The sequence below is a fragment of the Nelumbo nucifera genome, chromosome 5, assembly GCF_055504915.1.
Source record: "Nelumbo nucifera cultivar China Antique chromosome 5, China Antique-T2T, whole genome shotgun sequence".
In the NCBI taxonomy this organism is placed as follows: Eukaryota; Viridiplantae; Streptophyta; class Magnoliopsida; order Proteales; family Nelumbonaceae; genus Nelumbo; species Nelumbo nucifera.
The window spans coordinates 14,988,584-15,059,499 of record NC_142653.1 but is presented as its reverse complement, the minus strand read 5'-3'; the positions used below and the strand labels follow the sequence as shown (position 1 = coordinate 15,059,499).

Sequence of the window (70,916 nt, the reverse complement as noted above, 5' to 3'; positions counted from 1 at the left end):
TAGCTTTATTACGAGCGCATCGTCGTGGGGGTAGTGGACCCCTCGCGCATCATCTTTTGTGAAAAAAATTGGCTCTTCTGTCCTCGGCCGCTTTGGGAGGTTCTGCTCCTCTCGGGTGGCCTCGCGAACCGACGCCCGAGCTGTTGCTGAAGTGCAACCCGCAATGATCGAACCTCCCACTATCATGTGGATTGTCCCCCGAACTGGCCTCTCCTCCGGAGGCTGCCTCTGCAGTTGTTCGACCGGCCTGCTATTGGACTCGGGGGCATCCTTACCGTGCTCCCCTTGCCGACCTGTTTTATTACTATTACTATTATTCTGTACAAAGTTTCTTAGATACCCGCGACAGATGAGCTCCTCTATCTCATCGCGGAGGTTTTTACAACTCTCGGTACTGTGACCGTGATCTTTGTGGAAACTGCAATACAGGTTCTTATTTCTTTCATTGGGATTCCCCCTCAAACGGGGTGGCCACTTCACGTATAGGGCGTCCTTGATCGCCATCAGGATTTCAGCCTGCTTCGCGTTCAGTGGGGTGTAATCAGCTCGGTCCACTACAGGAGGTCGAGAAAACTGACCCTGCCTTGCCCCCCGAGCTATGTCCTTTTTCTTTCGGCTGTCCCCTTGACTGGAAAGCTCTCCTTCCCTCTTTCTTTTTTCGGGTGCGCCCTCGCCCTTTTGGTTGATCTCCTCTTTGGTGGCAATAAACCTGTCCGCAAGCTTCAAAAACTCGGTTATGGTCGCTGGTTGGTTGACGACCATGTGCCATTTGAACTCTTTGTGTGTCACACCTTTCTTGGCTGCTGCAAGGCGTACGGTGGGGTCCAGGCGCGGTATCTGCATACAAGCATTGTTGAACCGCTTGATATAGCCCCAGATGGACTCTCCCTCTCTTTGCACTATGCTGAGGAGGCTTTCTTCAGTTCGCGGGCACCGTTTGCTGGTGACGAAGTGGGACGTGAAGGCTTGTGCGAACTGCACCTAACTTCTTATCGACCCAGGTGCCAAGTTCTGGTACCACGTGCGGGCTGCTCCCCTAAAAGTAGTGGAGAAGGCCACGCACATGCACGACTCACTGGCTCGCGCCAGGTGCATCTGTGACTGAAAGGCATCTACGTGATCATTTGGGTCAAACGACCCGTCATACTTGTCAAGAGGGGGGAGCTTGAAGTCTTTGGGCATTGGGACTGCCAGGAGTTCGGAAGACAGGGGGGATGGAACCGAGAGGAGGGGAGCTTTGACTTGGCCGAGCTTACCTTTTCTTTGCCCATGAGCTCGGGCAAATCGCGGGTGACAGATCAGCGAGCTCGGCGGCGACGTCTCTACTTCTTGGTGGGCTCGATGTTCGTGCTGCTCACCTCTGCGCTGTCCGGAATGGTATGTGCAGGAAGTAGCCCAGTCTGCTTGTGATGGCTGCGGACAGAGGGGTCCTGCTTGGAGTCTATTGCCAGGACCTCGAACCGGTTCTCAAGGAGCGGGGTTTCAAACTTCGACTGCCGAGGTGACGAAGACCTGGCGAGCTGGGGTCCTCCCAACCTGTCCGCCCGCAGTGAGATCGGGGTAGCCGGTCTCTCTCGTCTGCTGCGGGGGGAGGCCTATTTTTTTGGGAGGTTTTGGGGGGCCTCTCCTTGGCCAGAGGGGCGCTCGTCCTGGCGGCGAGACTTAGCTTGCTGCAAGGCTGGGTGCCGAGGCGGGAACTGTGGCTGCTGGAGTTGAGGTTGAGGCAGCTGGGGGAACTGCTGCTGATACCGAACTACCCTGAGCCGGGCTATCCTTTGAGTGACAGACCACCTTTAGCCGGTTGTGCCGAGCTATCTGACCCGAGGTGCCTGGGCCCTGGGGTGTCTGGGGAAGGATCGGTGCGTTCTTGCCTGGGAGTGGCCCGAGGTCCATTGGGAGGAGCTCGGGTCTTAAAAGGGGTCGGGGCACCCCGAACTTGGGACCCCCCGAAGTGCCTTGACCCCGGGGAGGAGGTGCGGGTAAGGTGGCTCCCGAAGAGTATTTTACTCGCCGAGTTGCCGAGCTGAACTCAGTGGGACTTTCCCTCCAAGTTATGCTCACGCTCATTGCGCTGTCATGCTGAGTCACTGTTTGAGCAAGGTCACGCCCACGTGTACACGTGTACCCACTTCCAAGTTTACTTTCAATTCAGTTAAAGCCTCATCAGCCCTCTTCGCAAGGTCCCCCGTACAAAGGTTAGCTCTTCATGGTTTCCGCGGGAGTTGGCGGCCAACAAACTACATAGGCGCCCTTACTGGTCAAGCCTTCCAAGGCTCCCGTGTGAGCTGGCGACCTAAAGTTAGTAGTGCTGCCCCCGAAAGTCGAGCTCCTAGTAGCATCTTGAGGGAGTGGGTGACCGGCATTACGAAGCTGATGCAGCGCAATCATAGCTCCAAGGCACCCACCTATTCGGCTCGGCACCTCACTAGTAGCTTGGCACCTTGCAGGTAGCTCGACACCTGGTCAGCTCGGCTCCTTGCAGGTAGCTCGGCACCTCACTGGTAGCTCGACACCTCACAGGCAAAGCCTACGAGCCACATTACTTCTTATGACCCGGTCACCTCTTCGGCATGGGCAAAGTCAACAAGAGTGGACTACAAGTCGCTCCAAAAGCCTACGGGCCACATTATTGCTAAATACCCCGTTGCTTCCTCAGCATGGGCAAAATCAGCAAAAAGTGAACAATAAGTTGCCCCCAGAGCCTAAGGGCTACACTACTGAACTAGCGGAGACCTCCTCACCTTATAGGCAGCTCGCTACTAGCAGACAGCTCGCCAGCAGGCAATTCGCCACCAAGTAGCTCTCCACCAAGGAGCTTGTCACCAAGTAGCTCTCCACCAAGGAGCTCGTCACCAGGCAGTTCTCCACCAGGGAGTCTGTCACCATGTAGCTTTCCACCAGAGAGCTCGTCACCAGGGAGTCCGCCACCAAGTAGCTCTCCACCAGGAGCTCGTCACCAAGTAGTTCTCCACCAGGGAGCTCGTCACCAGGCAGTTCTCCACTAGGGAGCTCTCCACCAAGTAGCTCACCACCAGGGAGGTCGCCACCAAATAACTTTCCAACAGGGAGCTCACCAAGTAGCTCATCACCAGGTAGTTCACCACAAAGTAGCTCTCCACTAGGGAGCTCGTCACCAGGCAGTTCACCAGGGAGTTCGCCACCAAGTAGCTCTCCACCTGGGAGCTCGTCACCAGGCAGTTCTCCACCAGGGAGTTCGCCACAAAGTAGCTCTCCACTAGGGAGCTCGTCACCAGGCAGTTCACCAGGGAGTTCGCCACCAAGTAGCTCTCCACCTGGGAGCTCGTCACCAGGCAGTTCTCCACCAGGGAGTTCGCCACCAAGTATCTCTCCACCAGGGAGCTCGTCACCAAGTAGCTCACCACCTCGGAGCTCATCACCACGTAGTTCTCCACCAGGGAGTTCGCCACCAAGTAGCTCTCCACCAGGGAGCTCGTCACCAGGCAGTTCTCCACCAGGGAGTCCGCCACCAAGTTGCTCTCCACCAGGGAGCTTGTCACCAAATAGCTCTCCACCAGGGAGCTCGTCACCAGGCAGTTCTCCACCAGGGAGCTCACCACCAAGTAGCTCACCACCAGGGAGTTCGCCACCAAGTAGCTCTCCACCAGGGAGCTCGCCAAGTAGCTCACAACCAGGGAGTTCGCCAAAGAGCTCTCCACGAAGGAGCTCGTCACCAGGCAGTTCTCCACCAGGGAGTTTGCCACCAAGTAGCTCTCCACCAGAAGGCTCGCCACCAGGTAGTTCTCCAAGGAATTCGCCAAGTATCTCTCCACCTGGGAGCTCGTCACCAAGTAGCTCATAACCTGGGAGTTCGTCACCAAGCAGTTCTCCACCAGGGAGTTCGCCACTAAGTGGCTCTCCACCAGGGAGCTCGTCACCAGGCAGTTCTCCAGCAGGGAGTCTGCCACCAAGTAGCTCTCCACTAGAGAGCTCGTCACCAGGGAGTCCGCCACAAAGTAGCTCTCCACCAGGGAGCTCGTCACCAAGTAGCTCTCCACCAGGGAGCTCGTCACCAAGTAGCTCACCCTTCTGGGAGCTCGTCACCAGGCAGTTCTCCACCAGGGAGTTCGCCACCAAGTAGCTCTCCACCAGGGAGCTCGTCACTAGGCAGCTCCACCAGGTAGTTCGCCACCAAGTAGCTCTCCACCTGGGAGCTCGTCACCAGGCAATTCTCCACCAGGGAGTTCGCCACCAAGTATCTCTCCACTAGGGAGCTCGTCACCAAGTAGCTCACCACCTGGGAGCTCGTCACCACGCTGTTCTCCACCAGGGAGTTCACCTCCAAGTAGCTCTCCACCAGGGAGCTCGTCACCAAGCAGTTCTCCACCAGGGAGTCCGCCACCAACTAGAAATCCGCTAGGGAGCTCGTCACCAGGCACTTCTCCAGCAGGGAGTCCGCCACCAAGTAGCTTTCCACCAGGGAGCTCGTCACCAATTTGCTCTCCACTAAGGAGCTCGTCACCAAGTAGCTCCACCAGGGAGCTCGTCACCAAGTAGCTCTCCCCTAGGGAGCTCGTCACCAGGCAGTTCTCCACTAGGGAGCTCGTCACCAAGTAGCTCTCGACCATGGAGCTTCACCAGGTAGTTCTCCACCAGGGAGTTCACCACCAAGTAGGTCTCACCAGGGAGCTCGTCACCAAGTAGCTCTCCACTAGGGAGCTCGTCACCAGGTAGTTCTCCACCAGGGAGCTCGTTACCAAGCAGTTCTCCACCTGGGAGCTCGCCACTAGGTAGTTCTCCAAGGAGTTCGCCGCCAATTATCTCTCAACCAGGGAGCTCGTCACCAAGTAGCTCACCACCTGGGAGCTCGTCTCTAGGCAGTTCTCCACCAGGGAGTTCGCCACCAAGTAGCTCTCCACCAGGGAGCTCGTCGCCAGGCAGTTCTCCACCTCGGAGTTCGCCACTAAGTAGCTCTCCACCAGGGAGCTCGTCACCAAGCAGTTCTCCACCAGGGAGTTCGTCACCAAGTAGCTCTCCACCAAGGAGCTCGTCACCAATTCTCTCTCCACTAGGGAGCTCGTCACCAAGTAGCTCCACCAGGGAGCTCGTCACCAAGTAGCTCTCCACCAGGGAGCTCGTCACTAGGCAAGTTCTCCACTAGGGAGCTCGTCACCAAGTAGCTCTCGACAAGGGAGCTTCACCAGGCAATTCTCCACCAGGGAGTTCGCCACCAAGTAGGTCTCCACCAGGGAGCTCGTCACCAGGCAGTTCTCCACCAGGGAGTTCGCCAGCAAGTAGCTCTCCACCAGGGAGCTCGCCACCAGGCAGTTCTCCACCAGGGAGTTCGCCACCAAGTATCTCTCCACCAGGGAGCTCGTCACCAAGTAGCTCACCACTTGGGAGCTTGTCACCAGGCAGTTCTCCCCCAGGGAGTTCGCCACCAAGTAGCTCTCCACCAGGGAGCTCGTTTCCAGGCAGTTCTTCACCAGGGAGCCGCCACCAAGTAGCTCTCCACCAGGGAGCTCGTGACCAAGTAGCTCTCCACCAGGGAGCTCGTCACCAGGCAGTTCTCCACTAGGGAGCTCGCCACCAAGTAGCTCACCAGGGAGTTGCCACCAAGTAGCTCTCCACCAGGGAGCTGCCAAGTAGCTCACAACCAGGGAGTTCGTCACCAAGTAGCTCTCCACCAGGGAGCTCGTCAGCAGGCAGTTCTCCACATGGGAGTTCGTCACCATGTAGCTCTCCACCAGGGAGCTCATCACCAGGCAGTTCTCCCCCAGGGAGTCCGCCACCAAGTTGCTCTCCACCAGGGAGCTCGTCACCAAGTAGCTCTCCACCAGGGAGCTCGTCACCAGGCAGTTCTCCACTAGAGAGTCCGCCACCAAGTAGCTCTTCACCAGGGAGCTCGTCACCACGTAGCTCTCCACCAGGGAGCTCGTCACCAAGTAGCTCTCCACCAGGGAGCTCGTCACCAGGCAGTTTTCCACCCGGGAGCTCCCTACCAAATAGCTCACCACCAGGGACTTCGACACCAAGTAGCTCTCCACCAGGGAGTTCGCCAAGTATCTCACCACTAGGGAGTTCACCACCAAGTAGCTCTCCACCAGGGGGCTCGTCACCAGGCAGTTTTCCACCAGGGAGTTCGCCACAATGTAGCTCTCCACCAGGGAGCTCGCCACCAAGTAGCTCACCACCAGGGAGTTCGCCACCAAGTAGCTCTCCACCATGGAGCTCGCCACCAAGTAGCTCACCACCAGGGAGTTCGCCAAGTAGCTCTCCACCAGGGAGCTCGTCACCAGGCAGTTCTCCACCAGGGAGCTCGTCACCAGGCAGTTCTCCACCAGGGAGTTTGCCACCAGGTAGCTCTCCACCAAGGAGCTCGTCACCTAGTAGCTCTCCACCAGGGAGCTCGTCACCCAGTAGCTCTCCACCAGGGAGCTCGTCACCAAGTAGCTCTCCACCAGGGAGCTCGTCACCCAGTAGCTCTCCACCAGGGAGCTTGTCACCAAGTAGCTCTCCACTAGGGAGCTCGTCACCCAGTAGCTCTCCACCAGGGAGCTCGTCACCAGGCAGTTCTCCACTAGGGAGCTCGTCACCTTGTAGCTCTCCACCAGGGAGCTTCACCAGGCAGTTCTCCACTAGGGAGTTCGCCACCAAGTAGCTCTCCACCAGGGAGCTTGTCACCAAGTAGCTCTCCACTAGGGAGCTCGTCACCAGGCAGTTCTCCACCAGGGAGCTCATCACCAAGTAGCTCTCCACCAGGGAGCGCGTCACCATGCAGTTCTCCACCAAGGAGCTCGCCACCAAGTAGCTCACCACCAGGGAGTTCGCCACCAAGTAGTTCACCAGGGAGCTCGCCACCAAGTAGCATACCACCAGGGAGTTCGCCACCAAGTAGCTCTCCACCAAGGAGCTCGTCACCAGGCAGTTCTCCACCAAGGAGTTCGCCACCAAGTAGCTCTCCACTAGGGAGCTCGTCACCAGGCAGTTCTCCACGAGGGAGCTCTCCACCAAGTAGCTCTCCACCAGGGAGCTCGTCACCAAGTAGCTCTCCACCAGGGAGCTCGTCAACTGGTAGTTCTCCACCAGCGAGCTCGTCACCAAGTACATCTCCACCAGGAGCTCGTCACCAGGCAGTTCTCCACCAGGGAGTTCGCCACCAAGTAGCTCTCCACCGGGGAGCTCGTCACCAGGCAGTTCTCCACCAGGGAGTCCGCCACCAAGTAGCTCTCCACCAGGGAGCTCGTCACCAATTAGCTCTCCACTAGGGAGCTCGTCACCAAGTAGCTCTCCACTAGGGAGCTCGTCACCAAGTAGCTCTCCACCAGGGAGTTCGTCACCAGGAGGCTCGCCACCAGGCAGTTCTCCACCAGGGAGTTCGCCACCAAGTATCTCTCCACCAGGGAGCTCATCACCAAGTAGCTCGTCACCAGGCAGTTCTCCACCAGGGAGTTCGTCACCAAGTAACTCTCCACCAGGGAGCTCGTCACCAGGCAGTTCTCCACCAGGGAGCTCTTCACCAAGTAGCTCACCACCAGGGAGCTTGTCACTAAGTAGCTCTCCACCAGGGAGCTCGTCACCAGGCAGTTCAAAATTGTAACATTTAAGTACCCTGAACTTTCAATTGCAACATTTAAGTACCCTGAACTCTCAAAAATAGACACTTGGGTCCATCTGTTAGTATTTCGTCAGTTAAACATTACATAATATCAAAGATACCTTTTCCATGTATTTTTTAGATCATTCTCAGGTAATTGAACGTCCACCCACGATGACGTTCTCATGTGGACAACAAATAACATATTCAAAATTTTCGACGATGGCATTCTCTGGTGATGATATTTTACTTCGTAGAATGATCTAAAAAATGCACGAGAAGGGTATTTTTTACATTATATAATGTTTAACTGACGGAATACTAACGGATGGAGCCCAACGTCTATTTTTGAGAGTTCATGATACTGAAGTGTGGCAATTGAAAGTTCAATGTACTTATCTGTCACTACCCCCAAAAGTACAAGATACGTATCTGTAATTTCTATTACCCATTAATAAAAATGAGAATGGTTCATTGGTTATCGTCAAATGACCATGGTTTGATATTTCCACTTTTACCCATATTATCAAAAGAAATTTCCATTTTATCCCTTATAACAACATCAGAGCACTCTAAGGAAAAAGTGGGTTTATACGTGTTAATTAAATGGCAGCAAAATTGGCAAACCTGAGAGCTATAGTTTTTTTTTTCGAGAAGTACGGACAGACCCATTGCAGAATTCTTATTTCCACTGCATATCTACAACATTTCAAAAGGTCAATTACCCCCACCCTATGCACTAATACCCACCCGTGAATTAGCATCAATTCCGAGATGGCACCTACCCCAAGTGTACTTTTTGCCTATGAATTTTGACCCTGGGCTGAACCATCATTCTCCGTTTTTTTTTTTTTTTTTTCTTTTGGAGATTAGTTGCAAGTTGAACACAAAGTGTTCTACTTTAAGTTTGATGTTCAATGATAATGAAAGGGTTGATTATGCCAAGTCAATCGGTTTTGTTTCTTTCTCATCAAAATCGGTTTTGTCGAAAGGGATAGTTGAATGATTGTTGGTCAAGTAGGACAAATAAGATGCCATTAACATGGTTCCAACATTCCAACAACATAAGAGTTAATCTAGCAAGTAAAGTACTTCTACCTAATGTATTTTTAATTTTAATTATAATGTTCCTCTTAAAATAAAAGATGTTGTAGATCCCATCAGATTCAACTTGTCATGCATGTTCAAACTTCAACGAAATCATGCATGTTTTTTTTTTCTTAAACAAGTCCAGTTTGAATGCAAGGCATTTTCCTTTCCTTCTGATAACATTCTTTTTAGATGACAAACTCTTTATGTTAAGTAATGAGTTTGTTCAATTTACAAACTAGAAAATCTAGATGAGGTGTAGATTGGGTGATTACTAAAACGTACTCCATGTGTTTGGTTGATTGCTCCATAGACATTTTGCTATCGACTACCAAAATTAGCTTAAGATATTTAAGAGTTATGGTTTCCTTAACCCTAAGTAGATCATGAATGATCATTTATCCTTCACATTACCATTCAAGTTTTAATCCAAGGGATCCTCTATGAAGTCAATAGCGTTTCTCATGGGTTAATCGCCTATAGTCCAACAAATCCAAAAAAGACAGCAACATGGCAAAGCAGAACTATTTACTTCAAAGGTATAGCCCCAAATATCAATCCTTCAAATTTTGGAAGAGTCTACTTTTGTTAACCAATTGGCATTAGACAATTTCCATCCACTAAAATATCATAAAACAGATTTTTACAAGTTTTGTAACGTATTTCAATCTCCTATGTGGCCCATGTTTTACAAGTCTAATATTCTAAGGATGAGTTTTATTGATTTGTTTTTGCTTTATGGGGCTACAAAATGGAGGGTAGCCCATTGGGATTGTTAACTTTCCTATGAAGTCAATTGTGGTTATCACTCCAAAAACGATGGTGGTATAAAACTTATCTTCAAGCATGATAACAATTGTAAGTAGGTTAAAAGAATATTAGTATTATAAAGAAAGCTACTAAAAGGGTAGGATATTAAGATATATTCTTCATAGATATAATCTATCACTTTGCTACTAAGATTTACTTTGAAATTTGTATTATTTGACTTTGTAGATTTTAGGGGGTTGCAGGCTTCTATTTTGTGAAACAATGGATGAACCTAAATGGTTATTGCATTTAAATTAATATTATCTATTTGAGTATGTTGATTTTATGACAGTTTTGACTTCAACCCGTTGAACTGCTTATTTGAAGTTTATATTATTTGAGCTTGTAGATTTTAGGAGACTACAATATCTTGCTTTGTGAAACATGGTAGGTCACTTAGCATTTATTTGATTTGTTTTCCATTATAATTAATATGACTTAACCCGTCTTTATTTCTTTTGTTAAATTTAGTTAATTTTATGGTTGTTGGTTCATTACAAATATGTCGGGTCACTTAAATTGCATGGTTCCTTTAGAGGAATCTTTTTTAGTTTTTATTAATTTATATAATTTGATTGGCCCACAAAAGTTATGTTTTTCTTATTTATTGAAAATGAAATAAGAAACCAATTATGGAAAAATAATGCATGCATGTGCTCATTAATTACTTATACAAGTTGTTATACCCATGCACATATAGATGGGTCCTAGCATTGCCAATGAAGTTGGAGGCCACATTTGGTGTTCTAAATGCATTCTTAGCATAAAATATTTTTTTTTTGTGATGGAATTAGGTTTGAACACATTTACCTATTTTGCCTTGATATAGAATTTAATAGGATTTCATTTAGAATACTTGCATTATGTGTAAGGGGCTATTTGATTACAGCTGAAGTAGTTGAATTGATGAATTAATGGCTTAATAATTTGTCTTTTAGTGAATAAGTCAAGGAGGTTGCAAGCTCCTTCATGGGTGAAGCTAAGGTGGCATTGATTACTAATTTCTATACCTTTGGATTTTTTATTATTTGGTAATTTGATCCATACAAATCAATAAGTCTTTTAGTTCATCCATTTTAGTAATGTATATGTATGTGTGCGTGTCCATACTTCATGTGTGTGTGTGTGAAAGTGAAGTAATGCATATTGTATTTAAAAAGTCCCTATACAGTAGAGTGCTACACACTAGGTGTATACATTTCATACCACCATGTGATCAAATCCATGATAGGTTTATGAAAAGGAAACTACAATTAATGAAAAGAATTAATCAGTTTGCATTTAAATAGCCTGTTAGTTGTCAATTAATAGTTAATTGAATTGATAAATAATCTTTTTTTCTCTTTTTGTAGTTTGCAAATATTTCATTATTGAACATGTATTAGGACGTTGTATTGTTGGTGTTGAGATCCCATGGTGTGCTTTGGATGATTTAGATGCTAGAAACCAAACAAAATGAACATTTTGATGATTGGCTTAGCATCACTTGTCAACATTTATTATGAAATGGTTAATTGATGGCCATCCATTGGACAACAAATAGTACTATGTTTGTATTTTGCATGCATTGATAATTAAAAAGTGTGGCAACATAATTAAGTTGGTTAAAGAGTTCACTTTCCAGAATCAAGTATGTTTCAAACTAGTTTAGAGGTGGTTTGATAATGGCTGAAATAACTAAACCAATTTCTATTGAAAACTAAGAAGAAAGTCTATATATTTTTAAATTTGACTAGAGACAAACTAAGAAAAGGATCTCAAATTATATTAAACAAAATGCTTAAAAAAATCATATATGAAATTTATTTGGATACTTCAAGACTTGTACAATTCTATGTTGGATTGAGGTTGGAACTAGTGTTTGCAAAAAATATGGCATCATCACAAGACAACAATTGAAGATATATTCAAGATATATAAACTCCAAGAGATTCCTTGAAGGGGGTAGCCCATCCCCTAAATCTACCGTGAGCTTACGCTCTTTTCACCCTTCATTTATTTGAGTTATTTGTTCTAGATGAAGAAGGGAATACAACATTAATAATTTGAATATCTTACTTGTAGTGACATCAATAAAAAAATCATATAGTTATAGATTGCCCTCTAATGGATTCTTAAACAAAATATTTAGTATAGATTAATCAAATCAAATTATGTTTAGAAGATTTAACTAATCTTGCTTGCTTCATTGAAAACTTTTTCTTTATTGAATGTGACTATTATTTTGAAATGCAATTGATTTTTTAGTGGACTCCCTTCTCATTCAAGATCTCTTTTTTATGATTGTCTTGAATAAAAACTAACTAGTTGAGAAGTAGGTAGATTTACTAATTTCTTTGCATATACTAAAACCCAATCTAAAGAACACAAGCCTTGCATCTTTAGTTCAAAGGAACTTAAAATCATTTGGTGCATACCTGGAAAAGGTTAAATCCTTAAATTCAAAGGCCCTACTAGGAGTCAAGTCATCACAAGTGCTTTTAAGTTCCTTTTTAGTCTTTATATTTGTTTCACTATCAAGATTTGAAGTTTGTGGTAGAGGAGAAAAAACATGATATGACATACAAAAACAAAGATATTCTTCGATTTTCTTAGGTAATTAGTGTAACAAAGATGGAAGAAAAAGCTTAGTATAACAGACACCATTTGGATTTGTTATTGCAAGGAATAACATATCTACAAGAAAGAAAGCATCGTGCTTAACCAACAATGATGCAATATGCAGCTAAGATCTCATGAAGCGCATGCCTCAAGGGAAAAAGCACACTCGATAAATTACTATCTTTTTTTTTGTATTTTTTCAATAAGATAAATAGAGATGCTATTTACCTTTCTCATTCCCTTGAATAAATTTATGGAATTAAAAAAAAAAATTGATCATAGAATTTGGCATCTCCTAATCAAGTCAAATTAAGGTGGCGTTTGATAACACTTTTTAGACGTTTGAAGTTTGAAATATCTGCTTTTTAGATGCAATGCTTATTTGGTGTTGCATATGAAATATGATCTGAAAAATTTTTCCATATCTGAAATTTCAAAACTCAAGCTCGTCACTTAACGCACTCAAACGCATTTCAAACATGGCCTGAAGTAAAAAATACCCCTATTCTCTCTCTCTCTCTCCCCCTTGTCTTCCCACCACTACCGCTACAACTTGTAGCTCAATTGCAATGGAAGCGATTCTCTCTCTCAAGAGGGTGAGTAACAATAATAAGGGTAAAATACAAAACCTCCCTTGAGGTTTCTAATAATCATAAAAACTTCCCTTGAAGTTTCACTTTAGCAGAAACCTCCCCTAAGTTTTTAAAAAAATTGACAAAAACTTCCCTTCCGTCAATGACAAATATAGAAAACGTTAAACTGGTGAATCAAAATTTCAAAATACCTATTTTACCCTTTTACAAATTAGTTTATATCTATTTTTATTGAAATATGTTATCCTCTTTTCCTCTCCCGTATGTCGACAGAAGGGCTTTCGGAAGGCTTTGCATCGTTCTTCACTCATCCTTTCCTCTGGTTGGAGGAGATTGAAGATGGAGGGTTAGGTGGCAAGGCAGATCGTGAGGGAAATAGAGAATCACTTTCTACAACTCCAAAAGCCATTCCTTTCTCTATTCCTTTCTAATCTCTATACATGTATGCCTTCTTTCTATTAGTCTCTATTCATTGCATTCTCTCCACAAACAAACACAAATCCATAAACCAAGAAAGAAATCAAAATCCCATTTGAACTTGGAAGCTAGCAATTATGTCTGTAAGCCTTCCTCATGTAAGAGTCAATGGCATCGGGAGCTACCATCTTTACTGGTGTTACCAGTGCCAGCGAACAGTCAGGGTTGCTGCTTCCATCACATCTGAGATTTTTTGCCCCTGACATTTCGGTCGATTCCTCCATGAGCTTGACGTGGCCAAGCCCAGGTTTCTTCTTGACCTCATTGGTCTCGATTCATCTCCTGAGGCCCGGTTATTAGAAACCATGTCTCTCATGCTTGACCCCCAATGTGTCAGCCTGTTCATGATTTCGACGGGAGATTTCGCTTGGAACCGAAGGCTGAACTTCGGCATCGGCCCAGACGTTTGATTATAGTCCGACCCACTAATCGTCCTCGTCCGACCGGAACCATGTCCCCGCCGGAAAATCTGTTGCCCTGGGCTGTTGTCCCTAGAGATTACTTTGTCGGGCCAAGGTTGAATGAGCTGATTGAGGAATTGACCCAAAATGATCGGCTATTGCCTCCAGCACCTACTTCAACCATTGATGCCATGCCGAGAGAGAAAATCACAGAGACCCATTTGAAGGATTATTCACATTGTCCATATTGTAAGGAGTTTAAGATTAGTGAAGAAGTTAGGGAGATGTCATGTAAGCATGTTTACCATTGCGACTGCATTGTTCCTTGGTTGCAAATTCACAATTCTTGCCCAGCTTGTCGGCCACAAACTGCAGTCTTCATTTGATAATGATTTTTGTATTGATGATGTTGTGGATTCTCAAAGGGAGGAGGTCAGTAACTGCCACTGGCATAAGAACCACCAATGAAAGAAAAGTTTCAAGTTTCAATTGAGGTAAAATTGTATTACTTCTTTATCTCATTCGCTTACAATGGTTGTTCTCACAGACCAAAATTGCGGGCAGATCCAAATGAGCTGCCATATGCAGTGCTTCGAACAATTGGCCTTGATTGACTGCACCATCATCGTACATAGAGAACGTGACAATATTATCTTTGGAGTACTTCTGCACCAACAATTCCATGCCCACCATAAAAGCCAGACTCCTTCTTGTAGAAATGCATGGAGCCTCCCTTTCCCTTAGAGCAACCAGCTTGATGACCCATCAGTTCAGCAAAGGACTCGAGAAGGGTCCCACCCCAGCTGAGGAAAATACAGTGATCCAGGTAGGCCGTGATGATGCAGTCCTTCTTCATGATGGCTTCGCGATGGTAGCTTCCATGCCAATGGAGACGACTTCTTGGCCGTCATAGAGATGACAAAAACCGTGGATGAGCTTAGCCTTGTAGAGCGAGTCTGCAACGATCTCCATACGGCGCATGACGGTCATGTCTCTGAAAAAACTGAGGAGTTCCTTTGGGGTGGTTTCGACAGTGTGGGTGGGTGGGTCGATCTTGTGGCTGGAGACGGGGACACTGATTTGACGGTGATGATAGAAGTGTCATTGGCAGATGAGGAGAACGAGCGGCCTTCTGGCGGTATCAGTAAAAATAGATACAAACTCATTTGTAAAAGGGTAAAATAGGTATTTTGAAAATTTGATTCATCGATTTAACGTTTTCTATCTTTATCATTGACAAAGGGAGATTTTTGTTGAATTCTTTAAAAATTTAGGGGAGGTTTTTGCTAAAGTGCAACTCTAGGGGAAGTTTTTATGAGTGTCAGAAACTTCAAGGGAGGTTGTTATTATTATTATTATTTATACATTATTTTTACTAATTATTAATTATTTTAATATTATTTATTAAGCATTAATTTTTTTTATTAATTTTACTTGTGTTATTTATTAATTATTAATTATTTTTATTAACTAGTAATTTTTAATTATGTCATTATTTTTTATAAATTATTTTAATTTTCATTTGTGTAAAATATTAAATATTAATTATTTTAATATTTTTATAGTCATTAATTATTTTTTAATTAGTAATTCTTAATTATTATTTTTTATTTGTGTCGTTTCAATATTATTTTGAAGTTAAAAATTATTTTTTATAAGATAATGCGAATTGAACTCAACATTTCTAAATAGTATGTTTTAGGGGTAAAATAGTAAAATTAGTGAATTTTAGATGTCAAAGGGTTGATCCAATACAAACAAACTTATGGATTTAAAGCCTCTAAAAAGTAGAAAAGCACCTATGTCTTTTGAGATTTCATACACAAATAATATTTTTTTAACTTCTTAGATTTTAGATTCAAGATTTATCAAACACCACCTAAATTTTGATGGATACAGTTATGAAAAGAACACATTGTGTATATGCCCCTTGGATCATTGTGTTATTTTTACATTGGACCTGATTGTGTAATGTATAAAAAGTGAGAATGAACGATCTATTTCTAATGTGAAAGAGTAGCTCCTTCATTTTGTATTCAACATTACTTAATTTTCATTAAATTAATTAGAAATAGATATAACTAGATATTGTCTTAACTTCAAACTCTTTCCTTAAACTTTATGTTGAATGCTTGTTTGGTTATTGAGTATATTACTATTCATCATTTTAAAAGATAGGAACAAGATAATGATGAATTTGCACATGCAACACACGTGACCCACCATTATCCCTTATATAAGTGGAGGGCAATCCACCTCAAAAATTTAAAATTACAACCTTCTTCTAATCTACTAGTAGCCCTCTATAAATCGAATTATACTCATGAATTTAGCTTTAATCCACGGGCAGGATTCATTTTACTTATACGATCAGATTTCTAGATGGACTTAGTTATAAAAACCCCAGGATATAATAAAATTTAACAAATCTCGTACATTTCACGGGTCCCGTTAATTAAACGGATAGGAGGTCAACGGACAACGGCCCAATGCACTTCCGGATTCCAATTATATCCCCAAAAGTGCAAAAAATCCAAACCAAAGTGCGGAGCCAACGAAACTACCATTGAAAGACACAAAAAAGGCGTTGTAAAATATCACAGCGATCCTCTTAGGGAAGGATTCAACCAATAGGAAGCGAGTATTGAAGTGTGACGATCCGCCCCGGGGAAAAAGTGCATATCGCAGCCGTTGGCATCAGTCAAAGAAACACAACGGCAGCCAATTTCCACCGTTGGATATCAAAACGGAAAAAAACACAGTATAAGAGTATCGTAACCGTCCAATTGGGCATTACCGCCGACACATTCTGTCTATAAATAGGGGATTTACCGCACCTTATTCCGAACTTTAGTTTATATTGATTTGAGCGGGAGTCGGGCGGAAATCAATCCAAAGACAGAGAGGTAAGCATCGGTTTCTCTTTCTCTTTTTTAATTTTTAATTAGTCTTAGGTTTCATCCATTGTTCATTCAATGATAATTGTTATTTTTCAATCTATGCTAATTTCTTTCTGGAGAATCGGAGATGATTATTCTTTCGTTTTTTCCTCTAGGAAATCTTAGATTGTTTTTGTTTCTATTGTCTAGGCAGGTCTTTCTTGTTTGAAATTGTTGGATATCTATCTATACATTTTTCGTCAGGCTATTCTAGATTTGTATTTATTTAAATTTGATCAGCCTATCTCATACAGTCTCAATGTTTTTTTTTTTCAAAATTTTGGGATTAAATCTATAGGCTCAACATTCACCTAGAGTTAGGGTTTCTTTGGTCTCTTGTTTCTTAGAATTGCACTTTGTGTAGAATTCGATTTAGTTCCAAACAAGGAACGAATATTCCGTTTGGCCTATACATGATGGACGCTGTGAACTCTATTTTTTCTGGTGTATCTTGAAGGGTTTTGAAATAGTATTTACTTTCTGAAAGTACTATATTTATTTCAAAGGGGGTTATTTTTTCCTCTCAGGTGTAATTTATGTTCATATTTATTAGGATTATTTCGAAAGATTTTGATCGTTCGACCTTGGAAATTTTGCAAATATAGATGGCTCGTACGAAGCAAACTGCTCGCAAGTCCACGGGAGGAAAGGCACCCAGGAAGCAGCTCGCTACCAAGGCAGCTCGTAAATCTGCACCGACCACCGGAGGTGTGAAGAAACCTCACAGATACCGTCCAGGAACTGTTGCCCTCCGGTAAGAGGCGAAGATCTTGGTTGTCTTTCCGTTGTTGCTTGCACGCAAATGTTTGTTTGTTGACCAAACTTGTTATTCATTCTATTCTTGGTATCATATAGTGAAATTCGCAAGTACCAGAAGAGTACGGAGCTCCTTATCAGGAAACTTCCGTTCCAGAGGCTTGTTCGTGAAATCGCTCAGGACTTTAAAACGGATCTCCGTTTCCAAAGCCACGCTGTGTTGGCCTTGCAGGAGGCGGCCGAAGCATACCTAGTGGGACTGTTTGAAGACACTAACCTCTGTGCCATCCATGCCAAGCGAGTCACGATCATGCCCAAGGACATCCAGTTGGCTCGTAGGATCCGTGGTGAGAGGGCCTGAAGCTGGTGTTTGATCTACCATCAACAATGGTGTTGGCTGGGAGGTGTTGCTACTGTTTTGTTCATTTTTTTTTTTAAATCTTTTTTAAGAAATAGGACTTAAAACAAGTTGTAGTAAGTGAATACAATGATGACTCTTCCGTGGTACATATGGTGGTGTGATGTGCAGTTTAACATGGATGGAGTTTACAATTTTTTTTGGAACTTGGTGTAGATTGTTCTGTCTAATTTGTTGAAACCGATTTTCCATTTCCTTGTCTTTTGATGTGATTTTCGTCCAAACCACAAACGTGCGCCTATGCTTTCCTTGCTTGCTTGTTGCGCGGACATTGTTCATTCGTTTAGTAAATGGCGGGGTGAGGCAATGAAGGATGGTGGTCGAAGGCCCTTTTTTGTGGTTTTGACCGAATGTTTTTAATCGGTTTTTTGATTTTCTGAGCGAATGACAAATCGGTTGAAGGCCCTTTCTTATGTGATGATGTAATAATGTTTTCAGTATGTTCTTGTGTTTGTAAAACGGCTATTCTTACTGTTTGAAAGTGTATCCGTATTGTGCTTCATTCAACTCAAATCTGTTTGAAATTCTTCGATTAGTAGTTCCACTAAAATTCATCGCTCTCCGCAGCCGAGTGAATTGAATGACAACCCCACCTTGCACAGTAACCATCAACCCCCACCTTGTGTGGTTGATTGAGTATGTGGAATTGGGAAATGAAGGAAGTTCTAATTGAAAATAGATTTGCTTGTTGATTATGGATGGTTCGAAGTGCTAAATTTTCTGTTTCGCTGAAAATATGTCAGGGGGTTCTACATTCACAAGTCACTACTCGGGGAAAAGTAGTTTTTTTTTTTTTTTGTGAAAAACTATAATACCAGAAATACAAGATCCCGGGAATGGCATGGACCAAGCACAACCCGTTTGTAAGATCGATCCATTCAATCATGTAAGTGATGTGAAATGGTTTCAAAATTAATCTGGACCATGGAAGTGTTGTAAAAAGTGCTATTAAACATCCAGAAAAAAGTGGACCATGTAATGGTGTACTGAGATTATCCTGAACTCAAACCCGTTTGTAAGATCGATCCATTCAATCATGTAAGTGATGTGAAATGGTTTCAAAATTAATCTGGACCATGGAAGTGTTGTAAAAAGTGCTATTAAACATCCAGAAAAAAGTGGACCATGTAATGGTGTACTGAGATTATCCTGAACTCAAACCTGTCTATTGAGATCAGTGCATTGATCTCAATAATCCACAAATGATGGACCAAGAGTCAGGTAAGCTGGACCCATCTAGATGCTTGAAATCTGCACCAAAAGTTTAAGCTATCAAAGTAGCCTTGTGATGTCAATTATTAAATCTCATCCATCGGAGTGTCAAGTAATACATTAACATTTCTAAAATCTAAGCCAAATGATGCCCAAATAATCCTAATATCTTTCTTTTTTGGGTAAATGAGTAAATAAACCTAATATCGAAACTATCAAAATGACCTAAGCTCCGCTAATGAGGGATGTTTTGATGATAGTATCTAGGATGTCAAAGCAATTTATTATACAGTGCAAATACATATAAAATAATACAAAATATTAGGCTTTGCACTCTACATTAACAATTTGAGACAACTCTCTAATTATACCACCAGATCTGATTGACTACAACTTTATTTTAGCTTCATTTGCAAATCAATCAACACTTGTATATGACAAAATTTAACATTTAATTTCGTGGTTCTAACAAGTAACAAAACGAAGGCAATCTTCAGTTAAATTCGTTATGCTTCAGGCCAGCATTTTCACTATTTGTTTGATTAGACCTGCTTTGCTTTCACTAAGGGTGTTAATGGACCTGTTATGGATTGGACCCCATCCAGTCCGAATTCAATTTGGATGGATTGGACGGACCAATAAAACATATTTGATTGGACCAATCCGGTCCAAAATATTTATTAAATTGGATTGGACCTGGTCAAGGTTCAAAGTATCGTTACGTATCGGTCCATAACGGCTGATACGTATCATTCTGGGACCTTTTCGATATGCCCCTACAGTGGGTGTATCAGGGGTTTGACAGGTTCAGGGGATGGAGGGGTCTTAGACCGTCTCCCCTGAATCAGTTTTGAAAAAAAATAAAAAAGGGCGTATTGATATTTTGAACATTAGACCTGGTCTGTCTGTAATAAATTTATATTGGATTATGTTGGATTAAGCCAATATATGGTCCATTGATATAAGATAAGAATATGTGTCAATGGACCGAGTTTAAATTAAAATCAATCTAAATCAAAATAAATTTGAACAGATTGAATAATCCAGACATTAAATTGGACTGGTCCAAAACATTCATTGAATTAGATTGAACCTGATCCATTTATAATGAACTCACATTAGACTGGATCAGATTGGACCAAATCCAGTCCAATTGACACCCCTAGCTTTCACCTCCTCCGATCTAAGCCATTAAAATAACCACCCAGCTCAGTGGATTAATCGTAAGTTCGTAACCATCCGAAAAAGTTATCTTTAGACTTTAGTCTACATGACCTCTACTGCCATTGCCTCGACACTGCTGCCACTTTGTTTTGAAATTTCGGATACATTGTCACTTCTTTTTGACCTTTTCCTTCCTCACCACCTCATATGAATGGTTTTCAAAATCGGATCGGACCATACAATGAGACGAGTTGATTTGGGAACCAGTTAGGTAATCGGTTCTTTTTCATCTTAAAACCATTTTTGGGCCAAAACCGATTATTTGATTAGCAACCTGCTGACCCAGGTAGTTGAACCATTGATCCATCGACTCAAATAATTCTTTTGGCTGTTTTTATTTTATTTATTTTTAATTTTTTAAATCAGAACAAATTATCTATTCGAACTATTCGACCCAAGGACCAGTGGCCAGAACAATTCCGTATCCCGTCTGATCTTTAAAACCTTGCTCATGTATATTTTCCATCACAGCCGATCCATTTAATGTGATTTTGGCCTTCACCGTTATTGCTTATAACAAGCTCTTTATTCTAATTTGCTATTTCTAGCTACCACATCAAATTTCCTCTAATATACCTCCAGTGTGATAACATATCGTATTCGTTTGTATATAGAATGAATTCAGAGGTGCAGATGGATCAGGTTGGGTTCGATGAGGGTTGAAGGACAACCCATCTACCAAGTACCAACCATTCTCGTCCTTTAGAAATCCACTTTTTTTAATATATACATAGATTGCAACGCAACCTAATTCACCCACCATTTGAATATTTAAATCGATGTAAATATATTCTTTTTAACAGAAGAAAGGATTTAGAAAATATGTAAACTAGTAATCCAAGTTTCAAGTAATTGTTTACCCCCCCAAAAAAAACCTTCGTGTGTTAACACAAGTGGATAACCATAACCAATTAACCCAACCTAACCCTCTCTTTTTTACTTTTTTTTTGGCAACCAAAAGCATAAAAATCATTCATTACTGAAATTGTTGTACACCAGTTCATTAACATTTTCATCAAAACATGTATTACATGTATGATATGCTAACATATGAGCTAATGCATTGTGACGTCTACTAATATGTATAAACATAACCTGATTCATAGTATTTTCAATATCCTAAATTTGTGCTCTCTCTATATATATACATATTTACTTATTTAGATACATATATATAAATATATGTATACATATTTATACAAATACATACATATATACATACATAAATAAATAAATATATATATATATATATATATGTGTGTGTGTGTATGTGTATAATTTTAGAGTGGATTCATTGATCAACTTGAATCTGATTTGGGCCCGAACCCAATCCAAATTCATCAAATTACAGTATGGGTTAAGCTCGGGTTGGGAAAATCGGACTTGACCTTGGGCTCGGTCTAGGCTCGAGCCTTAAGTCTAAATTTTATGGCCGGGCCCAAGTTGATCATAAACCCAATCCAACATGCCCAACTTGCACCCCTAAGCTCATTGTTTGTGCCTGCTAACTTCTCAATTATAGTTTGAGACCTTGGTGTAGCCCAATTATTGTGTCGTTTTGAGACCTTGGATTATGCTCCATCATAACTTCCTATGGCTTTGCATTTTTTACCCTCTGTTGCAACAATGGAGTTTTGATTGGAGAGTATAACCAAAACCATAGCCAGCATTACTAATTGCAGGATCAAAAGACCCATCAGTGAACACTTTAACTGTGATCTCTTCTTGAGCTTGACCCCGATTTGTCTCATCATTTTGGTCTAATTTCTTTGGTTGCTGTTGCTCCTACTGAAGCATGTAATGCTAAGCTTTACAAACCAGAGTTTGTGAGTCAATGAATTTATTCTGAAACACTCAATGTTATTTTCATTTTTGCATCCCATATTAATTTCATGATAATGCAAATTCGCGCAAAAAGATTATATTTTTCTTTCTTGTTAAGTGAGGAAGGAAGATTATTCTACCACTCCCCAACAATGATGTGCAAAGGTTTTTGAGCAACCATGTGTATGCCACAAAACAACTTTTGAGAAAGGGCAAAGGAAAAATAAGTGGTGGAAATTTTCTAATTGCTGCTTGCATAGATCACAACTTGTGTCCTCCTCTTTGTATTTATATTTTATCTTCTGTGATAAGACCACCCCAATAAGCCTTCCAAGTAAAAACTTGAAATTTGTATAGCATTTTGGTACTCCAGATTCTGGACAGGAGTTTGATGATGTTGGTTGTTGGTGTAGGAAAGCCAAATAAGCAGACCTTACTGTATATTTTCCTTGTTTGTTCTGAGTCTATAAGATTGTATCAGAATGATCCCTACGGCTTAGGTGTACCTGAAGAATGTTTATTATAGTTATCTCATAAAAAATGTCTCTGACTTTGTCTATATCCCAACTTCCATAATCTTTTATTAGATTTGAAACCATGCATCTGATTCGTGAATGCCCCCAAGTGGTATTTGGTATTGATATTTTACCTGCTAAAGTGGGGACCCAAGGATCACTTAGAGTATTTGCCTTGTGACCATCCTTGACTTTCCAGCAAGTATTTGCTTTAAAAATTTTCACCATTTTCATTGCTTGCCTCCACCAATTTGAACCTTGCTTTGTGAGCTTCTCATCAAAGAAACTATTTTGTTTTTATCATTGCAACCCACAAATTATTTTCTTCATTTAAGTCTCCAGACTTGCTTTCCAAATAAAGCCAAATTCATCACTCTTCCTTTTCGAAAACCCAAACCTCCTTAGTGCTTTTGTTTGCAGAATTTGTCCCAAGCAATTGAATGTAATTTCTTCTTTTCTATATCATTTCCCCATTAGAAACCCTTTGTCTTCTTTCTATATCTCTCAATATCTAAATGGAAATATAAAAGTTGACATTGTGTATATGGGAATCGCTCGAGCTACAGCCTGAATCAAAGTTGTCCTTCCAGCTTGGGACAACGACTTCGCTTTCCAAGTTCACAATTAATTTTGCACTCTCTCCTCTATTTCTTTAAACTGATGTTGACCTCTACAAGTTGTATAGATATAAGAGCCTAAATATTTTTCTTTGGATCCCAATGTTCTCATCCCATGTATCTCATTAACATCCTTTTATGTCTTTCATGTACATTTTTACTAAAATACATTCCAGACTTAGAGAAATTGATTTTTTGTCCTGAAAATTTTTCAAAAATGTAAGAGCTTGTTTCAAATTGAAGAGATTTTCCTTATCATTCTTAAAAAATATCATACAATCATCGGCAAAAAATAAATGTGTGATGCTTAGATTTGAGCCAGCAATCTTATATTTAGGGGTGAGCAAAAAAAACCAATAAACCGAATCGACCGAAAAAACCGACCGAAATCGAACTGCAAAATTGGTTAGCTGAACCGGTCAGTTCGGTTTGATATTCTTAAAAAATCGACAGTTTTGGTTCGGTTTCGATTAACCATTTAAAAAAAATGGCGATTAACCGAACCGACCAATATATATACAGTAATATATATTTATATAATAATATATATATATTTTTGAAAATCAAATTGAAAGGTTCGAAGAGAAAGGCTGAAAGTCTCAAATTTCCAGAGTGCCAGACTGCTGACTGCCAGTTTCTCAGTCTCTTTGAAAATCGAAACTTTCAGCCTTTCTCTTTGAAGTTTGAAACCTAAACCTTCTCTTAGTTCTCTGTTTCTAACTCTCTGTCTCTCTTACTCTTTGTCTCTTCAAGTTCGAAACCTAAACCTTCTCTCAGTTCTCTGTTTCTCACTCTCTCAGTTTTTCTTACTTTGTCTCTTCAAGTTTGAAACCTAAACCTTCTCTCAGTTCTCAGTTCTCTTCTTGCCTGTTATCTCCGCCACGTGGCCCGCGCCAAGCACCAGCACCAAGCGACAATGGTGGTTGCCGCCTCGCCGACAAGCAAGCACCAACGCCATCTCTATATCTCTCTCTTCTCTCTCTCTCTCTCTCTCTCTCTCTCATCTCTCTTCTCTGCGTCTCCGCTAGGTGCCACCTCTCAAACTCTCACTTCAGGCGACAACCGACAGCAATCACCGGTACCAGCCAGTCCGACACCGGCAGTTTTAGTTATTTTTTTTTATTTCAATTGCATAAAAAAACCGAAAACCCAAACCACGGTTAACCAGTTGCATCGATTTGGTTTCGGTTTGGGTATTTAAAAAACCGATTAGGTTGGTTTGGTTTGAAAAAATACCCCACGATTTGATAAATTGAACTGTGAGCACCCCTACTTATATCCTTCAATATTCCCTTCTGCAACTTCTTTTTCCAAAATCGCTGAGAGTACTTGCATCCCCAAGATGAAAAGGTATGGGGATATTGGATTCCCCTACCAAAGACCCCTTTTTATTTTAAAATGCCCAAAAATGCCACCATTCAATTTTATTTCAAAACTAGGACTACTAATGTATTGATGCACTAGATTACACCATTTTCGTGGAAAACCCATTTTTCTCATCCTTGCCATTAAGAACTGCCATCTCATTCTATCATATGCTTTTGACATATCAATTTTGATGATTATCCACCTTTTTCCTTTATTTTTTTTTTTCATCTTGTGAATAATTTCCTTTGGTAGCAAAATGTGATCTGTTATTTGTCTTCCTTTCAAGAAACCAGCTTGGTTTGGGGAGACTATTTCTTGTAATACTGGTTGTAACTTCCCCACCTTCCATTTGTTTATTATTTCATATACTATATTACAAAGGTTTATGGGTCTATACTGAAGTGCTGATTCAGGGCTTTTGCACATAGGTATAAACACTAAGTTTGTGTTGTTCCACTCTTTCAATAGGGACTCACAATTGAAAAATACCACCACTGATTGATAGATGTCCTCCCCCAACAAGTTCCAATATTTCTGAAAGAAAAATGTTGTAAAACCATCTGATCTAGGTGCTTTATGTGGATTCATTGATTTCACAGCATTAAGAACCTCTTCTTTAATTGGCCCCTTCTCCAACATAGAGATATGTTCTCTATTTAAGCTTGGTAAGTTAAGATTTTGGATCCATGACTCTTGAAAATCTTCTTCTACATCCCCTATTGACTGAATAGCTTCTTTAAACACCTTAACTATTTCCTTATTTTTTGTCAACCATTCCCCTATACTTCCTTTTATTCCTTCAACTCCTTATGTTCTCCTTTTAAACTTGGTCATTTGATCGGAAAATTTTGTATTTTTATCCCCGTCTTTCAACCACAATTCCCTAGACTTCAACCTCCATATCTCTTCTTGTTTTTCCAACCACATCTCATATTGTTCTTGATAATTCTTTAAGAGCCCTTGAATTTTTTTTTGTTCTTCCTTGAAGAGCAATTCTTGAATTTTTGAATCGAGTTTTTTCAAAATTTCCTCAATCCACCCAAATTTCTCCTTATTCCATGTTTTCAGTTGTGCCTTGCATTTTTTTTTTGTTTTTAAATTCACAGTAATATTGTAAGCTTTAGAGCCTCTTCTGTTTTGTCTCCAAACATTTTCAATAATTTTAGGACAGTCTTCCACATGAGTAAGAAATGAAACTGAGATTTAACACCCTCTGTATTAGTGTTTGTTCTTAGTAAAATGGGACAATGATCTGAACATAGTCGAGGTAAATTCTCCACACTTGCCTTTGGAAAGACGTCTAACCGTTTTTGCGAAACAAACACTTTATCCAACCTTTCAAGAACTTTCTTCCCTCCTGATTGACCGTTTGTCCATGTATAGGGAGGGCCTATAAATCCCAAGTCTTGTAAGGCAAAAAAATTAATTGTTGTTTCCATTTGTTTAGATAAGTTGTGGGACTTTGAAGCTCTCTTCTTTTAGTCTCTAAGCATCATCAAATCATTCATGTCTCCTATTAAAACCCAAGGGGTGTTTCTGAGATTAGGAATTTGCCTCATTTTCTCCCAAAACTCAGCTCTACTCTCTCTTTGAGGATGGCCGTAGATGAAGAAAATTTCCCATGCCACTTGTGGGGGGGGGGGGGGGGGGGTGATTTGCAAGTCATTTTTCCATTAGCATAATAGACCGCTTGAACGCCCTTGAGCTTCAACAAACACATGATTCTGATAATTTAAGAACTTAATCAGCTTCTTGTTCCCCTTTGTTGATAATTTGGTTTCTGAAAGAAACAAGGTATCTGGGTTTTGTTTGTTCACCAAATGTTTGATATGGTCCTGAGTTTTTGGGCTATTTCCCCTCTAACATTCCAAGCAAGTATTTTTAGCACGATTAAAACAGAGGTAGAATACTAGGGAGGTACATGACCACACTTTCTGTATGCAATGCGCTAATTTCTTGACTTCGACCTTTCATCAAACAATTGATGTCTCCAAGTTTTTTTTTTTTTGGGTCGAAATGTCTGGTATGTGCTAGTAGACACATTGGATATGAAAGCAGGATAATTTGCAGGGCCCTGAATCGTATATCAAAATATAGGCTGGTTGTCGGATTTGCAAGCTGGATATCGGATTTAGAGGCTGGATGCCGAACTTGTAAACTTAGACGCTGTTTTTAGGCTAACCGCCGGAGTTTTCACCTTGTAGGCTGGTTGCCGGAGTTTTCACTTACAGGCTGGTCGCCGAAGTTTTCACTTACAGGCTGGTCGCTGGAGTTTTCACCTTGTAGGCTGGTTGCTCAGCCCATATTTCACCCACATCCAAAAATGGGTTTTGGTTGATTGTAAGTGGATGGGTCAAGTTTGTTGAGTCACACCAATCACCAAAATACGGAGAAAACATTATCTGTGACCAGCCTCACAGAACAATTCAACAACGCGAATGTGTTAATCAGGTACCGGTTTGACATGATATTTTATTTTTTTCATCACAATAATCACCAGAGGTCGTTCAATAATCAGGTAACCCTTTTTTATATTTTTTTCTAGGAAAATCTATGACAAGGGAAAGATATGAAATAGAAAGAATTTTGATTAATCAAAATCCATTCATGAATTTTAATAGATAACACTTGATTGACTACCACACTCGGTTAATTTTTTAGATATCATACCTTTTCATATCATAGGCGAACCCTTTCTTTTTTGTTGGAGGAAAAAAGTGTGTTCTACTTTCTTAAACCCCAATTTAGTTCCCCAAATGGCATATTATAAGATGGAGTAATACATAGACCTGTTTATGGGCCGGGTAGCCCGATGGCCCGGCCCGGCCCACACCCCGGCCGGGCTTGGTCATATAATTAGGCCCGTGGGCCTGACCTCGGGCTTAACACAGTAAGTCCGATTGTATTTCGGGTCGGGTTCGGGATTTGTCAAAAAAGCCCGGCCCGAGCCCGGTCCGACTTGATTCAGTATTATATATTTTATAAAATATATAATATGTATTTTATATATTATATAAAAAATATAATATTTATTAAAATATATATTTATAATTTAATATATATATATATTTTATTCTTTTCTTTATAATTTCAATCTATCTCTCTCTTTATTCAGCTGCTTCAACATTAATAATAATAATAATATAGGCTAAATTTCGGGCCCGGGCCCAGGCTCGGGCTTCGGGCATTTTATGAGGGCCAGGCTCGGGCCCAAATTATAGGCCTGATGGTCGGGTCGGGCTCGGGCTCGGGCTCGAGCCTTAAAAAAATTTGTTAATACACAGTAAAAGCCCGGCCCGACCCATGAACAGGTCTCGTAATACACCTCAACTATAAATTTTGTTTTTATTTTTAATTTTTTTTGCCATTCTAAAGGAGAACACCTCCTTTATGAATGTCTCTATCCCGTAGGAGCGGAGTTAGGATTTTTTTTGAAGGAGGCTAAAAAATAATAAACATAGATGGAGGGGCCAAAAATTAATAAATATAGGTAGGAGGACCAAAATATATATAAGATTAAAATGAATATTGTGTTTGTGGCCCCCCTATACTACCCGTGGGCTCCGTGGATTGGTCACTTTTTTAAGAAATTCCATTGCTTTTCCGTTCACATTTTGGCTTAGCAACACTAGCACCTAACGACCAAACCGTAAATCCTAAAATCTAGACTCTCTAAAATTAATGTATAAAATGCCTTTGATTGAACACATGTAGCCAGATATTTTATTTGGGGATTTGCAAATCTATATTATCATAAAGAGGATAATTGTCTTAGTTTTAGTGCATACCATAAAAATTAGGATAAATTATAGATTATTACGGAGAAAATTTTGGCTGTCGACAGGTGACAAGAATTTCTGTCGCTTATCAAATTCTGTATGACACGTGTTTAATTTATTTTCAACTTAACGTTTCACTAACCAAACCCTAAATCTGTTTGTTTGAAATAAAAGATATTTTTTTTTTTATTTTGTAAAATCTTTTCCCAATGGTTTTTGATTTCGCCCTGTTCATCTCTCCTATTTGCCCTTTTCTTCCTCATCTCCTCCTCAGCTCTTCCCTAACTCGCATCAGATCAGCCACCATCACCATTGTCTAAATAGATGACCATGCGTGATTTTTTTATTTGCTAAAATAAAATCTTATTTATTAAAACAGAATACGAAAATACAATAAGAGGGACAAATCACCAGATTATTTGCACCTATCGATGAAAATGAAAAGCAGCTAATCGGATAGATGACCTAAGAGATCAAAGCCAAGATAGAGAAACGCAAAATCTATAAGGGTTACCTACATCTCTTTGTTGCTACAAATAGATTGCAAAAAGACCATAGAGCAAATGCACCTCCAAAGGTAGGGAAGAATTCAACCGAAAAACGAAAAAAATGAAAGCATTTCAAAATTACAGTAAGAAGAGAACTTAGGTAAGAAGAAAAAAAATCTCAACCTGGGTTTATGGAGAGGCACACCTAGAACAAGACATGTTTCACTCAACGATGTCTTCAACCATGTAAGAAGTATTAAGACATTGGAGATATGAAAAGACAAGACAAATTGTAATATGATGGACAGAGAGAGAGAGAGAATGATTAAAAAAAGAGAGTTAGAAATGAGGAGTTAAAACAGTAAAAAGAGAAAAATCTTCACAAGTTATTAGTCAATAATTCGAGTGGAGTTTTCTGTTGAAAGAACAATTGGGTCCATGAAAGTGATACCAGAGTTAATACTAAACCATGTCAGACACAGAGCAACCCAGAGGGAAGTGCAAATCCGGTTATCTATCCTTCCTACTAACAATCCACTATATATGGAACCTAGAATGTTGATCTACAACTCCAACACCACCTCCGAAGTCTGCAACTCCAACTAATGTCCCACTAAAGAGCTGAAGATCTGGTCATCAAACTCTTTCATGACTAGAATGAGGTCAGGTGGCAAACACCGTCCAAAACTCCGATCGAAGGTAATGGCTAGAGAGAGAGAGCAGAGTGGGCAAGACTGTTTCACTCTGATATTTTAAAAAATCAGATTTTTTTGGTAAAAATATTAGAATAAACTATTTTCATTTGTAATGGGAGTATAGGGCATTTTTAGCTCCGGTTAGAATTAATTAATTATAGGGACTTTGGACTGAACTGTAAAAACCATGGTTTTAACCGGATGGGACTGGAAAAACCGGGAATCGGTTAGGTGATTGATTCAGTTTTTTTCTAAAAATCGGATTTTCTCTCAAAATCATTGATTTTGGTCAGAAAACTGCTGAATCAGGTGATTAATCGTTCGAACGATTTTTTGATCATTTTTTATTTTTTTATTAAAATGGTCCAAACATTTGATTTGAATGATCAGACCGTTTGACCCGATAACTGAACCCCTGATTGATTCGATCTCCAGATCGATTTTAAAAACCATGATAAAAACCCCTAGATTATAATGGTCTTAGACTGTTAGACACACGTCATATGGAGGTTGATAGGCGACGGGTGTCGGGGGCAGCCAAAGTTTTTCCAGTGCTTTGGGGGTGGTCAGTGGTGGCAATTATCCCCTTTAAACTTTCATTTCAACAAAAGCCCCGTTGGACTTTCAAATTTCAGCAAAGACCCCCTCTTTTAATACTCTAAGTTAATTTGAAAAAAAGATTCTCTTGCAACTTTTTAACATTTCCAAATCTTTAAATTAACCCTTTTTTCAATGATTTTTTGTTTTCTTTTTTTAATTTTCATTTGTTACTGATTTAGTTGATATTAATTGCATGTTGTGTTTATTTCAATTCTACACTTTCATAGAATTTCATTAGTTTTTTGTTACAATTTCCATTTTATAGAAGTTTCTAAAACAGTATTTTGACTAATTAACTTTTTTGGAGAAGTACGGACAGACCCATTGCAGAATTTTGATTTCCACTCCAGATCTACAACATTTCAAAAGGTCAATTACCCTAACTGTACTTTGTGCCTATGAATTCTGACCCTGGGCTAAATTGTCATTCTCCCTAACTTTTTCCATCACTCAACGAAGAAGGGCCTTGCAAATGAAAGTAATTGCCACTACCCAAACTAAGGGAAGTAATATGTAACTTACCTTAGAAGTTAAATTGATTTATATGACACCAACTTTTATCTCTACTGTTGCTTGTTACACTAAGGCCCTCTTCTGTTCGTTGTAAATGGAGAGGGGGCAGAAGTTGGTTAATGGGTATCTTTTTTTATTGACTAAATTTATAATGTTTCTTTTTTTTTTTGCATTTAATAATGGGCCCCTATTCTACTTCCTTGGGTAAAACTTATCCATCTCCCGTGGAAAAATAACTTTCCCATTCAGGGAAAATTTTATAAAATTTAATGGACAATTTTGCCCATTTTAATATTAATTTTTTAAGGGTAAAAATGTCATACTATTACTTGCCTAAAAATCTTAAAAATCAAAAGACCATGAATAAATGGATTTACATAGATAAATACACTTATCTAAATAAATTACAAAATTATAACCTAAGGAGGCCTAAGTAATAATATAGGAATGTGTAGAGAGGACAATCCAATTGAGAAAGATATTGATTCCAAATTTACGAGCATGCATTAGCAACTTGCACTTAAACAATTACTAATGCTTCCTGGAAATGGCATGGAGAAGCTTCCTAATCGCACATTATCTTACAAAGCAATTATGCACTCGTTTATCTCCTTAGGCTGCCTTTTTTTGGGTGTAAACAGTCATCCATGTAAAAGTACATTATTGAGTTCAACACCAATGGTTTAAAATGAATAAACTATTGGATTTTTTTTAAAATATGATAATTGATGAAAAACTTATACTAAAAACAGACACGTAAAAATACCAAGGGTAAATTTTACACCGATCTGTATTTAGACTGAAACCAAACGCAGAGAAGATTCCGCGAGAACGAAACGACATCCATAAAGGGATTGAGTAGAATCATCGATTAGATGCTGAACTCGTCGTAGGAAAGTTAATGCTGATTAAGAACACTCAAATCCAGATAAGTTGGATCAGTAAGATCCTTTTTTTTCTCAGGGGTTTACTTTCATCTTTTTCTGGACGACACATGTCAGAAATTCTTGCCTACGCTGACTTTTCTCTCTGATCAACCCCAGAAAAAGAGTCCAGAAAGTGTTTAAAGTTTGAATTAGGGCTGTCAATGGTACCCGAAAATTCAAGATTCGATCTGATTCAGATGATGTATATATGTAATTGGATTGGATTTGAATATTACAATATATATTAATAATTATATTGGATTCGGATTTGACTCCATTCAATTTGATTATAATATAACATTTATTAATTTTAATATAAAAGTTTTATATAATTATGTTTAAAATTATAATAATATATTCTATATATTATATTATATGTGAATTTATGTAAATAATAAATTTTCAATATTTTAAAAAACTTTGTAGCAGAATCGGATTAACACTGAATCCAATCTGAATCCCTTAGGATTCGGATTTGAACCAAAGTCTTTAAATCCAATCGAATTCGGATGTATACTATGGATCGGATGCGGATTAGAGCCCTAGTTTGAACATATAGGCTTATAAATCGTGACAGGTTGTAGGATAATTGATAATTGGGTAAATCACAAAAATCCCTCTATACTATGGGTCTGTGACAAACTTTCATTAGCTTTTCGTAAAAATCTACAGTGTCAATATTTTTTAATTCCTTGGTAATCCCTTCTATCTCATATTCCTTCACGAACACAGCTCTTCTTACTGGGCCTTGGGGACGTGATTATTTTGCACTTCTTTTTACTCTCCTTTCAAGAGGGTGTTTCACCGCCCATCACACATTTCATCCTCTCTCTCAAGGCTTTCATCTGGGAGATTACAGACATACGCGAATTCTCATCCAACGCCCTTCTCATTCTCTAACCAATTCATGACTTCTTCTTTCTCCGACCTTCTCGCCGGTGACGTCGATAAAGGGCTTTCTGATCATTTCGCCAATAGAACTGGAGCCAGTGTTCCAGAGTTCAAGTCGATTCCTCCTCCTTCACTGCCCATCTTTCCTCCTCCTGTCTCTCCTTCTTCTTACTTCGCTATTCCACCTGGCTTGAGCCCCCCCGGCCTCTTGGATTCACCTGTCCTCCTCTCCGCTTCTAATGTAAGTATACGCTTCATCTCTCTTGCTTAATTTCCAAGTTTCCATGAATACTGCGCGCTTCTCTCTCCCCCTCTCTTTTGTACGACTAATCTGTATCAACGTTCTTTCCTTTTTCTACGTTCTTCTGTTCTTGTCTTCTTAGAATCAATAAACTCGAAATCCATTTGTTGTTCTTTAATTAATTAAAATCTTCATGTGTTGCTGTCTGTGTTGGGTAACTCAGTTAATCTTTTTTCTCTGTGTTGGATTGATTAATTGATTTATTTAGAGAATTCTGACTTCAAGTGCATTTCTTTTTTGGTGTGTATCAGCAGCTTCTGCAGTCTCCTACGAGGCTACGACTGTGACACTTCCCTCTCAAGCGTTCAATTGGAAGAGTAATTCTGTAAACTACCAGAAAGGTGTCAAGAAGGAAGAGAAAAACTTGTCGGATTTCTCTTTCCAACCCCAAACAAGGCCCGCTATGGGCTCGGTATCCATGTTTGAGTCTTCTATCACTACGATTTCTAAGGTATATATTAATTTCCATCTTCGCGTGTTGTGTTGTTTTATCTTGTCTATGTTTATTTGATTTCCCTCTCCTGATCAGAGTTCAGAGGGAATCCCTCTTATCATTTTCATTTTGAGTTCTTGATCATTTTATAAATAAAATAGATAGTTATTCAAAATTTCTTATTTATTTCGTTCCAACTTGGACATGACGAAAACTCGAAAGGACTAGAACAAGAGTGGAATTTTCAACCCACCAAGCCGATATCTCATCCGTGAAGCCCATGGTGAAATCTGAATATGCTCCGATGCACTTCTCTCATGAGGTTTCCAGCATCCAAGCCAACAGCACCCAGAGCAACACGGTGGATTCCAGTCGAATCATAATCAGTACTCTCAACCTTTCAGGGAGCAAAGGAGATTGGATGATGGTTACAATTGGAGAAAACATGGGCAAAAACAGGTGAAAGGAAGCGAGAATCCATGTAGCTATTACAAGTGCTGTTCGTGTATAATGAGGTGGGAAGATGAACAGTTTTTTTTTTTTCCAATTATCCGAATAGTTATTATAAGGGTAATATGAGGATTAAAAAATATTATAACGACGGATTTTAAGAAAGCTAATGAAAGGAGATCTTTATCTCACGATCATATTATAAGACGTCTTTATCGCAAAACAAACAGAAGAGTCTTTATCGCAAAACAAAATTCAGGGGTCTTTGTGGGGGTTTTTGTAATTTACCCTTGATAATTCAACCGTCAGCGAAGGAGCAATAGAGTCAATAAAAATGGATATCTTCTCAGACTCAGGTTCCACTGTGCGTCCGTAAGTTTCTCGTATCATATACACAATACACTGTTACTCAACGATATTCAGGGAAGTTTCACCACTAATCACTTATATTCTCTATGCTCCTGTTCTGCCAGCAACCTTCTTGTAAATGGAGTTCCATCTTCCCTCAAATTCAAATTCTCATCCGTTCGACCCTCCTTTTCAATCCCTCTCACAGTTACTCTTCCCGCCTGTCTTTTCAAGTATTCATTAGGTCGGTCTCCACTCAAGAGATATACGAATGCAATATCCAAATCGGCTCTCTCTCTCGTTCCGGCAAAATTGAAGCTGCACGAGAACTCTTTGATAAAATGCCTGAGAGAGATGTTGTTTCCTGGAATGCTATCATTACGGGTTACTGGCAAAACGGTTTATTCGAGGAATCAAAGAGATTATTTCAGCTGATGCCAAAGAGGAATGTGGTCTCATGGAATTCGATGATTGCAGGCTGTGTGGAGAACGAGAGCATTGATGAGGCATTCTACTACTTTCAGAATATGACCGAGAGAAATACTGCCTCATGGAATGCGATGATATCTGGTCTTGGTAAATACGGTCATATCGAAGAAGCTACAAGGCTTTTTGAAAAAATGCCTCGGAGGAATGTGATTTCTTATACTGCGATGATTGATGGGTATGCACAGAATGGGGAGATTGAGCGAGCTCGGGCTCTGTTTAATCGCATGCCTCGTAAAAATTCTGTTTCTTGGACGGTAATGATCAGCGGTTATGTAGAGAATGGAAAATTTGCTGAAGCGAGGGAACTCTTTGATCTGATGCCTGAAAAGAATGTTGTAGTAATAACTGCTATGATCACGGGTTACTGCAAGGAAGGGAATACGGAAGGTGCAAGAAGCCTATTCAATGAACTTCATCATAGGGACCTTGTCTCTTGGAATGCCATGATAGCAGGTATGCACAAATGAATTGACCTATCTACAACATGAATGCATATTGAGTGCTTGTTTGTGGGGATAATAAGCTAATGACCTAATGTCATACTAGCAACCATGGTAGGCTAGGGAATTTATATTCATTTTTCTTTCACGTAGGATATCTTAAGGAAAACAAAAACACTTATATCATTGGATGAATTTTAATAATCTGTAGATATGTTCTTTTGCAAAATTTCTTCTTAATATTTACTATAGATGCCGTTATTGTGGTTATGTTAATCCAATTGGGTTGATTCTGCTGTTTGGATGTTCTCAATGCATATGCAGCACCATGACTCTTAGGCAAAAGACTATTTATTTCAAGCAGGCCAAGTTATTTTGGAGCTCAGGAAAGAGCTACCTAATTTGTTAGTTTATTCAGGTTTACGTTTCATGAAACAAATTTGTATGCCTTCATAGCTGATAAAAAAAGTTCCTTCACTTTTCACAGGCTATGCACAAAATGGTAATGGTGAGGAAGCACTCAAGTTACTTTATACAATGCTTAAAATGGGTGTAAGAGTAGATCATTCAACCCTTGTTTCAGTTCTTACTGCATGCTCAAGTCTTGCATCATTAAAAGAAGGGAAAGAAATCCATCTTCTTGTTGTAAGAAGTGGGTTCGAGTCAAACATCTCTGTATGTAATGCTTTAATAACTATGTATAGCAAATGTGGCAGCATATGTGATTCAGAGTTGGCTTTTGGACAAATAAGTAGCCCAGACCTTGTTTCGTGGAACACCATTATAGCTGGGTATGCACAGCATGGCCACTATGAGAAAGCTTTAGGTTTGATCAGCGAGATGGAATTGAATGGCTTTAAGCCAGATGGCATAACATTCCTTAGTATCTTATCTGCATGTGCCCACGCAGGAAAGGTGAAAGAGAGCACATATTGGTTTCATTCAATGGTGAGCCATTATGGAATCACACCAAGAGCTGAGCACTATGCATGTCTGGTTGATATGTTGAGTCGAGCAGGACAGTTGGAGAAGGCCTATGAGGTTATCCAACAAATGCCATTTGAACCTGATTCTGGAGTTTGGGGTGCACTTCTTTCCGCTTGTCGGGTTTATTTAAATGTGGAACTTGGAGAGTTAGCAGCTGAGAAGCTTGTGGAGTTGGAGCCTCTGAATCCTTGTGCTTATGTAATGTTGTCAAATATATATGCAGCCACTGGCATGTGGAGGGATGTTACTAGAGTAAGAAGTTTGATGAAAGAGCAAGGAGTTAAAAAGCAACCGGGATATAGTTGGACCGAGATTGCAAATAAGGTGCACTTGTTTTTAGGTGGGGACATATCTCATCCAGAGATTGATAAGATCCATTTGGAACTCAAAAGGATCGGTTTGCAAATGAGGATGATGGATGATTTTCAAGATATTGTAGCGTAAATTTATGTCTTACAGATGCAGTTATCTCAAACTTCTATCTGTTTTTGTTAAATCTCTTTGTTTGTACCAACCACTGCCCCAAGATATAGGTGCTTCTGGGAGTGATACATCATAAATGAAGATGAATAGTATATTTGAAAATAGAACTGATTGGTCTAGAGATGAAATGGCTAATGATTTTGGAGGTGTGATGTTGTGATCTTGTAGATGTAAGATATCTCAGATGACAATCTCCAAGTTAACCCCCTGTTTGTCTGCTATATTACGGCTGGTGAAGCTTTCTGTGGACTGAAACATAGAAGAAACCTGGCAATGGAAGAAATGCCAAAGCATTGAATGACTTGGAAGGCCTTTAAGTGTGAAACAGGATGAGTGTAGGGCGAACTATCTGACCAGGTTCTCTTGGAAGGTGGAGCTTTAAGGCTAGACAAACAACGGGCAGACTTTGTTGGAACACTGACTGCTGGTTCTTTAAATACTGGTCAACATGGAAGTTTGGAACAAGTCATCCAGGGCGAATCTTGAGAAAGCTAAGAGAACCTTGTTACATAAAAGGAATTGCTGATGTTGACAAAGATGAACAGAAGTACCATTCACAATTTATTTTTAACAGATAATTGAAAACACCGTCCAAAAGAGGTTTGGTTTAGATTCTTCAGATAGATTGCCAACCAAAAAGACCACAGGATATATTTCTTGTTCGTGGCCAGAAAAGAATATGGATGATTATCAAACGATAGTTAATACTGTGTCCAAGTGTGATGACTCTACTGGATGTTTTACATACAAATCCATTGTTCTCGAAAATTTACAAATATATAATGAGAAGTTAGTGGATGTATTATTTATATTTAGTCTATTTGTTTAAGAAAGCAGCCTTGAACTGTAAACTTCATCTATGGCTAAAATTTGGAATGATAGAATAAAAATGAGGATTTCAGAAAGGGAATGAAAAGAGTAATTTGAAATGGACTGTGAACCAATGCTGTCCCTTGGTTGGATTTGAAATCATGATACTTGTTTGTTGCTAAGGCTCAGTTTGGAGGGAGTACAATTACTAACATGTAGAGTGCAAAACTTTGTATTTTGTATTATTTTGTATGTATTTGTATTATACATATTTATATTTATACTCTTTTCAAACTGCGCTTAAGGTTGCTTTTGGTTGCAGTACAAATTTCATTTGCATTGGTGTAAAGCCATGGGAGTGCATAAATTTTGATTTACTTTGTATTACAAATGAATATCATTTGCCTTGAAGCATGTCTAAGCTGAATTCTTGCAACTTGATTAATTTTTTATCTAAGTGATTTGTCCATTCAAAATGCATATCATGCCGATATGCTAAATAATTTAGAGTATTAGATGTAACTTTAGTATTTAAACAACTCCCAAAGGTCTTAAATACTCATGGCCTCTATGGTATTCATTGAAACTTAATAAAAGTACCTGTGCGGCTGTGCCCAAGGTTAGATACACATTTTTTTCATATTCAGAGTTATCAACCATCTAAAGTCCCCTTTTTTTTCACTTTGGTAATTCAAAGTTCAAACATAGATATATTAGAATGGATATTATTTTTAAAAATATTAATAGGACCCTGAAAACTGATATGTATTTAGTGTATCAGTGACCTGAATCTCAGTATTTGGTATATCAGTGATATGATACGATACTTATTGATACTTTCAATCTTGATATGCACAAGTTGACTATTGACTAAATCTCGTTAGGCACAACGAATCTAAATGATGAGAACCCTTCATAGGTAGCACAACACAAATTCATCCTCTATTTGATTAAGACTAGGACGTAAATGGATAAGATCGGATCAGATCCAGGTACATCTAAAATGACAAAAAAAATTAATTTTAAATTTTACAATATATAAAAATGTATATAAATATAAAATATTAAATTTAATCAATTATAAACTTTATACAATTATATAGAACATCTCTATATCTATACATAATTACATACATATAAAACGATAACTTTTGAGCTCAGATTTTAATAGGATCAGATGGAAAAAATTGCATCAAATTCTAACATCCAAATCTGGGATAATCCAAATTGAAGTTGGTTTGAGTATCGAATTGAGTCCATTGACAGGACCATTTATCATTAAAGCTCAGTTTGGAAAGAGTACAAATACATATATGTACAGTACAAACTGGACCTGTTCATGAGCTAGGCCCTTCTGCCAAAATTTGAATGGGCCAGTTAAAACCCAAGCCTAATATAGTGTAAAGTGAAATCAAAAACCCGGTCCATGAACAAGTCTAGTACAAATACATACAAAATACATGTTTTGCACTCTACATATTTGTATTTGTATTCCTTCCAAACTGAGCCTAAATAAGAGTGGTGGGTGGGGTGGGGTGGGGTGGGGGGGGGTGATTCAAAGAAAGCTTCAGTTGGATATACATATATTCAAGGTTCAAAAAATCGATGCATGTCAGGTATATCTTATCGTATCTTTTGGGTCTCAATGTTTCGGGACCCACTATTTTTTAATGATAAATATGGATATTAAACTACCCAAAAACTAAAATTTGAAAAAAATAAAAAAAATATTTCCGCGTGGTTCACAGTACCGCTGCGTAACGATACTTTTAACCATGCCTATATTGTTGGAATGGTTCACATTTCCCTATCCCTGCAACTAGGGCACAGGACGTAGGTCGAACAACCTTTGTATCAGAAATTAGAATTTTCTGTGCTAATTACTAAAAATGCCTTCGATCTGGTAAGGAGCAACCCCTCCTTTTATACCGAGGGAGGTATAAGAACATTGACGGTTGGAAGCTACAGTAATCATTTCTGCATCAATATGTCGCACGAAAGAATTGTTATCATTCAATTTTTTCCCTCTCTATTCACTGCCTCTGTACTGTTATTCAACTGTCAAAAGATGAAATAATGTCGAAACAAAAGCGATGATTGGCGGCTTAGTGCCAACTCTGCTTGTGAAAGACATCTCATGTATTTGGGTAGAGGCCGAAATTACTGCAACAGCAGACAAGCCAAATTGTTTTTTATTAACTCAAATTGTTCGACATAGAAATTCCTAATATTACTCCTCTCTTACTTCAAGAAGCGCATCTCCTCGCCTAGCAACATGGGAATAAAGACTTGAATCCCATAACAATTGGCTTTTCAAATGGGAAACCTCTACAAAGGGCCCGGAAAGGTTCCATTCTCCCTCTGCTCGTTCCATCTGTCTATCTGTCTCAATAAACAATACGACGTGGTTATCTTCAAGAGGTAAATATATACATCCATAAATAACAACCAAACCAACAGTTACCCAGGAAAAGAAAAAGTTTGTTTATCTAGGACTTGGCTAATTACTTCCAGCCTGAATTTGAAATTTATGAGTTTGTTTTGATTGGCATTTTATGGGGGCATTCGTTTTTTCGGTTTTGAGAGGGGAGAAAATAAATCCCTTGACCAAGAAACCTATGTTCTTTTTTTCAGATTTATGTGAGGACTAGGGAATTTTTACTTGCCCGGGTATCCATCTCCCAGGTGGGTAAATAACTTTCCCACCTGGGGGAAAGTTGCCAACACTTGAATGGGATAAAAATGCCCCTTTTAATAATGAATTTTTATGGCTAAAATGGTCATTGGATTATTTACCTGTGAAATAAAAGAACATGGGAAATAACTTACTAAAGCAAACAGAGCCTAAATGACTTTTAATCATAAAATTTTTGTTGTCCATGATCTAGGCATATTTAGGACAATTACCTGGAAAGTGGTAATGTGGTCATTACTTACATTAGCCTTATTCTCCTAATTAGTATGCATAAGCTCTTTCAAGAGCTTCTTAAGTGTGGATTATCCTTTGATTTCAGAAAAGCTACAACAATTGCTGTCATTTGTTAGTTGTCTGGAACAATTGTGCATGGGAAATATGTTTCTAGATATCTTCATATATATATATATATTTGTTAGTGCATTCTAATAAAGCTTAGTTATTACAACAAAAAGGTATAATCCAACTGGTTTACTCCAAAATACTGCATCTGGCCATGTATTTTAGATACTCAACTTTCTATAAATATTATGAAGGCAAGGGACTGGTACTCTACGATGTCCAGATAAGTGCACCAACATGGACCTGATATGGGAAATGAGGAGGGCACCACTCTCCATTTCTGAAGACCCAAGACATGGATACACATATTGGCATCCTATTTAATATGCTTTTATAAGTAAAGTGTCATTTCTCAATACTTGCATCTAATTCAAATTAATTAAAGTACAAAGGTTCAAAGTTTTTTTAAAAATTTGTTAAGACAGGCCACTTTACATATTTTAAAAAGTATTAATGCTAAAGTATATTCTAGAAATGCTCACGCAAGAGGTACAACCATATGGCTATAGAAATTACAATGTTGCATAATATTGCATGTATGGTTAACATAGAGAAACATCAGAAGCATCACTAGCAGCCAGATGAAATCATAGAAGTTCTTACCCATTCACCAGGGCAAAGGGAACGATAATATTTTGCAAACTTATCGCACTCTGGAGCACCTTCCCCTTTTGCAGCAGTACACCTAAATAGATTGTCTTCCGTTGTAATAAAACTCAAGATTACTCAAGAAAAAGGTTTTCTGACGTAATATCTAGCCTATGGATGAGGAAGCTGTAATATAAGCAATAATGAGAAATCATTACATTGTAACTTGTTTTGCTCACCTGTGATATTCAATATAGCGGGTGAAGCAGTGTCTTGTCTGATTAGTGGTTGGGAAACGGAAATCTGCTGGAGCTGTCTCAAGCTGGAAACAAGCCATAGCATGAGAAGAGGTGGAATTATATCCATATAAAAAATGGAAATAAATCCATGCACGAGAATCTTGCACTTGCAAAAGAAGTACTGAAACTGACTACCTTTATTTCTGGTGTCTGTTCAACTTCTGGATCACCAGACTCTTCCTGATTGGCAGTTTCATTGCTTTCTTTGGCTGCAGCTGTTTCCTTAATTATATCATCAACAGCTTCCATGACAGCAGTACCTGTTAGCTTTTCATCCTCAGTTGCTTCAACAGGGATTTGACTCTGATTTGATTGTTCCACCTTCTCTTGCAGCATATATTGCTGAATACGAAAGCAATCCAATTAGGTAGGCAATTGGCATTCTCACCATAACCAGCTGGATATTAGAAATAAAATCCAGTATTAACAGCCTTACAGCCTACATAACAGGGGTATTTAGGCCTTGATAATTATGTTTCATATTAAGTTAAGAGTCTATCTTGTCCTAGGTGCCCCATGCTTAATGAGGGGTATAAGAGTCATTGCAATATATTTAGAAATTTACATGAATAAGCTGACTGGGACAGAATAAATTAACTTTTTCCCAATTGGCCTTCTAAATTCTCTCCCAATTCTCTTCTTCTGTCTCTTATTTATCTTATTCTTTTCTTTCTTTTCTGCTTTACTTTCTGAAAGTTGAGTATGATATCATCCAGAATCCCTCCAAAAGTTCTAGACCATGATAATATTCAGGACGAATATATGATATTATGATCCTTACATTTTAAAATATGATGGATTAGAAACAATCCTAATTGTGCACGTTAATATCACCTTCTGATGGATACAATCAGAAACACACACAAGAAACATGGACAACCTCCTGAAGAAAAGCAACTTGGACCTAATCATGAATACTGAAATACCAATTTATAGTAGATACAGAAACTCAGTGAACTAGCATTTTAGAAAGCAGGGTGGGTTTGGAATATGGAACCACAGGAAAAAGGCAGGGTTAAATAAGGATCATGTGATTTTCTCATACTTAGGAATCAAAACCATTGATACATCTCATATTAATATTAAAAAGGGTTCAACTATGATGCCTATACTGGAAAAACTTAGAACCAATCAACCAGCATCATTAAGGTTGTAACCAATCAGGTAGTTTTTCATCAAAATTCATGGGGGTTGTGATTGGTCAAAGCCTTTCTGATATCATGACTTTCCGACATAATAGATTTTCCCTATTAAAAAATACCATAAGCAAATCAAATTCACCAAGATTGTGGTATTCACATAATGAATAACTTTGAATGGTTATTAAAAGTTTAGTAATGCATTCTGGAACCTACGAAATTGTCAACTTTTGACTGTTTATAAACTCTCTTCTCCTTATCAAGAAGGCACCAGTGAGCTGATTAAGACGTATTAAAGAAGTACGGACTTTGGCTTGCTGCCTATGCAAAAACTTGGCCAACACCACCGAAAAACTGAATGAATCAGATTGTTGACTGAATTTACCATGTCTTATGCAATACGATATTAGCAGAAAATGCCCAGGTTTTAGGCCGAAGGCAAGGGCCAATTTGTGATGAAATCATAATTTATAAACACAAACATATCGGAATGGACAACTGTAGAGTGTAGCCTAAGCATTTCTACGAATTAACAAGACAATACAATTCTCAGTCAACTGGTCCTTATCTGTTCTTCTTGAAAGAAGAACAGCCAATTTCTGCCTACAGTTACAAGATTAAACCAAAGAGCAATGCTTAATTTAATTGAGCCCTATAAAATCTGCTAATCAAGTTTTTAACGAAAAGTTTCCTTGTACATCAACGTTTCTTTTGGATTGAATAGTGCTAAAGTGATGGATAAATGTTGCAACACTAATAAAGTGCATAAATCAAGTGCGAAAGTTAAAGTATCCAGCCCGCCGAAAGAAGAAAACTTATTTTCTACATTCTGAAGTTGCTTTCCAAATCTGAACATGCGGATCACTAGTAACTTGCAGAAAAGAAAATGGCTTGATTTTATGATTGTTATAGTAAAATCTACATGCAGATACGGTGCAACCTTCATGAAGTCGAAGACAAATTAGTTGTTTTATGAAATATAATATTTGTCCAGTTTGTATGTCTCATTTTCTATATATCAAACTAGATATTGCAGGCCCAGCAGAGTTAACATGATAGAAGCTCCTGAAACTAAATACATTGAACCTGAAATTATAAAAGAAACAGATCAAGCTAAGTACATTGCATAAAACTAAACCAAGCTGTTAAAACAACATTCGCTAACATTATCAAACATAGAAATTATAACAAAATATGATGGAAAAAACAAGAAAAAAAATGAAACAAATGTTATCCATCTCGCTCAAATTTTCAACAGGACAAAGAATTTCCTGAATGATGCCTCTACTCAATCGATATTTCCACATCCGACTAGAATCACAACTCAATTCATAAAAATCGAATCTAAAGGAGCAAAAATCGGAAGAACCGACAGTTAAATAAAAAAAAGATCAGAAGCACGCGAATTGCAATGTCAGAGATAGAAACCAAGCTCAGATCTATCACAATATATCTAGACCTAACATGGAATTATGAAATTCAGAATTAACATGACTACAAAATGTAGAGAATGGTTCAAATCAGTACCACAGCTAGGCTTGAGGTATTTTCGCTTTGAACTTCCGTCATTGGATACGAGAAGATCCCTTCCTTCGTCGTTTGCAATTTGCATACGGAGCAGCGATTTTTCCAGAGAGAGAGTAATTGCTTTTTATGCTAGGTTTGTTTGGTAGTGATAACTGATAAGAGACTGCGGAGCAGCAGAGGTTAGAGAGAGAGAGAGAGAGGTGCACTATTAATTAGCCACGTTTCAATTTTCTTTGGAGTCCGTGAACAGGGAACTGGGAGTGTACAGAATAAAGTATTGGTTGAATTTGATATAAATAAATAAATAAAGTATTTATTTGGTAGATAAATAAATAAATAAAGTATTGGTCCATTCCATTTCCAACTATAAAAATGTTGGAGAATAAGGAATAAAAGAAGAAAAATAAAAAGAAAATGTTCTGACAACTGTGATCTTGACCAACCATCAAACGCGCCATTCTTTAAACAAAGGCAGGATCCTTGACGCGTGTACATACTGAAAAAGGTAAGAAGAGTTCACAAATAAAAAATGCCAGATTTAGGTCTGAAGCCCATTTTCAATGTTGAGTGACTTTGGATCGGAAGATTGGGCTGAAACTGGAACCTGGCCTGCTCAAACGCAAATAGGCCCAGCCAGGCGCCAGCCACAGCCAGATCTTAGACGACGAGCATTACAGCATCACGAACCATAGAGTTAATACGGTGCAGGCATGGGCGAGGGGCTCAGTTTTACGAGTTACGGGTTTGGATTGGATCCGTTCAAATTAAAATCAATTTGGATGGATTGAAAGGACCAATAAGATATATTGAACTCTAGACTTAATGGTTAAAAGTATTTATTGAATTGGATTGTACTTAGTACATTCATAATAAATTTATATTAGATTGGATTGAATGAAGCCAATATCTAATCTATTAATAGAAGATAAGAATATAGGTATCAATGGACTAGATTTACATTAGAATTAATCAAAATTAAAACAAATTTGAAGAAATTGAAGGGTCCAGACATTAAATTGGATCAGTCCAAAATATCTGGTCAATTTGTAATGAACACACATTAGACTGGATCGGATTGTCCAGTCCAAAAAAAAAAGGTAGCATATTCGGGTAAATTACAAGAATACGGTTTCTTGCATAGGCAATCTCCACATGTGGAGGGATTACGAGTAAATTATTGGAACCTCTAGTCTCTGGATTGAACATGTAATCCCCCATGTCATCCTTTATTACTGGATTATTCTCTGCATGATATTAATTTTCCGAAGTTTCCCACATTTGAATTTAAAACTGCACCCACATAAAAGGTCTGGCGACCTGAAAAGCGAGACATTGCCATTGAGTATTGAGATGCCCAAGCCCTGGCTGGGGTTTGTTTAGAGTGCGAATGGCGTTCTGAGAGAATGAATGGGATCATCTACCGCGAGGTGTTATTGCTAATCATGGAACCGAATCAGATTGGACGGTTGGATTGAAAAAATTGGAAACTGGTTACCGGTTTTGTTTTACTTCAAAATTATTTTTTGGTCAAAAACCGTTAATTTGATCAATAAATCATTGATCCATGTGGTTAAATCATTTAAACTGCTTGAACCATTTAACAGTTTCTAGCCATTCTTTTTATTTGTTTATCAGAACGAATCGAACGATCAGACTGTTTGACCCAAAAACTAGACACCTGAACAATTCATTATCCGGTTCTGTTTTAAAAACCTTATTACTAATCGTATGAACTCAACTACAGGCAAATGGCAATCCAAGCAGAAGCTATAGTATTAGGCAAGGTCTCCTTTTGGCATAGAAAGTCAAAGTCTCAGATTTCATTCCTGAAGAAATCTGAGATTGCAGTATTTGTTTCTTTCTTTAATATAATTTGCTCATCTAAAAGTTTAATGAATATCTGGACATCTCAGATTTCATTCGTGAATCTGCTGGTTTTTATTTTAATGAATATCTTTGTTTGATTAGGCAAAAAAAAAAAAAAAAACAAAAACTCAAACTGAGTTAAACAATGAGTTGGATTCGATTAGTTTTGGAACACAGAAAAGATTATATATTTTGAGATATCTGGACATTGGGGATTTACAAAACCAAGACTTCCAAATCTCAAAGGCTTCCATGATGACATTGTGGATTTGTCGCATATCTCCAAATCCTTCGCTTCTTCTAAAATATGCTTCTCTGATATATTTCCAAAGAAAATCTATGATGCAGAAAATATATGATATGAAAAGGGTTTTGACCAATTCTAATTTCAAATCACTGTTTTCAAAATCGGATCAGACCGGAAAAACTGGGAACCGGTTATTTGACTGATTCTATTTTTTTTTTAAAACCATTTTTTCTTTCAAAATCGTTGATTTTGGTCAATAAACCGCTGAACTGGCTGGTTAATCGTTTGAATCATTTGAATAGTTTTAACTGTTTTTTAATTTTTAATTTTTTTTTGTTAGAACGGGCCGGCCATTCAGATCGAACGGTCGGACCGTTCGAACCGGTAACCAAACCCCTGACCGGTTTTGATGTAGCACAATCCGGTCACTCCTAGCTGACGCTCGCGTGGCTCCTGAGATGTACCTGAAACGAGAAGAAGGAGGAAGAACTCCCGGGGGATTTCTCGGCGGGAATGCTCCGATGCTTAAGTTAGTACTGTGTGCAAGAAGCTAAAAGAGAGTGAACACTAAGAGTGTAGGTTGCGCTAGCTATTCCAGATGCCTTGTTCCTTGAGGATAAGCTCCTTATAACTGAATTCCGTTGCTCCAGGCCCTCTGACTTCTGACAGGGCAGATATAACCGCCACTGTCAGTCTGCCACAGCCGTTACAGGCAGGGCTGAGGTGGCACGCGCGGGGCCGTCGAGAAGGGTACGTGTCTATTAGGTGTGGGACGCCTTTCGAAAGGTGGCAAGCGCGGCGAGGGGACATGCCTGCAATTCGCAGGTTTGTCGGGTACGGCGGTCGGGCTAGAAGCCCTCCTATGGTATACCGAGTTGTTCTCCTGCGAATTTCCCTGAGCTGGGCTGTCCTTTGAGTGACGGGCTGCCTGCAGCCGGTTGTGCCGAGCTAGCCGACCCGAGGTCTTTGTGCCTCAGAGCGTCCGAAGAAGAATCGGTGCATTCTTGCTTGGGAGTGGCCCGAGGTCCATTGGGAGGAGCTCGGGTCTCAAAAGGGGTCAGGGTGCCCCGAACTCGGGACCCCCCGAAGTGCCTTAACCCCGGGGAGGAGGTGCGGGCAAGTAGTTTACCTGCCGAGCTGCCGTGCTGAACTCGGTGGGACCTCCCCACCGAGTTGTGCTTACGTCCGTTGTGCTGTCATGTTGAGTCACTATTTGAGCTAGGTCATGCCTACGTGTACCTGAGCTACGAGGTCGGGCCAAATCTCCCTCCATCAATTGCCCCCCACTCCCTGCGCTGGCGGCGGTGACCCAGCGCGGGGAGGTCATGACGCGCCGGGTGGATATGGCGTCGGTGTTTAGTGTTGCGTTGTCGCGCATTCCATCCAGCTGTACCGGTCTAGCGCCTAGCTTGACCAAAAAGGGATTCGAGTCGCGTCCGGGTTACGCGCGGACTTCACGCGACTTGGACTTTGCGGACGTCGAAAACGCGCTAAATCGTTTTCGCCTCGAAGAACCCACGGTTGCGGCTATAAATAGGGGGTCCCCAGGCCATTTTCTTCGCCACAAAGCTTTCATTGTTAGCGTTTGCTCTCGCACCAAGGGTTTCTTAGCTCGGGTCCTCCAGTTCGTTCTGTTCTTCCAGTCCGGTTGCGTTTCCTCGGTGAGTCCTCCCGAGCTCCCTTTTCCCTTCTAGTTCGCTTCTTTCTGTTAGTCCGGTATGTCGTCTAGTGTAGACAGTCTCATCGATGAGCCCGAGGTAGGTACCTCGGCTCGGGATGTCCCCTCTGCTACCCAGCCATCCGAAGTACGGGTGGTCTCGGGTCATCTGGCGCCTACCTCCCACCGAGGTCGGGAATCAGATCAGTTCGGGCCCTCCATAATGACCTCGGAGAGGCTTCAGGACCTCATACAGAGGTTCCGCCTCCCTGCCGAGTACTCATATAGTCTTCCCACCGGCAACTTCCCATGGGAGCACGGTCCCAACGAGATCGTGATATTCAGGGAGCAACTGATTGCCGGGCTCAGACTTCCACTTCACCCTTTAATTGTTGAGGTGTTGGTACACTTTAACATTACCCTAGACCAACTCCACCCGAACTCCATACGGAATGTGGTGGGGTCCATTTCTCTTTGTTTTGACAGTTCCCTTTCCATAGATTTAGATGTTCTTAGTACGATCTTGGCTATAAAGAAGAGCGCTTCGGGCGCTCTCCCCGGGCATAGGCGGTCTTACTACCTGTCCCCCCGCCCGGGTTTTAAACTCATGCACATGCTCCCGAGCAAAGTCCCAGCTTAGAAGTGGGACTACTTCGTAGTCCGGAGCAGCACGGGGTGGCCCTTCCCCACCGATTGGAGGATAGCCGTTCAAGACCCTGGTGTCATCCTGGACGGGAAGACCAAGAAGGAGCTCCAGTCACTAGCTAAGCTCGGGTTGCATTATAAAGACTTCACTTCTGAGGAGAAGCTCGTCCGAGCGGGCTTGAGTCCGGGTAGGTTTTTTCCGCTTTGACTTTTCCGCTCATATATTAGCTTCAGGTTACTGATGTCATATTTCACCGTAGGTCCCATGGAGGCGGAAAAGATAAACAACCAGAAGCTCTTCCACCAGATGAAGAGGAAGAAGCGCGTGGCGAAGAAGGTGCGCGTTGGGTCCCCACAAGCTTCAGTCGAGCCTCGACTTCCGCAAGCCTCTGCCTCGGGGCCCGAGGTGGCAGTCATGCTCGTCATAGACTTGGAAGAGGGGGCTGTGCCTAAGGGGCCCGAGGTGACGGCAGAACCTGTCGTTAAGCCTGCCGAGCCTGTTGCCAAGCCCACTCGACTTGCCAGAGAAAGCGTTGCCGAGGCCAACGCTGCTGCTGCCGGGGCTCACCCTGCCGACGCTGCCGCCGAGACCTCCGAGAGTTCCACTCACGATGTGGAGATGACGGCTTCTAGCTCAGAGGGTCAGGGGAGCCAAACCGTCCTGAACCCCCAGTGTAGCCTGAAGAAGAGTAAGCTGGCTGCATACTCGGGGGAGGTCAGCGAGTGGGCCGAACTCACTCCTGGTTAGCTCAGCGCCCGAGCCGCCACTCATACTATGGTGGTGAGTCCCCCTCCTTTTTTTTTTGGTGGTCTCCCTCTTAACTGGTTCTCCTTTTTGTAGGTGAACTCCGCCATTCGCGCCTTGACCCTCCAATCAGATCGACATCTGAGGCGGGCTCTGGAGGCTGAGAAACCGTCTCGCGCAACCCATACTGAGTTGAGGGTAGCTCGTTGTCAGGTTCACTGCTTGGAGAGTGACGCCTCGGCTCAAAAGAGTTTTATCGAGGTGTTAATGTCAGAGAAGGGGGAGCTGGCTCGAGATAAAGACAAGTTGAGGGCCGAAGTGAACGGTCTCAAGGTCAGTCAGGAGGCCTTAGGGCTCGAGGTGAGCAACCTCAAGGCTGAGCGGGATGCTCTGAGGCTCGAGGTACAAGACCTCAAGGAGGTGAAGGGGAAACAAGAGCATGAAGTGGGGTACCTCCAGGAGGACATAAGGGAAAAGACTGCAATCTTCGAGGGTGCTCTCGAGGAGGCCAAGACCCAAGCCGTCATTGACTACGTCAACTCTTTGAGATTTGACGATGTGATGACGGAGGCCTACCGTAAGGGCTTCAAGCTCAGTTGGCGGCTGATCAGGCACCTCTATCCTGAGCTGGACACGAGTGCCATTACTACTTTGCGGATTACTGACGACATCGTGCATCAGTCAAAAGATGACCCCGATTCCGAGGATGAAGGTCCCGAAGATGGAGCAGAGGATGCCGGTCCAGACACTGTCTCCGAGGGGGTCCCTGATAGAGGCGGTGAGCCCCCGAAGTAGTTTGCCCTTTATATTTGTAACTTAATCTTTTCCCTTTCTGAACTGCGAATGTACTATCCTGAGCCTTTGAACTTGGGTAAAAACTCTTGTACCTGAACTCTCTTTTTATTGAAATATAGTTTCTTTCGAGTATCTCTGAGTGCGAAAATACTTCTAAGTGTGAGTGGACTTCAATTTGGTCAATTTAATGTATAGGTTACCTGAGCTGTCAAGTCACCGAGTTGGCGCTAAGGGTAACTAAGTGAAGTTATGTTACTTCGGGTCGCGCGGGTTACCCCGGACTATCGGGTTTCCGAGCTGAGTGAGAACAGCAAGGGTATAGGCACCGTAGGGTTCATACCCGAGCTGTCTTTCCCTTAAGGGTTAGAGATAACTGGGTTTTTGTCAGTTTGCCATGCCGAAGTGGCAGTTGGGGCTTTCTTGTGACCCTTAGACTTAAGAAGGGACCCGTAGTCTGTTCTTGGATTTCACCCAGGCCAAAGTGGTGACTGGGGTCTTCTTGCGGCCATTAGGCTTAGGGAGGGACCCGTAGTCCGCTCCTGGGTTTTACCCTTACTTTCGCCCATGCCGAAGAGACGGCTGGGTCTTATGTGCCGAGGTCATGTTAGCTCGGTATTTTGCCCCCTTAGGCTTAGGGAGTGGCTCGTGTTCTACTCGATTCTTTACTGATAATATTGTCTTAGGTTGACAATATTCCATGCCCGAGGTATTTGTTTACCTTCGAGGGTCTCGAGCTCGTATGTTCCTTCCCCGAGCACTCATTTCACTTGGTAAGGACCATCCCAGTTGGACCCGAGCTTGCCAGCGCCGGGCTCAGGCACCATAACTTTACGAAGGGCCAGGTCACCAATGCGGAGGTTTCGCCTCTTGACCCTGGCGTTATAGTACCGAGCTACTCTCTACTGGTAGGCTGTGGTCCTAATGTACGCGAGGTCTCTTACTTCGTCGAGTAGGTCGAGGTTGGTACGTAGCTCATCTTCGTTTGTTTGATCACTATATGTTTCTAGGCGCAACGTAGGTACTTCGATCTCTGTGGGGATCACTGCTTCGGTACCGTAGGTGAGATTGAAGGGTGTTTCTCCTGTGGCGGTCTTCTCCGTGGTTCGATAGGCCCAGAGGACACTGGGTAGTTCATCTGCCCACAATCCTTTAGCTCAATCCAGCCGTGCCTTTAGTTCGTGGAGGATGGCTCTGTTAGTGACTTCTGCCTAGCTGTTTGCTTGAGGGTGCGCGACTGAAGTAAAATTCTATTGGATCCCCATGTCTCGGCACCAGTCTTGAAATTTGATGTCCTTTAACTGCTTGCCGTTGTCGGAGATCAACACCCGAGGTAATCCGAAGCGGCACACGATGTTCTTCCAAAAGAAGTTTTGGATATTTCGGGCTGTGATCATCACGAGGGGCTCGACTTCTACCCACTTGGTAAAATAGTCCACTGCCACTACTAAGAACTTTCTTCCACCCGTTGCTGGCAGGAATGGCCCGAGTAGATCGATGCCCCACTGCGCAAAGGGCCACAGGCTGGTGAGATACTTGAGGTTGGCAGCGGGTTGGTGGTGAATATTGGCATGTCTTTGGCATTTGTCACATTTTCTGACGAGCTCAATAGCGTTTGCCTTCATTGTTGGCCAATAATACCCTTGTCGGAGTGCCATTTGGGCGAGGGCCCTGCCCCTCAAGTGCCCACTTTATAGACCCTCATGGGTGTCGCGGAGTACGAGCTTGGCTTCGGTGGGTCGTAAGCAACGTAAGTAGGGGAGTGTGTAAGATCTCCGGTATAGTTGTTCGTCTGTCATGACATATTTGGTTGCCTGGCGCTGCACCCTTCTAGCTGCATTACGGTCTGCAGGGAGGGTCCTCTATGTACACGGCTCTGCTTGAACGACGGGAGCGACCTCCTCTGCCCCCCTGAGAATGCTAGGCCGAGGCAGGTCCTCTATGTACACGGTTCTCATGGTGATGTCGCTGGTGCTGACTAACTTGGACAGGGCGTCGGCCTCGGCGTTCTCTGACCTAGGGATTTGTCTGATAAAGTGTGATTGGAAGTTGAGCAGGGCCTCTCTGACTCTGGCTAAGTAGGCGATCATGGTTGGCTCGCGAGCTTCGTACTCGTCGATAACCTGGTTGACCACAAGCTGGGAGTCGCTGCAGATAACGATGTGCTTGTCTTTTACTTCTCTGGCTAGAGCTAGTCCGGCTATCAACGCCTCGTACTCCGCTTCATTGTTAGATGCCGCGAACTCGAAGCGTAGCGCGTACTCCAGTTTCGTGCCACTTGGGCCGTGCTGAACTATTCCGGCTTTGCTGCCTTGCTAGTTTGAGGAGCCATCTACGTGAAGGATCTAGGGCTCCTCATCCCAGCTCGGGCTTGGCCGAACTAGGAGAGATGCCACACTGGTTACTACCTCACGGGGCTCGGACTCGACCGGCCTGGGAGCTTTGGGCTCACCTGAATTGGGAGCCTCATGCTCAACCGACCTGGGGGCTTCAGAGCTGAATGTGCACTCATCGATGAAATCTACCAAGGCTTGGGCCTTAATGGCAGTTCGCGGCTTGTACTGGAGATCGTACTCGCTGAGCTCAACGGCCCATTTCGTTAACCGACCAAAGACCTCGAGCTTCAGTAAGACTTGCCTCAGGGGTTTGTCAGTGAGAATGATAACAGTGTGAGCCTGGAACTACGGGCGGAGCTTCCGAACTGCAATTACCAGTGCGTACGCTAGCTTTTCTATCTGCGGGTATCTCGTCTCCGCTCCCTGCAATACTTTACTAACATAATGGATAGGTCGTTGGACCCAATCTACTTCCTTTATTAGTACTGAACTGTCCACTTCGTCGCTCGCCGAGAGGTACAGTTCTAAAACGTCACCCTCCTCGGGCCGGGTTAAGATCGGCACACTAGCGAGGTATTTCTTGAGCTCGTCAAATGCAAACTGACAGTCTCGGGTCCACTCGAACCCTTTGCTCTTGATTGCCTTAAAGAACGGCAGACAGCGGTCCGTCGATTTGGACATGAAGCGGCTCAGGACGGCTATGCGGCCATTCAACCTCTAAACCTCCTTCAACTTACGGGGTGGTCTCATATCTAAGATGGCCTTAACCTTATCCGGGTTGGCTTCAATGCCATGCCAGTTAACGATGTATCCTTGGAATTTACCCGAGGTCACACCGAACACACACTTGTTTGGATTCAATCACATGTTAAACTTACCTAAAAATTTCAAAAAACAGAATGCAAGTCTTGTATTAATTCATGTGAGAATTGGGTTTTGATGACCATGTCGTCTACATAGCATTCTACTTTTCTGCCGATTAACGGCGCAAACAATTTGTTTGCAAGCCTTTGAAATGTTGCTCCTGCGTTTTTCAACCCGAAGGGCATAACCTTGTAACAGTATAGGCCGAACTCCGTGATGAAGGCAGTCTTTTTTTTGTCCGCCGGGTCCATCTTGATCAGGTTATAGCCCGAATAGGCGTCCAAGAAGCTTAGCAACTCATGCCCCGAGGTTGCGTCCACCAAACGGTCGATTCTGGGGAGTGGGAAGTAGTCTTTCAGGCAAGCCCGGTTTAGGTCGGTGTAGTCGACGCACATGCGCCACTTGCCATTGGCCTTCTTTACCAGGACGGGGTTGGCTACCCAGCTCGGGTATTGGACTTCTCTTATGAAGTCCGTTGCGAGGAGCTTCTCGACTTCCTCGTCGACCGCTTTCCACCATTCCGGGGCTAGGTTGCGTTTCTTCTGTCTAACGGGCCTAACTACAGGATCAGTGTTCAGCTTGTGAGTTATGAGTTCGGAGTCTATACTAGGCATTTCTGCCGCGGACCATGCAAAAATATCTAAATTTTGAAGTAAAAAACTTACCAATTCGGACCGTAGGGGCTTTTGGACAGAAGCACCGATCTGAAGCGTCCGAGCTGGGTCTGCTGTTGAGGTCGGGACGGCGACTGTTTCTTCTGTGGGCGCGGCTCGTTCTTCGCCTTGCTCCGTGGGTCGTTCCAGTTCGAGGTCATCGGCCACCTTGGTTTTTCCTTTTAGGGCGGCAACGTAGCACTTGCGGGACTTGAGCTGGTCGCCCCACGCTACTCCCACACCGAAGTTTGTTGGGAACTTCATAGCCAAGTGGTAAGTGGAGACCAACGCCCGTAGGACATGGGTGATCGGTCGACCTATTATGGCATTGTAGGGAGAGGGGGTCGCTACCACTAAGAAGTTGTGTTCGAATCTGACCACATAAGGCCATGTGCTGATCTCTACAGGTACTGTTATTTTCCCAAGGGGGCGGACTTCCTCTCCGTTGAAGCCCACTAAAGGGGTGTCCGTAGGCCTCAGATCGCTTCTCTACAACTGACACTGGTTAAACGCAGCTTTGAGGAGGATATCGGCTGAGCTGCCTGAGTCCACGAGTACGCGCCTGACCTCAAAGTCGTTGATTCTTAGCTTTATTACGAGTGCGTCATCATGGGGATAGTGGACCCCTCGCGCATCGTCTTCTGTGAAGAAAATTGGATCCCTCGTCTTCGGCCGCTTTGAAGGGTTCTGCTCTTCCCGGGTGGCCTCACGAACTGACGTCTGAGCTGCTGTTGAGGTGCAACCCGCAACGATCGAACCTCCCACTATCATGTGGATGGTCCCCTGAATTGGCCTCTCCTCTGGAGGCTGCCTCTGCAGTTGTTCGGCCGGCCTGCTGCTAGACTCGGGAACATCTTTGCTGTGCTCCCCTTATCGACCTGTTCTATTACTATTGTTATTATTATTATTTTGTACAAAGTTTCTCAAATATCCGCGATGGATGAGCTCCTCTATCTCGTCACGGAGGTTTTTACCACTTCACGTACGGGGCGTCCTTGATCGCCATCAGGATTTCGGCCTGCTTTGCGTTCAATGGACTGTAATCAGCTCGGTCTGGTGTGGGAGCTCGAAATAGTTGACCCGGCTTTGCCCCCCGAACTGTTTCTTTTTTCCTTCGGGTGTCCCCTTGGCTGGAAGGTTCTCCTTCTCTCTTTCTTTTTTCGGGTGCGGCCTCGCCCTTCTGGTTGATCTCTTCTTCAGTGGCTATGAACTTATCTGCAAGCTTTAGAAACTCGGTTATGGTCGTGGGTTGGTTGACGACCATGTGCCACTTGAACTCTTTGTGCACCACGCCCTTCTTGGCTGCAGCAAGGCGTACGGCGAGGTCCAGGCGCGGTATCTGCATACAAGCGTCGTTGAACCCTTTGATATAGCTCCGGATGGACTCTCCCTCTCTTTGTGCCACATTGAAGATGCTTTCTTCGGTTCGCGGGCACCGTTTGCTGGTGACAAAGTGGGACGTGAAGGCTTGCGTGAACTGCGCCCAACTTCTTATTGACCCGGGTGCCAAGTTCCGGTACCATGTGCGGGCCGCTCCCCTGAAAGTAGTGGAGAAGGCCACGCACATGCATGACTCATTGGCTCGTGCCAGATGCATCTGTGACTGAAAGGCATCTACATGATCATTCGGGTCGAACGACCGGTCATACTTATCAAGAGGGGGGGGCTTGAAATCCTTGGCAATCGGGACTGCCAGGAGTTCGGAAGACAGGGGGGACGAAACCGAGAGGAGGGGAGCTTTGGCTTCGGCCAAGCCTACCTCTTCTTTGCCCATGAGCTCGGGCAAATCGCGAGTGACAGATCGGCGAGCTCGGCGGTGGCGTCTCTGCTTCTTGATGGGCTCGGCGTTCGTGCTGCTCACCTTCGTTCTATCCAGAATGGTTTGCGCAGCGAGTGGCCCGGTCTGCTGGTGGTGGCTACGGACAGAGGGGTCCTGCTTGGAGTCTGTTGCCAGGATCTCGAACCGGTTTTCAAGGATCGGGGTTCCAAACTTCGACTGTCGCAGTGACGTAGACTTGTCGAGCCGGGGTCCTCCCGACCTGTCCGCCCGCGGCGAGATCGGGGTAGCCGGTCTCTCTCGTCTGTCGTGGGGGGAGGCCTGATTTTTTGGGAGATTTTGGGGGGCCTCTCCTCGGCCGGAGTGCTCGCTCTGGCGGTGAGATTTGGCTTGCTGCGAGGCTAGGCGCTGAGGCGAGAGCTGAGGCTGCTGAAGCTGATGTTGGGGCAGTTGGGGGAACTGCTGCTGGTACTGATACTGGGAGACCTGGTGCAGTATGTGCTGTTGATAGAGTTGAAGTTGTTGGAACTGTTGCATTTGAGCCTGCATGGCCCTCATGCATTGCACCAGGTCCTCTAGCTGGTTCGGACTGATCGCTAGGGGCACGACCGAAGGTTCGGTGAACGTCATTCCGACTGTAGCAGGGAGTGGGGCGATGACAGGTGCCATTGTGAGAGGCACGTTCAAGCTGGGGATTTCGTCTGCTGAGAGGGGGACGGTGAACTGTCCAATACAGACAGTAGGAAGCTGGGGTTGTTCCCTGGAGTTATCCATTTCCGTGTTTCGTCCGACGTTGCTAGAAGAAGCCATGAGCATTGGGTTGTTTCAAGGAAGAAGAAGGAACTGATAGAGTTTGGAGGGAAAGGCTTTTTGAAGCGATTCCCACAAACGACGCCAAATGATGTAGCACAATCCGGTCACTCCTAGCTGACGCTCGCGTGGTTCCTGAGATGTACCTGAAACGAGAAGAAGGAGGAAGAACTCTCGGGGGGTTTCCCGGCGGGAACACTCTGATGCTTAAGTTAGTACTGTGTGCAAGAAGCTAAAAGAGAGTGAACACTAAGAGTGCAGGTTGCGCTAGCTATTCCAGATGCCTTGTTCCTTAAGGATAAGCTTCTTATAACTGAATTCTGTTGCTCCAAGCCCTCTGACTTCTAACAGGGCAGGTATAACCGCCACTGTCAGTCTGCCATAGCCGTTACAGGCAGGGTTGAGGTGGCACGCGCGGGGCCGTCGTGCAGGGTACGTGTCTGTCAGGTGTGGGACGCCTTTCTAAAGGTGGCAGGCGCGGCGAGGGGACATGCCTGCAATTCACAGGTTTGTCGGGTACGGCGGTCGGGCTGGAAGCCCTCCTATGGTATACCGAGTTGTTCTCCTGCGAATTTCCCTGAGCTGGACTGTCCTTTGAGTGATGGGCTGCCTGCAGTCGGTTGTGCCGAGCTAGCCGACCTGAGGTCTTTGTGCCTCGGGGCGTCCGAAGAAGAATCAGTGCGTTCTTGCTTGGGAGTGGCCCGAGGTCCATTGGGAGGAGCTCGGGTCTCAAAAGGGGTCAGGGTGCCCCGAACTCGGGACCCCCCGAAGTGCCTTAACCCCGGGGAGGAGGTGCGGGCGAGGCGGCTTTCGACGAATAGTTTACCTGCCGAGCTGCCTGCTGAACTCGATGGGACCTCCCCACCGAGTTGTGCTTACGTCTGTTGTACTGTCATGCTGAATCACTGTTTGAGCTAGGTCACGCCTACGTGTACTTGAGCTACGAGGTCGGGCCAAATCTCCCTCCATCAGGTTCGTTTTTAAAAACCATGTTTCAAATAAAATGTAGTATGGGTCCTCTCACTTTTTCGCCATTAGATTTGAGGGAATCAGGGAATCAATAGTTGAAACTGTCGATCATGAACTTAATTAGTTTAAGGGTTCGAGCTTTTGATGAAGTCTACTGTCGACCACGACCAACTTGAATCGGAACCTACCGGATCATCTAACATTGAGAAGAAAAACTTGACAACTGGGACGATTTCTATGGGCTTCAATGACTGATGGCAAATGAACAGTGGTAGAGATGAGCAGATGTCGAGCTCCCAATTTAGGGGAGAGCTAGCTCTTAACATAGAAAACCCAACGGCGGGAGCAAAACTCCGATGATGAAAAAGTTGAATGCCAGGCTATTTCAGCTTTGCTTCGGTCAAGCTTGAATAGGAGTACGAGTCATGGCGTCTTATAGATTAATTTGGGCAACAATAAAGAAGAAAAATAGAGCATGGTGGACTGGGTTTAGTCTTATAACAAGGAGGAGAGAGAGATGGGAGGTCATGGGGACTAGTGCTCTGATCGGTTGGGAGGTCTTTGTCTATTGCAGTGCTAATGAACAAGGGAAATAATAGGAGGGAAGAGAGAGAGAGAGTTAATTAGTTAGTTAATTCTGGTTCTTGTAGCAGTGTGTCCTAATCTCTGATGCCACATATTCAGACCACACGTTCCCCAAGATAGGCAAATGGGTCAATGTTTGTGTCCGGTACATACTTGGACTTTGTACAAGCCATGATCAATGATTCCTTCCAGTAGAGTTTGCTTCAACTTCTGATCCTTCACATAGAATTTAGATGGATGAAATTCAAAGAAGACGTTATTGTCATTAAAAAAGCGAGCAAAAGATAAAAGATTTTTTGTGACATCTAGAACATACAATGTATCTTTGAGAAGTAATGGCTTATTAGAGCAAGGAATAGTCGAGGTACCAATGTGATTAATTTTCAAACTTGAGCCATTTCCAATTTTCAGTTCATATGAATCTGGTAATGGTTCTCCTGTTGCAGAGAGGGAATCGACAATATTCTTGATTTTCAGCAAATAGTCTCCCATAGAGAGTGAGCCTTTTTTTAATTCATTTAAATCTAACCTCAGATGTATGATTCTTCCCTTGGATTTAGGAGCATAGATGGTTTCAAGAGAAGAGACCATACTTGATGAGATGTAGTACAACCCACTACATTTGACAGAACATGTTCTATTAGAGAAGAAGTATCCAACTTACCAGAAGTTGGTCTTGGATTATCCAAGCTTTGTATGCAAGGTTCTCAGTTTGATTGTTAGTGTTGGTTGAGGTTGAGCCTATGATGTATCGAGGTGGGCACTTGAGACTGCCATCAACATAAGGCATTAGTTGATGACCGTCCAACACAGGCAGCATTTGCAGACACCACAGGAGATAGTTATGGCGGTCTAGTTTGATGGAGATAAGTTGGGGTGACATTGGAGCACAGATTTACTGGTTGAGGTATTGATGGTGTTGTGGTTTGGGTGAGGGTTTGAGGTTGTCATGGTGATCAGGGAGGAGGAGGAGAGTTTGAGTCTTTCAAGGCTCTGATAGCATGAAACAGTTTGAGAGAAATGGTTTTCCCTTTTATTTAGTATGAAGAGATCAAGAGAGTGAGTGAATTGATAGAGAGAGACTACAATACTGAGGTGATAAATACAAAGAAAATAAGAGATAAATGCAGAGAGAAAAAAGCGATAAATACAATAGTGGGTGAGAGTGTTTGAGTTTACTCTTGCTGGTCCATGGGAGGTGACGCTTACATGCCAAAGGGAACCTATGCTGATGATGACATGCTAAGCAATCACTTGGCTTTGAATACATCCGTGTTCTTAGATAATAGGTAGCTCAATCAACTTAGACATGGGATTAGCATATGCAAAGCTTCCCCTTCATGTACGTGGCGTAGTGCTAGTCCATGCATTGTCCTCATGAGCGATTGTGTGCCCATGAGATACCCCGATAGCCATTAACTAAGGCATGCACCCCAGGAGATGGACCACCCCACCTCTAAGAGGATGTTAAGCTATTAAAGATATTCCAAAAATAAGCATTTGTTTTTCCAAAAATCATATTAAGACTATTTAGTATTTACAATAGTTCCAATCGAACCTGCATTACGACCATGACCATCACACCCTAGTACATAGAAATTCCATATTTTCCCTTCATTACACATCCCAAAATTTCACCACTGGAGTATACTACCTAGAACTGTTCCCAAGGAACACCACCACAATGTATTAATTGGAAATTTCTCCCATAAGTGACAAGGCATATATTCTCAATGACAAAGGAAGTGTTCCCATAATCTATTAGCAGCCCCCTTATAAATTGTATCTTGTCAGTGGATCCTGGTGGGCTGAACAGTCATTCTCGGGAAAAATTACTGGGCACAGATTCCCATGAATGAATGAGAAGGGAGATATTCCCAGTGTGGAAACAACTGGTGGGTAGTAGATCCGAGCCCGAATTTCACACATCAAGTTACAGATTGTGCTATATTAATCAAGAAAACTAGTGCACAAAGTAAAGTGGAAAACTGTAGATAGCAATCAAATATAGTCCAACATGAACCCTGAGGCTATGGTGGAATTAGAAATACATGGATATTACAAAATATAAACTATATAAGCCATGTTAAATCCAACTCAAGGGTGACGAGCAGTGATGCGCACTGTAAGTGGATTTTTCATGAGGAGCACAAACTTGAAGTCTTCGGTCAAATCGGGGGGTTGCCCCTCGACAGCACTAGACCATTGAAAGGCATTAACTATGTTAGCTATTACAAACCCTACATGAAGCTTCCCTACCTCCATTCCTGCACAAGCTCTCATTCCACCTCCAAATGGAAGGAAATAAGATAGTTTCGTGGTTCCCGGCCGTATTTCATCAACCTCTTCTTGACGAGGCATGAACCGCTCAGGCATGTACTTCTCCGGTTCTGGCCACACATTTGGATTATAGTGTATAGCGTGAAGGTTTACCACCACTCTGGTACCTTGTGCCACCTTTGTTCCCATCAGAGTGGTCTCTGTGGCAGTCATGTGAGGCACCAAAGGAGCAACAGGCTTCAATCTCAACGTCTCCTTCACAGCCGCTTGTAAATATTGCAGCTTGCTTACATCCTCAACCCTCACAATTTGTTGGGTACTGTCTATGTTCTTCTTGATGTCTTGGTAGAGTTTTTGTTGGACTCGTTGCTCATTGGTCAAAAGAGCAAGTGCCCAAGTTGCGGTGGAGGAGGTGCTATCGATGCCGAGTGTGAATACCTCTAAGATGGTGAATATGGTGACATCTTCGGGGATGTTATTGGAAAGAAGGAAGTGCAAATAGCAGTTTGGAGGAGGAACTGCTCTGAGAAAAGGGCGTATCAAATCCTCGACTCGGCGTTTCAGGTCGCATGCCTCCTGGAATGTGTGCTTGAGGCCGGGGAAGTGTCGGCCGAAGAAGAAGGCGTCGGCCAGATAGCCAACGCCACTGATGCGGATGATATCTTCAATGGCTTTATCAATTGCTTCGGAGAACTTGGCATCTTCAAAGTTGGGGCCGAAGCAAAGGCGGCATAGTAAACGCACCGAGGTACGGCGAATATGGTGAAAAGGCTTGACAAGGCCACCGTTGAGGGAGGCCTCTTCACGCATGTCTCGGAGCATCTGTGCAATATCTTTTTCTTGCAAGTGGGTTTGGCCGGAGATGCTGAGGGGGCCTAGGCCACCGCTTTGAAGGCCCTTGCGAAGACTGTGCCAGTGGGGGCTGGCGTCAGATGTGTGGATGGTGCGAGCCCCTGCCCACATGATCTTGTCAATGTAAGGATGATCACGAGCAGCGTAGTCTGAGGACTTGTTCACCAACACCTCCCAAGCCACCTCGTCGTCGCTCACAACAATAGTGGGCCGCCAGCTACCAAGCCAGATGGTCATCACACTCCCATGAACTTTGGCCAGTTTGGTTAGGGCCACATGAAACAAGCCATCGGCTCTAGATAGTTGGTGCATGTTACCTATGATGGGCAATTTCCTGGGTCCTGCCGGCCATTTCATGGCAGTGGGCGACGTTCTTCGCTTTCGAATCATCATCTGTACAATTGCGACCACGAAGATTACACTGGCAAGAATTAAACCCTGATTGCCCTGCATCTCCGTTAACAGTCTCTCTCTCTCTCCCTCCCTCCTTGCTCTACTCTTTGGTTTTGCAGGGTTGCACCGTTCAAGAGTCAAGACCCCTTTTATATATAGCCGGCCTGGAGGTGGGAGTCCCTTAATCCTAGTATACAGTCAAAGTGACTGACTGGTAATTAGGGGTAATTTTCACCGTCGCCAACCACAGCAACAACGGGTCAAACCAATGCATCTAACTGATCAATCGCTATATAGCTATGCATGTTGTAACATCTTACACTACCTGATATGCCATATGTACCAAATTTCCGGTAGAGACAAATTAAGCTCCAAGTTTTATGTTACGTTTAAGGTTGATGGATCCAAGGGTTACAATTCCAATCAACTTCCTACAGTTCGATTTCATTGACAAGTAAACTTAGAATCCAATGGCTCTGAGTCTACATGTTGCATTTGGTTTGAAGCCCTTCAAAGCAATTAATTTATAGTGGTATCCGACTCGGACCTGAAGAAATCTTTGCTGCGTTTGAATGTCATGTCCATGTAAAATTACATTGATAGAGTCGATGTAAAATTTTACTATTTCCAATGTTTAACTACACTGTACACAAATGCTGATAAAATTCGAATGAAATTTTATTATTTACATCACAAACAAACACAGCCTTAATAAAATCCTAAAATTGTCCAAATTATGTGATATTTCGCGAGCTTGTGCATGCAGTCCTGGCAATGTCAAGAACGGGAATCACGTGGGTTTTACTTTTAACTAAGGTTTATATATAAATATAATAATAGGAAGTCAAAGTAAAGGTGTCGAATATTGACTCCATTGGTTTTGATTTTGAAGACCAGCAAACTATATGTAGGAAGAGCATCGTCTATTTTAACATGATTGGATTTGGATAATACGTGCAAGTTACGCGAGGACCTCACCTCGGTGAGTAAACAACTTTTCAGCGTGTCTCTTATCTTATATATCACTGTTTCTCAAATGATGATAATCTCATTCTCGACTGTCGTCGGTTGTGCTGGGGGTTGCTTTCTATGCTTCAACCCCCATTTAGAGCCCGTGGGCTGGGGGTTTAAGCTATGCTGCTTTGACTGAGCCGCCTTGAAGAAGAAGCTGTTCAAAGTTCGAACACTAGGAAGTTGGGTTTTTTATCAAATCATCAGTCGTTCTTCCTCGACATTCCTACCGTTTAAGCATGGATATCTAATCGGAATATGATGTTGTTTGGTACCAATGGCTTTCAAAACGGTTGTGCTGGGGGTTGCTTTATGATGGAGGGTGATTTGACCTGACCTCGTAGTATGAGTATACGTGGGCGTGATCTTGTTCAAGCGATGACTCAGTGTGACAACACAATAAGCGCAACCGCAACTCGGTGGGAAGGGCTCACCGAGCTGAGTTTGGCAACTCGATGGGTTAGGCTACTCGCCGAGAGCCGCCTGGCTTGCACCTCCTTCCCAAGGCTGAGGCACTCCGAGCTACCTCCGAGCTCAGAGCCCCCTGACCTTTTTTAATGTTCGAGCTCCTCCTAGCGGATTTTAGGCCACTCTCAAACAGGAGCACCACGATCCGCCCCTAGATACCCCCGAGGTAGAGACACCTCAGGCCAGACAGCTCGGTGTAGTTTGCCACAGGTAGCTCGCCACTTGCAGGGTAGCTTGCAGAAGAGCAGTTCGGCACATCGCAGGAAGGCTTCCTGCCCGACCACCGCACCCGACAAACCTGGAGACTACACCCACGTCTCTCGTCAGACAGTGTCGTGCCCGTCACCTTTAGAAGGTGTCTTACACCTGACAGATACGTACCCTGCAAGGATGGCCCCGCACGTGCCACCTCAGCCCTGTCTGTAACGGTTGCGGCAGGACGACAGTGGCGGTTATACTTGCCCTGTCAGGGGCAGGTGGGCCTGATTCAACAGAGTTCTGTTATAAGTAGCCCAATCCCAAAGGACAGAGGTAACTTCCATATACTCGCGCTATCTGCACTCTTAGCTTTCTTCCTCTCTTCTTGCATCTTTCACAGACCTCTAACTTAAGCGTCGGAGTGTTCTCGCCGGGCAAGCCCCCGGGGATTCTTCATATTCTCCATCTCAAGTACCTTTCAGAAGCCACACAAGTGCCAGCTAGGAGTGACCGTATTGCGCACCATCACTTCTATGCTTCAACCCCCATTTAGAGCTCGTTGGCTGTGATGTAGCGCGATCTAGCTGCTCCCTGTTGGAGGTGACCTGGCTTCCAGTTGGACGGTGGATTAGGTTGATCTGCAAGAGGATCAGAGAACCCGGGGTTGTTAGCCTGACGAGGTCGCTCCGATGCTTAAGTTAGTAGATTGTTGCGAGTTAAAAAGCTTAAGAGTGTAGAGAGCTAGAGAGTAGAGTAAACATGCGTACCTTGTACCCTCGGGGTTGGGGCCTTTATATAGTTGAGTCCTCACGGGTTTTGCGGAGCGGTTCCGGGATCCTCGTCATGATGAGATCTGTTTCCACATTAATTGAGAGATAACGTTGTCAACTGATAAGGCTTATTAATTTCGCCCGAATCGGGCGGGGAGGAGATAATGCTAGTTGTTACACGGTGTGATCCCATGTGGTTTGGTATCCGTTGGAGGGATTTCTGGGGTCACCAAGTAGTGATCCGAAGTTGGTATCCTCGAGCTGATGCTTTTAGGTTCCGAATTGGGTCGAATGCCGAAGTGCCTTGAGATCGAAGTAATCCTGTTGCGATCTGGTACCGAGATGACCTTGTCCCGAGATCACCTTATCCTGAGGTGGTTGAATATCCGAGCTCGATCTATTGTGGACTGATCGTGTTAGGCTAACTGTCATCTCTTAATAAAATCGTATCCACGTGTCCCCTCTTTACTAGGTCGGACCAAATCACCATTCATCAGGCTGAGTTTAGCTATGCTGCTTTGACCGAGCCGCCTTTAAGAAGAAGCGGTTTAAAGTTCGAACACTAGGAAGTTGGTTTCCTATATAGCTGATGAATAATTAAGTGTCACGTGTGTACCGAATCGGAATATGTGAACACGGGTTGGATACCGTTCAAGCATTTGTCGTTCTTCCTCGACATTCCTACCGTTCAAGCATCTGTCGTTCTTCCTCGACATTCCTACTGTTCAAGCATGGATACCGAATCGGAATATGATGTGTTTGGTACCAATGCGTTCCAAAAATTGTTCAGTTTGACTTTTGTTTTTCCCTCTTTTGAAATTTGAAGAATACACACAAAAAAAAACATGTCTAGTGGAGAGGCATGGTGATTGGGCAATTAAAGTTTTCGATTTATGACATGCATAATAAAAAAACTGTTCTCATTTTCAAATTTTAATGTGCCAATTTTTTTTCTCCTTTGTAGCGTGTCAGTTTGGTTTGCCTAGGCAGTCTCAGTTACTATCATGCTTTACAGCTTTGCATTGGGAATATCTCTCTACTTATGTGTTTTATTTATGGGGAGATATTTCTGATGCAAGGTTGTAAGAGGCTGTTGGGACTGTGTGAACACGGGTTGCCCCGATCGAAGCCGGTCTCTAATCTAACTAGCTCATTGGCCTTATTGGCCTATTGGGTCGGGTGTGCTGCTTGGTGCTTGTCATTGTAGAGGTCCAATGAGGCATCCGAAATCCGAAGGTCTTATGTACTTTAGTAAAAGTATTTTTCGTAAAAGTATTTTTATAAAAGTGTTTCTATAAACGTGCTTTGTAACAAATGCTTTCATAAAAATATTTTAAAAATGTTTTTGTAAAAGTGTTTTCATAAAAGTAATTTATTAAAAGTACTTTTATAAAAGTACTTTTGTAAAATTGCTTTCAAAGAGTATATTTTGAAAATTTGAAAGAAAATGAAGGATAAAATAGTCACAAATGCTTATTTAAGTGCTTATTAGAGAAAATGACTACCAAACACCCAACATAAGATAAGTGATTATTCGAATAAGCACTTGAAAAAGTTGGGTGCCAAATGCAAATAAGTGTTTATTCGAATAAGCACTTGCTTTTAAGTACTTATTCAATAAACACTTATTTTCAACTTAAGCACTCCCAAACATGGCCTAAATAATGTTTCCATTTTTTCCCTAAGGTTGTGTTTGTTTCAGGTGTAAATTCAGTTTTAACGATGAAAAAGTTAGCATCGGTTCAGTGATCGATGGAAAATAGAACCGGGTGGATTTAAATCTTTACACTAATGATGTTTGGCTGTCACGATGCAAAGTGAAAGGTTTCTACAGTTCTACTTTGTTTTTGCTCTAGAATCCTCCCTCAAGGATGTTACCAAATTTTGCTTCGAGAAACTCTAGCTAAAAAATGAATCAAAGATCGATCAGGAAAATCATAAGCAAGAACTAATAAAGAGAGAAAAATAAAAGTTCTAGACTATTGAGAAGCTAAAACTAGAAGTTTCACCTTAATGGGCTCTTCCCTAGTATTCACGATACAAAAAAGTATTTAGCTCAACAAACCATAGAAATCTTTGAAGCAATTTAAAAGACCAGATTAGTTTATTAGATTTGAATGGTTTTCAAATGTTCTCTCTGATTCTTTTTTTCTCACGCTTCAGAAGTCGAAATGATGCACAGAAGAACCAAGTAGAACTTGAGGTTTCATCGCCCATTCTGCTGCCAGATGTTGATCTATCGCTTGGTATCTATTGATGCTCGGATTGGCCGTGGACAATAAGGTAATTTTGCTCTTGAGCTTCGGTGGAGATGGCCGAGGGCTTCGAAGGTTCGAAGGAGGGGAAGCCGAGGCCAAGGACTATGTCCGAAGTGAAAGGTCTCTTCGGATACTATAGGAGTCGAAGGCTGGTACTGGGTGCGATGTGCAAGGGGTCCGAAGGAGGTCCTGCAAGGACAAAGGTGTTAGAGGCCTCGGGTGGATACCCAAGGTGAGGACTCCGATGATCAAATTAGTACAAGCGTAAAGTGAGTCAGGGGTCTGGAGCCAAAGGGTCCAAACGAGAACTTAGATAGCACTTATGTTCTCAGAGGGGAGTAGTGATTAGAGATTACTCAAGCTCCAAATCGAATCCAAAGAGTCCAGCCCCTTACCTTGTGGGGGGTGCTTCGTATTTATAGCCGGAGTCGCCTAAGAATAGTTGGGCCTAGATGGTCTAGATACGTGCCGTACGAGGGCCTGGCGAGATCCTCTGCCAGAGCCACGCGGGGCTCTTGGATTGGGTCTGTTTGGTCAGCGCGTGAGCCTTGAGTGTCTCCATGGTATGCTCAGGCCGGCGCCTTCTGGATGGACACGCGTCCGCCCCATACGGGCCAGCCAAATGCACGTACAAGAGTACGGATGCTAGATCAAATACGCAGAAGTTTGGTTTCTTCAACGAGTTGAAAATGAAAATGAAAATGGTTGCCTTAAAATTCAAGAATAATAGCAAAAGAAAGAAAAAGAGCTTGAAAGCAGAGAGCGAGAGACTCCTCCCCTCAACCGACAACCTGCTCTTCGTCTCCGTTGCCAAGGGGGAAACTGTCTATTTATAACGAATCATTTGGATCTGGGCTTCCACACCCCACCCCGCCAGCCCATCTACCACCCCACACCCCTCTCTGGCTCCGGCTCTGTGAGGTCCCACTGTGCTTCTCATCTTCGCTTTTCCGTGAGGTCCCACACCAACGACACAGTAGCAGAAGCTGCAAGTGAAGATGGGGGAAGTGGAGATGAGGCTGTCACCCCCTGCGATCGGAAAAAATAATGGAGAGTGTTATACCATTCTCTGATGAAATGGTTGTTCGGAAAAGATAATGATGGAGCAAAGGCTATTTGACCATTGCAGAGTTTTACACCAAAGACGATGGAAATTTTCATCGATTTTATCAGTGGAAACTTTCCACCTATGTAAAACTTACCTAAGTGGAGTTTTACACTAATTTACAGTGTAAAACAACACCTAAAACAAACATAAGAAAATTTGAACCGGGGTGTTCTAACCAAAGTTTTTTTTGTTTTTTTGGGGCTTGCTATATCAACCAATAAGGGAGGTTAGGTGCAGGGAAGTTTTAGCATTTATAAGAAATCTCATGGGAGGTATAAGAACTTTCCCCAAAATGTTATAATGGTGCGAGTCTCACTACTCTTTTTATTAAGTGAGTTATTTTTTTTCGTAAATAATTTCTGATTTAGTCTCCTAAATCATAAGAAGTTTAATGTAAACTAGCGGAGCCCCTGAGAAAGCCCAATATCCAATATGATGATAAATGGATTTAATGGAAATGTGTGTGTGTGAGAGAGAGAGGGGCAAGTCCAACCCATTATATCTAAAAATGAAATAAATAAGGGAAATGCTGTTTAAAATTTAAATTTTAATGTATATAAATAAACTAGTGTAATCAATGTATCAAAAAAAAAATCAAACCATGTATGCTTATGTAAAACACTGTAATGTAATTTAAAATTCTCCATGAATTGTAATATTTTTTAATTTAAATTACTGTTATGGTTAATTAATGACAATTTTTTAAATTACAGTAATTTAATTATATTATTGTTACTTTATTTTTAATTTATGTAATTCAATTATCAATTTATAAATTGTTGTTAATTATCAATTGTTAAATTACATAAATTACGATTGATAATTTGAATTAGTAATCTATAATCATCAAATATGGCAATTTTCAGTATTATCTAATTTAATTATCCATTTATAATTTTTTGTTAATTATCCATAGTTAAAGTACATAAACTACAATTGATAATTTGAATTAGTAATTTTTAAATACTGTTCTGGTCAATTAACAGTGAATTTTAAATTACAATTACTGTTACTTCATTTTTTAATTACATAGTTTTTTAAATTTAAATTGATAATTTTAAATTATCATTTGTAATTTAATTGATAATTAAATTCATAAATTAAAATGAATTTATTGTAGCAGCGGAGTCCCATCCAACGGGAACTGTCTCTGCTATCTTTGCCGCTAGAACCGCTGCTACAACCCTCGCTGTCACTGCTTCTCACCGGAGTCCTTTGCCTATGTTTAGCTCCATTGGTGAACGTTTGGTGGGAAATTTGAACGAGCAGTTCTTGTCTGGTGGGCAATCTGAAACCGAAGCAGCCCTGAACTAGAACGCCATCAACCAAGGCCCCAACCCATGGCATGCGTCATTCTCATACGCAAGAGTCCTGTAGAACACTTGCTTGAAGATGGGGAGGAAGGCTCGAGAACGTTCAGGCAGCCCAGGAAGCTCTACTTGTCCGGGACAAGGCCAAGGCCAATTGTCATACGCAAGAGTCTATTGATGATGAAGAAGAATATATTGAAGCCCTAAAGGCTCTCTATCTCACTCTATCGTACTTACAGTCATGGAGTCCATTTTTGTTCATTAAATGTAATTTTTAGAGACTTAATAAGTTTCTGGCAGTTGATGATGAGATTAGTAGGTGTGTATTTGGTTATTTATGGTTTATCCTTTAACCCATTGTGCTTCAATTGGTACAATTTTTGTTGTTAACAGATGAAGATATGCTTCCTAGGACCAACATGGTTAAATTGTTATTAATTTTAGGATAAATTGCTGTAATCTCCCCTAATTTTTTTGATCATTGCTGAAACCTCTCTTGAAGTCTGGTAATTACAATCACCTTCTTTGAACATTCTAACAAGTTGCAACTTGCAAGTGACCCTCTCTATTAGAATCCTCTAACAAGAGACACAAAAATGTCCAAAACACCCTTGCAGTTACAATTGAGGCTGATTTTTATAGAAAAAATAATGCGAACTTTGTGAACAACAAAATCGAGAGCTTAAAGTGGTAATTTTACCTTTGAGCGATGGATATGAAGGGCATATTTGTAAAATGAATCAATTTGAGAAAAGAGAATGAAAGGGATTTGTGTAATGATTGATATGAAGAGAAAATTTACAAAAATGAATCAATTCGGGAAAAGAGATTGGAAGGGTTTAGGGTAGTGATTGATATGAACAGAAAATTTGGAAAATAAACATTTTGGTCAAATTAAAGTAGCTGCATGAGTATTTTGGACATTTTCGTGCTTCTTGCATATATGGGGCTACTTGTAACTGTTTTAGAAAGTTAAGGGGAGGTGATTGCAATTACCAAACTTTAGGGGAGGTTTCAGCAATGGTCAGAAACTTCATGGAAGGTTTTAGAAATTTACCCTTAATTTTAAAACCTTTGAATTGGGACAATTAATCCAAAAGTTACTAATAATGGAAACTAAATTAATATATTTAATAATAATTGGGTATAAATTAATATCTACCTATACTATCTAAATTAACCTACCATTTATTCTGATTTAATTTCAAATTAATCCAATTATAATTGACTAATTAATTAGTTTAAATTATTAGACACCATTTTTGGGTAAATTGCTAAAAGTCTCTTGAAGTTTGTAACCATTGCTTAAACCTCCCCTTAAGTTTATTAATTGCAATCACCTTCCTTGGACTTTCTTACATAGTTTCAAGTAAACCTCCTTTATTAGAGTTTTCTAATAGGAGGCATGAAAATGTCCAAAATAAACATAGTTACTTTTGACCAACATATTTATTTTCCAAATTTTCAATTCATTTCAATGGCTACCTCAAACCCTTTCAATCTCTTTTCCAAAAATGATTTATTTTTAGGGCAAATTTTTTAAACTACCCTTATGGTTTAACTAATTCACTAATTTTATCCTTACTGTTTATATATTGTCTTAGAGTACCCCTAAGTTTTTTGACAATTGTCTAAAACCTCCCTTACCGTTACCGTTCTGCCACATGTGACATCATGTGATTGATATATTTCCAAAAATTTCCAAAATACCCTTTTGTCTAAGTCCACTCCATCTCCATCTCTGTCTCTATCACTGATGAAGATCCCAGAGCGACTTTTCATCTTGACGTTGGGGTGGATCACCGATTTCATCTTCTGGGGATTGAAGAAGATGATTATGACTTGGAGCAACAATGATCCCATTCTTGACATTGATTTCAAGAAAAAGTTCGTCGCTGTTGTTAAATGCATATGAAGCATGGTTTTGGAGGGTATTTGGATTGTAACAACTTCCCGGTAGGTTGGACTGCCAACAGTCTGCACCTTCAATTTCACAAGTATTACCTTTGGCCTCGGTGTTGTTTCCTATGAATCTCATAATCTTCTCAAAAAAATTGCAATAGGAACAACAAAGCTACCAATCGTGGAACATCATAGTAATGAAGATCAATAGAGGCATTTCTAGCCGTTTCAATCACCAAGCAGACAAAGTTATCTCCCATACTCTGCTCTCCATTAATGACAATCTGCATTTTTTTTGGTAACAAAACAAATACTATAGATATTCTTCTATTTTCCCCTTGTGATTTTCAAGTTCAATGTATCAATAGAGTACAAATCAAAATTTTGTTTTGGAACATCCAAAACATGTCATTTTACTTCATTAAAACTACCAACAGATCAAAAAAGCTAGGGATTCAATATAAATTTCCTTGGGTACACGAAGCCTGTTGACCTCCAACCAAACTGATAATTAAAAGCTACTGCTTGGTTCTTAACCTCCAAAATGAACTGATAATCAAAAGTTGCTGCTTGGGTTTTTTAATTAGACACGATAGCCTTTGCAATTTCTGAAAGTGCTTAAAATCTTAATTTTTTTATCAACGATAATGTTACTTTGACATTTGAGTAGGTGGTTCCTGAATCTCGCTACCTTGAACCAGTAAGGAGCCAATTTGCTCATTGCTTCCATTACTTTGGGGTCCTCCTCATCTTCATATCAAACGTGTCGACGTGCCCCCTGTAAAGAAATCAAATAAA

The 70,916-nt window shown here is 41.8% G+C and overlaps 4 protein-coding genes and 1 pseudogene across 8 annotated transcripts; 3 read left to right on the top strand and 2 right to left on the bottom strand.

Annotated features, from left to right (window-relative positions):
* Positions 1-13,052: 13,052 nt before the first annotated feature.
* LOC148791248 (E3 ubiquitin-protein ligase RZF1-like) lies at positions 13,053-14,126 on the top strand (annotated as a pseudogene).
* A 2,166-nt stretch (positions 14,127-16,292) lies between these two features.
* LOC104604415 (histone H3.3) lies at positions 16,293-17,830 on the top strand. Of its 3 annotated transcripts, none has more exons than XM_010268729.3 (3): positions 16,293-16,432; positions 17,071-17,219; positions 17,321-17,830. In XM_010268729.3, exons 2-3 carry the CDS (start codon positions 17,071-17,073, stop codon positions 17,580-17,582), a joined length of 411 nt encoding a protein of 136 aa, XP_010267031.1. In that variant the 5' UTR covers positions 16,293-16,432; the 3' UTR covers positions 17,583-17,830. The 3 variants fall into 3 exon arrangements, with proteins under 3 accessions (XP_010267031.1, XP_010267040.1, XP_088744196.1); XM_010268738.3 differs by having other exon boundaries at positions 16,324-16,432; positions 17,019-17,219; XM_088888070.1 differs by having other exon boundaries at positions 16,379-16,432; positions 16,993-17,219.
* Positions 17,831-32,010: 14,180 nt separating this feature from the next.
* On the top strand, positions 32,011-37,126 carry LOC104604425 (pentatricopeptide repeat-containing protein At2g13600-like). Of its 2 annotated transcripts, none has more exons than XM_088887251.1 (4): positions 32,011-32,532; positions 32,847-33,043; positions 33,248-34,765; positions 35,240-37,126. In XM_088887251.1, the coding sequence occupies exons 3-4, from the start codon at positions 33,931-33,933 to the stop codon at positions 36,181-36,183; spliced, it is 1,779 nt and encodes a 592-aa protein (XP_088743377.1). In that variant the 5' UTR covers positions 32,011-32,532; positions 32,847-33,043; positions 33,248-33,930; the 3' UTR covers positions 36,184-37,126. The 2 variants fall into 2 exon arrangements, with proteins under 2 accessions (XP_088743377.1, XP_088743378.1); XM_088887252.1 differs by having other exon boundaries at positions 32,844-33,043.
* A 1,896-nt stretch (positions 37,127-39,022) lies between these two features.
* Positions 39,023-43,791, bottom strand: LOC104604437 (cytochrome c oxidase subunit 6b-3-like). 2 transcript variants are annotated; one of them, XM_088887118.1, is made up of 6 exons: positions 43,623-43,758; positions 43,104-43,181; positions 41,092-41,298; positions 40,897-40,979; positions 40,673-40,754; positions 39,023-39,414 (listed from the first exon to the last, which is right to left on the bottom strand). In XM_088887118.1, exons 3-6 carry the CDS (start codon positions 41,290-41,292, stop codon positions 39,361-39,363), a joined length of 420 nt encoding a protein of 139 aa, XP_088743244.1. In that variant the 5' UTR covers positions 41,293-41,298; positions 43,104-43,181; positions 43,623-43,758; the 3' UTR covers positions 39,023-39,360. The 2 variants fall into 2 exon arrangements, with proteins under 2 accessions (XP_088743244.1, XP_010267072.1); XM_010268770.3 differs by lacking the exon at positions 43,104-43,181 and having other exon boundaries at positions 43,623-43,791.
* Positions 43,792-59,535: 15,744 nt separating this feature from the next.
* LOC104604446 ((S)-canadine synthase-like) lies at positions 59,536-61,228 on the bottom strand. Its single transcript, XM_010268782.2, has one exon. The coding sequence runs from the start codon at positions 61,151-61,153 to the stop codon at positions 59,666-59,668; it is 1,488 nt and encodes a 495-aa protein (XP_010267084.1). The 5' UTR covers positions 61,154-61,228; the 3' UTR covers positions 59,536-59,665.
* Positions 61,229-70,916: the final 9,688 nt, after the last annotated feature.

Excerpts from the sequence above, each read along its gene's own strand:
- LOC104604415 (XM_010268729.3), top strand. The coding sequence starts at position 17,071 with ATGGCTCGTACGAAGCAAACTGCTCGCAAGTCCACGGGAGGAAAGGCA. Across the intron at positions 17,220-17,320 it reads CCAGGAACTGTTGCCCTCCG|TGAAATTCGCAAGTACCAGA; the intron begins GTAAGAGGCGAA and ends GGTATCATATAG.
- LOC104604446 (XM_010268782.2), bottom strand. The coding sequence starts at position 61,153 with ATGCAGGGCAATCAGGGTTTAATTCTTGCCAGTGTAATCTTCGTGGTC.
- LOC104604425 (XM_088887251.1), top strand. The coding sequence starts at position 33,931 with ATGCTCCTGTTCTGCCAGCAACCTTCTTGTAAATGGAGTTCCATCTTC. Across the intron at positions 34,766-35,239 it reads TTGGAATGCCATGATAGCAG|GCTATGCACAAAATGGTAAT; the intron begins GTATGCACAAAT and ends CACTTTTCACAG.
- LOC104604437 (XM_010268770.3), bottom strand. The coding sequence starts at position 43,664 with ATGACGGAAGTTCAAAGCGAAAATACCTCAAGCCTAGCTGTG. Across the intron at positions 40,980-41,091 it reads AACAGACACCAGAAATAAAG|CTTGAGACAGCTCCAGCAGA; the intron begins GTAGTCAGTTTC and ends GCTTGTTTCCAG. Across the intron at positions 39,415-40,672 it reads CCCTTTGCCCTGGTGAATGG|ATAGACAGATGGAACGAGCA; the intron begins GTAAGAACTTCT and ends TTATTGAGACAG.